Raw genomic sequence first — 72,089 nt, forward strand, 5'->3', positions numbered from 1 at the left:
AAGTGCTCTACATTCATTAATTATCCAACACTATATATTCTCGATACTGACAGCATCGTTAAGTAAACAGCTAAATAAACTGTAGCATTTGTATTTCGTGTTTATCCACCATACCTCATTTTTTGAGGTAATCAGAGAAACGGAAAAATGGAGCATCACTTTAGGCATTGATGTACTTTGCTGTTTACATAATACCACGACATCAAAGTCAAACTCCACTCAGGTCCGTACTGTATTCAAGCTGTAGTAAAGTCAGGTACCTTGAAGTTCCAGAAAATTGAACATGGATCAGCTGACCAATCTGTTGTGAAGGTAGGCTATCTAATTCATTAGTATAATAGGGATTTTTTTCCAGTAAGGATTGTTTTGTTGTTGTAGTTGGTTCTGCTGCTGGGTTGTTGCACTATGCAGATCTTGATAATGTTACTGATGTTTCAGAGAGCCATTTTGCTTCCATATTCAGGGTTCAACTAAGGTGGATGAATGTGTATATATATATATATATATAGGTTATTGTGTTTACAGTACTTGGAGGGGGGAGGAGGTTGGTGCTAATACTTGATCCAGGCCCGCAACTACACTGGACAGGAAAGACGTGTCAAATGACCTTTTCCAGGGCCATTCAGTGGAGTGTAAAACCATTGGTTTTTGATGACTGCTGCCCATTGTCAGTCCTTATACACAAAAGTACACCCACAAAATCACTTCCACCCTGAATATGGAAGCAGTGGGTGCCCCCTAAATGTTGGCAACACGGCACATATCCAGACATTACAACAACCTGACAATATAATAAACATGAACAATAAATTACCATGAAAACCTGAAAGCAAACTGCTTTATTGACATTCAGGGCCTTACAGTTGTGTGAATATATATGTTACAGATACACTTGTACGTGCATTCCTATCTGAACATGTTGTCTGAACATGAACAGATACTCAAGTTTATACTCTGAAGTTTGTATGTTCTGTACTGGTGTTATAAAGTTATTTTTTGTCTTACTAATTCTTATATTTCATTCTTTTTCATGCTTCGTTCTTCTTGGATACATACACATGCACGATGTATGTGCCTTGGATAATATGAATGCTGATGGATGGATTGATATTTGGTTATGTGTGTGACCGGTCAGTGGTGAAACAGCGATTGCAGATGTACAATTCACCATACAAATCCCTTTTGGACTGCATAGTGCAAGTGTACCGTTCGGAAGGTATCCTTGCATTCTATCGCTCATACACTACACAACTGACAATGAATGTTCCATTCCAAAGTATCCACTTCATGACTTATGAGTTTATTCAGAACTTAACAAATGAAGAGCGCCAGTATAACCCCACTGCTCACATGGTATCTGGTGCCATTGCTGGAGCAGTTGCTGCCGCAGTGACCACGCCCCTGGATGTCTGCAAAACGCTACTAAACACGCAGCCTGAGAAGGGGCAAGGCACAGGTCTGATCCATGCTATTCGGACAGTTTACAAGCTTGGAGGACCTTCAGGGTATTTCCGTGGAATACATGCTCGTATCCTGTATCAGATGCCGTCAACGGCAATATGTTGGTCCATGTACGAGTTCTTTAAGTACATGCTGTCATCTCGTGCTGGGGAACAGGGTGACTCTGCATTGAGGCTGGTGGTTCCCCAGGCAGCATTAATTGTTGATGCTACCACTGGTGATGAGCAGCGTCAGGACACCAGGGCAAGTGGAGATGCATGGGACGGTTGGTGCACCACAGGAGGAATGTCGGGTCCTGTGAAGACACCAAGAGAGCTTCCATCTGTATCTGGAGTCGGGCTTTATGGGGCTTTATCCTTTAATACAGTCCATAATGCAGATAGCAAGTTGTCGAAGGGAAATGCTGCTTTGCTTGAGATCAGCCATAGTTGAATGTCTGATTCCTGAAGGTAAAGCTTATGCTGGAATGGCCAGTAAGTGCCGATGATGAATGCAAATGTGGAGAAGTCACTTTTTAAATACGAGTATCACTTAATGAAGTGTCACTACTCTAGGAAGCAGTAGTCTAGCACTGTTGCTAATTTACTTTGACTCACATAATATTTGGTCCATCTCCAGCACTTCAGAACGGACATGTCTACTTGCTTGGGAAGGTGGGTCCGCAAGAAATGCGATTTCTCCATGTCCACTGTATGCCTGGCACTTGCTGGATTCCTTCATTAAGCATTCCCTTACTCTTGTGGGTACAAAATGAAAAATACAAATACGTATGAAAACGAACACATGGTTTTACCTACGAAAATGAAAATAAGAAAGCGCTAAAGCATCTTTGGGAAAGTGATAACTATATATTTCTGAAGGATGTGGGGGTTTTCAGCCCATGTGACACAGATGGAGGCATGGAATTAAAGAATTAGCCAGAAATGTAACATTGTAGCCCCTCTCCGTTTGTCTAATCACCTTTAATTATTGACTGAAGTATGTGGTTGAGTTCTTCTATTCAGTCTTAAAGATATTATAATGCAGGGTAATAGATTTATCATTTTACTTTCTGTACAGACCTGAAGACATGAATCTGTGATAGACATTTCTGGAACTGTCATCTCGTCCCATGTATACATATTAATTTCCAAACCATGATAATTACAAAACTTGTCCACATTGTTGTGTTTAGAATATAGCATAATGTTTTCAAATTGTGAGAGTATATTTAAAGGTTTTAATTCTGAAGAGAAATTTTGTAAGGTTATGGGGGTTTTGTTTTTGGGGGGGGGGCTAATATTGCAGTATTCAGGATCGTACAGTCTGTATAACATTGGCTGTTAGGATGATTGGTGATAGGTGGAATGGCCTAATGTAGGTACTATCCCAGAATTTGCCTGGAGGGAATGGTGAAAACAAGAAAGAATTCACAGAGCTGTGTCTAAGCTGAGATTTGAACCAAGGACTTCCTCATCATGAGTCTAGATCTTATTTATAATTAGATTTAACTACAGAAGTTGGAAAATAAAGTACTTGGCGTTTTGTAACATGTGCCATATTCTTTTGTGGCTAAATTTTGTATTCTGGGCTTTCAAAGAAAATGCTATGTTCGGATTGATATTTTTCACATTATTTAGAGTGGGAACTTAAGTAACATAGTACTGTTGGGTCATAATGCTGTTATCTTCAGTTTTAAGAAGTAATGTTCATAGTAAGTAGAGGTAAGGCTATCCCTGTAACAGGACGTGGAGACTCCTACGGTTGTGAGATGTTGAGGTTCCCACATTTTCTAGAGTCATCTCATAGATGTCGGTAAGGTTGTCAGCCTTATGTGCCGGCCACATTTTACCCCAAGAATATTCCTGGTACTCTTTTCTGTTAGAGGCTGAGTTGACCCCAGGACCATAGTGCGGCTGGAAGGATTACATAAATTGAAAAAAAGACACCTAATTGCAAGTCGAACCCCTGACCTTCCAGCATGTAGCATAGTGCCTGAACCAACTACACTACCATGTGCCCCCATGTTCATAGTTGCTACACTAATAGTCTGGCCTTCATCAGTTTCAAAGTGATATGTATGTGTGTGTGCTTAATGGCCTGCCTCATTTGACTTCTCTTGTCAGTCTGACAGGACATAACAGAACACTTGTCTGTGTCCTCTGAGAATGAGGTAGATCATTACACTATCAGTAGAAATTTATCATTTTATTTTCAGCATGTGATGGGAACCAATATTTCCATACCAGGGATCACATTGAACTCATAGGACTTAGGTTGTGTGAGGTTACATGATGCTCCCTCGAAGATGATTTGGAGGGACGGACAAATGCTGTTTGCCCCTGTTGTTCAGAGAATGATGTTAAGGAATCAGGATTGAATGTCAGGATATTTCTGAGATGAGAGAGTATTTGTAGCCATTATCTGTGTTGCACAAAATGGAGTTCAATTGCCTGTATTAACTATCTAAGTAACACATTAGTCATATAGATTTTGACCTTCTGAATGTTTGTGTTTTATAAGTTAGTATTATTTACTTATTTTGAAATGTTTAATGTGCAATTGACTGATAAACATTTACCAAGTTTAGAAGCACTAGAAAATTACAAGGTTAATTTCTCCAAATTACTTGATATTAAAGTGAAGATGTAACAAATTATGGTAGTGTATGTCTGTTTCCGCATGCGAGCAGATCCTTTGGAATTGCTGATGTGCCAAAACTGTGTGAGGGAATTTGAGGCTCTCACACCAGTGACTATGAGGAGTACTGTCTTCTGGGATGCAACGCTGTCTAGTCCAATAGAAGTTCACCGATGTTTCAGAGGAATGTACTGCCTCCATCTTCAGGTTCAAAAAATAAGTCAAGCAAGCAGACTGAGTTGCTCGTAGAAAACTTTGTTCACATATAGACCTGTAAAGGAGCCCAGAGAGAACCAGTAGGGGCAAGGTGAGGTGCAACTAGTGTTGGCCCTAAAGAAGGCTGTATTTGCAAAAGAGAAGAGATGGAAGAAAACCAGAAAAGAGTAACACAAGTGACCCATAGTAGTAAGCAGAAGGTTATCCCCCACTTCACTTCCTGCAGTCCCCATCACTGTCTGGACCCACCCATACCGTTTGTAGGTGACTTGTGCTTCTTTTCTTGTGCCTTCTTACATCTTCACTTTGCAAATACAGTGATTTCTGGGCCAGTACAAGTTGCCCTATCTCCTTTCTCCTGTTGGTTCTTTCTGTTCTTCTTTACAGGCAATAACTGAACAAAGTTTTATTTGTGATGCTTGCTGTACTTTTTGCCTGTGCATTGTTTGGCTTATTCTTTAAGCCTGAAGATCGTAGCAACATATTCCTCTCAAAAGTCAGTGAACTTCTACTGGAGTGCGTGATGTCATGTCTGAGAAAATGGTACTTTTTGCCAGGGAAACTGAAAAGTGTAATGCTCTGGTCACTGTTATATCTCTTTATCCTAGAAGGAAGGAGGTCAGTGAATGAATGTGTACACTAAAAGCCTGCTTGAGCTACATCACATGTGCAAGGACCTTTGGACACGTCGAGATTCTTTCTTGCTGCTGAAAGCGATTGAAAGGAGGAAGTAGATGTGTAAATAGTTGCAGTGAGGCAAACATTACTTGCCCACTTTTGTACAAATTGTTATGTATATATAAAGTAACTATTTGCATTGTAATATGATTCACTTGTTAAAGACATGGTTTTGTACACAAACACAGTATCACATGGGCTGATCTGTTGATATATCGGTTTAATAATCATATTGGTTTCTCTGTAATTTTGAAAACATACAAGGTATATTAATGAGAATGAATTGTTATGTAATAATATGTATAATAATATCTTATGTGTCTCGGGTTCATATTTTTTGTTATGTCTGGCTGTTGTTACATAGTAACAGATCTGTGAAATACTCCTTCAGTAATGTATAAATTCCCCCCCCACCTCAAAATTACAAGGGTTTTTGAAATTTTTATAAAGAAAAATCCTATGTTTTAATGTCACAATTTGCCATCAGATGGCATGGTATGAATTCTGGTAATTCAGATGCATTGGCTGTGCTAAGTGGAAGCTATGCCTACTTTATTTTTTTGTGACTTTCCTTTGAAGTGATTTTCATGCAGTTTCATGATGCATAGTGCATCACTGCCCCCCCTTTTTTCCTCCAAAAGAGGTCTTCATGAGACCATTGGGAATGAATAACCTTATGGACATTAAGTGAAACTGATTGTATTTTTTAAACAAAATGATATGACTTCCTCTTATTAAGACATGAGCGTTTGAATTTGTGTGATGGAAAAACAGGAGACTGGTATTTTATGTTGATTTGATTTAACTTGCATGGAAAGGTAATTTGTACTCAATCACGTTTTCTATTAATTTGCAAGTAGTTGATATTTATGTGATTGATACAGTTTTGAAAATTATTTAGTGTCGTGAGCTTGGTGTTAAGGGGCTAAAACTGGAATGTATTGCCAATTCAGTCAGGTAATGAAACTTCCCAGTCTTTTGGGTTTGAATATTTTTTCAGGCAAACGAGTAAAAATTTTATACAGTCATGTAAGACTTTCATGGATGGATCCAAGAATAACATTTAAGACATTGTCTGCTTTAGGAAAAATTTACATAACTTTCTTATTGATCGTAAGCTTCGTAAAGTAGATTTTTATGTCAGTTTCCTGTGTTACTGATTGAATGTCTTAAGGAAAACATACGTGCGTACATACATTCGGGCTTAGAGTACCCTGAATTATTTTTACTGGATAATTCTGTTGCTATAAACAATAATAAAAATTCAAATTCCAAGAAGTTATTATTTTCAAAGTACTGTTTTTTAAAGTTTTCTTTGCCTTAAATTATTGTTTTGGGTGGAATGTGTTTTTAAATATAAATTTACAGTGACCCTAATTATAATGTTTTTGTGAAAAGTATCATCACATTGATGTGTGCGTAACAATTCGGTACCCTTGATTCTGTATCAGTTGTTCACAGAATGCTCCCTATGTGTGCACTTGTGTGTTGCCCAAATGCTGCAGCTGAAACCTAGTACTTGATATTTACAAGCAGTCAAATCCTGAAGTTTATTCCCTATAAATAAGGAACTTTGGCACAGCAACTTTATTCTGTTCATGGAAGGAAAAACATAAAATGGCCGTGTAAGATTTTAGGTTTTGAGGCTGTCTGAATAGTGGTTACGAAGACCCATACCTAGCTTCTGGGATATAGTGCTGTGCAGTCCATTGAAAGTCATCCAGTGTTTCAGAGGAAGACACCACTCCCATCTTCAGGGTTGAAAAGAAGCTAAGCAAGAAACCAGCATGACACAGATGCCAAGAAAAGGGACGTGTTCCTTCAAAAAATGGTTGACTTTCAGTGGACTGCACAACATTTTATCCCAGAAGATAGAACTTCACAAAAATTGCCATTTTCATAACAATGGCTGTCTTGATTTTGATTACATTATACCCATTTGGAGAATATTGTCTCAGGAGATATTGGATAGGCTTTGTGACCAAAATTATTTCTAATGGTTAGTTCCTTATAATTGCACATACATTTGAGAGGATAGGGCTTATGTTGTATATTCATGCAGATTACATTTCAGATATCATCTTAATTACTGAATTTTGGCTTTAACTGTATGTAACAGTCTTATTGTGTATATGTTCCCAGAAACCAGGTTTTGACATAGGTAAAGGGTTTTAATCATAATGCACTAGTGGCAGTCATGTCCTATAGCAGCATTTGAAATGTACCAAGTGACTCGGGAGTCTGAACTTTTTATTGGCCAGGTCAATTTGTCAGTATTCACATCTGCAATTATTGTCTGCATCTTCATTAAATTCACCAGTTATTCAGTACATAGCAACTTTGTGGGTGGAAGCTAAACATATGTGAAGTACTGTGACATAGAAGGCCACAATTGGAAACCTACTTGATTTGGCATGGATTTACAGTTTTAGCATGTTATTGTATTGGGCCACCATTCACAAATTATTATTTTAAACGCTAATTTTGGCTGTGATAGGGTCCTTATCATTTCATGATGATATTGACTTTGAAAGGAAGTAATATCATTAATCCAGATAAGAGCTGTCACTCCATTAATGTAGCATAGTATAGTAATTACGATACATTACTCATTTTAATTATAATTTTATTTTAAACATTTCACTCATGGTCATCAATTCTTAATCTCAAGGCATATTGGATTCAGCACGTTTTTTAGCAGTGTTTCTTGCCTCTTCTCTTTTCAGTTATAAATATCTCTTACATACCAAAAATATCCTGCTCATCATACTCATTGTCCCATCCTTTTAATTGTAGTTTGTGGTGATGTGATTTTTGTAACTATGGAAGTGTATGCAGCTGGTGATGAGGGGTTTTGTGTTGGAATTATGCAAGTCTGTTGGGTGTGGCAGTTGTGGATGAGCCCCATGCAGTAGGGTGAAATGAATGATACTTAGAAATCCCATTATTAAATATGTATTTCTGCTGTGCCTGTCCATCCTCTTTTTAAAATTATGGACAGTAATTACTCACTTTTTTGTCATATTGTGTGAACAACATGCCACTCAAGGAAAATTTGTCTGGTATCTTTATTGTAATACTAGTACTGCTGATTTGTGAACTTCTGAGTTGGGAACAATGCTGGCACGGTTCAAAGTAGGCTCTTGACATATCAGATAGTGTTTGTGTTTTGAAGCTTTTGACTTCTTTGTTTTGTTGGAGAAATGAGAGACAAATATGATAATAATAATACGTAGGATAGAACAGTCCTTTGTATGATTTATACTTGTCATTTGAGAAATTTTTGTGACTTTTTCTGTGCGGCTACATTTATCCCTGAGCAGTCATGTTACCTAGCAGATATTTAAATGGTGGGGCTTCATAGTCAAAGGGTTAATGAATTTTCAAAGTAATGAGATATACTGGTGGAAAAATCTCTCTCTCTCTCTCTCCAGTCAGTTCTTAGGAAATTAACCAGTCTTAGTACTGATATTTGAAATAGAAACCTTTCTGGCCAAGTTAAGGCACCTCAACATCACAGTGCTTTCTCTCGCTCCCATCTCCAAAAATTCCTTGGCTTGTGACATATATTTTACATTTCATGGCAGAATGTTAGTAATATTGGTGTTGAATGAAGAGCTAAAGATTATCTGGGTGCAAATTCTAATCCAGAATTGAGTTGCAGACCAACAGCAGCTGTATATGACTGGTGACATATTTGTCTACGAAAGCAGTAATGTGAGCTGTGTGTTTTGAATTTTTGTTTTAGTTTTATGGAAAGTTTATTTAAATTATTAAATGTTTTCAAATACATTTAATAGCAATGCCATTTTTTTTTAAATTATAGACTTTTATGTATCAGTCAGTGCTTGCAGTGTATGCATGTACTAACACAGAATTTGCAAATATGATTTCCTGATTGTTACACAGCCCATCGTTTTCCATGAATATCCAGGAAGTGCGTTTTGACCTTGGAGGGTTTAAGTCTTATGGAAGTGGTAATTGTCACACATCAACTGAAAATTTCTTGGTCCCTCACATGGACAGAGACATGCGATCTGTAACTCTGCAGTTTTAAAATCTGAAAATGCAAAACTAACATCCATGACTTGCAAGACTCCACATTTCTCCTTATGTATTTGGCTGCTATTTCAGTGAATTGGTTAAGCAGTTATATTTTATATTTTGTATTTCTTGCCAAACATGCTTCACTTTCATGGCCTCAATCATATTTGAATTAGTAACAAATTTACATGAAATGGGCCTTTCATTAGCCAAATTCCCTAAACTCCTAAAAAGAAATTAAACTTCACATTTGAGAAATGGATCTGTCTGTTAAATTAAGTTTTAGATATAGTTTACCCAGAAATTTATCCTTGTTTACTGTTCACATTGTAAAGATGATAAAAAGCTTGTCACATGTCATAATGTTATTGCATGTGTTGCAGCAAGTGTAAGAAAAGTTCATTTATTTTTTAATAATGTAGGAGTTCCAAATTATGTGTCTTGTAGTATAAATTTAATGGAACTGGGTTGTTAATTTGGCTTATGAAAAGTCTGAATCAGTAATATGAATGCTGGATTGGTTTGTAGGTTTCTGAAACAAAGGTTTGAGAAAAAGTGTCGATCTCTTTATCAGTATTTTATTTCTGGAAAGTGAAGTATGAAAATTTGATTGAAGTTTTTTTAGTATGAGGTAAAATAGCAAAAGAATTTCACAGAATTTTCACATGAAAACCGTAGAATAGAAACCTGCTTCTGTGTAATGTAGCATTTATATTGCACTTGTATTTACTGAAGTGTGCTGTAGCTAAGACCTCAGAATTCGTATCTTATTGTACATTAATTGTAAATATTATCAATTTTTGCTTGATGATGGAAAAAACATGTTGAAGAGACAACAGGGATTGTTTTGAGATTGTACAGTTTTGCGAAAGGGATTTTAAAAGAATATATGAAGATGCAGTATTTTTCAGATATCTTTGTAAGTTTAAGAATGGAGCATTACCTGAATCATTTCTGTAAAGTATTTTAGTCTATTTTGTAACGTTAAACAGGGATGTCCAAAGGTTCACGAATGTTTTACTACACACCTGCATGAAATTTGTTTTGAAAACTGAACAAAACAGCTTCTCACTTTACAAAGTCTGCAGTTAATGTCTTCAGTATGTGATGTTATGGTAAAGAGAGTAAAGTAAAAAGGTCTGGTCAGAATGACCACAAAATTCTGCCTATTAAGAGGTTGAAATAAAAACCAGATTATATCACAAAGGGCAGTACTGTCAATTCAGCGACACAGTGAAACACTGGGTTAAATTTTGTAGTGCATGGGTGAATATCTTAAAGTATCTTCTCCTCCCCCTCCTGAAAGGACACATTTAGTGACTTTGTCATCTTTGCCTTAACACAACAGGTTTATGTCATTGAATGTTTGATAGTAAAAGTCATTGCTAAATTTTAAGCAGAAATTGTGATTGAACATTTACCAACATACATGTTGAATTAACATCCATTTCAGTACATTGTTTTGAAGGAAGGTTTGTTGAAAATCTGATGCTTTTTTATTTCATAGCATAGATAAAACAGTGCTAGTTCTTCAGATTCTGTTTATGCATGTCCATGTTTGCAGTACTCGTTAATTCTGCAAGGCATTTTTTGCAGGCTATCCTTCACACCTTGCTTCTCTAACCTCTGTTTACAAACATCATTTGTAATTTGAAGTTCTCAGAGCAGTGATTATGAAGAATTATACCTTCTGGGATATAATGCCATGTAGTCCATTGGCATCAGCCAGTGTTTGGGAGGGACATACTGCCTCCATCTTCAGATCAAAGAGTAACCCAAATAAGGAACCAGCATGGAGCTGGTAGCAAGCAGAGTCTCTGTGGATTACATAGCATTACATCAGAGAAGATAGGCTTCTTCATTATTTTTTATGCTTAAGGATACAAGTATGTTCCTTCCCCCCCCCCCACAATAATTTTAATTTCAGAGTTAATTTTACATTAGTTTTCACTCTGTATTCTTGGGACTCAGATATTTTCGGAAACAGATGCAGACTCTGATTTTAATATGGTTTTCCTGTATTTGTTAGTTTGATAGCCTCTCAGATCCTCATATTGACACACATTTTATCAGCACAGACTTAGTCCCCCACCCTTTTCCATGGTGGACCCATACTCAATTGTGATTTTGTTGTAAGTTGCTGTAACTAGGATGCAAATGTTGTCAGTAGATGCTGTAATATGTAAGGTTTTTTATCCTTGAATATGCTGCATGTGTTTTGGACATCCCTGGTGTGATCACTTGTAAAATGGAAGAGAGTTTAGTGAAGTGCATTTAAAAAGTTACCAGATGGTTGTTGAGATTTTTTTATCTTTATGTACATTCTTAGGGTTTGCAGAGAATTGCTGTTGGCAGTGGTAAGTTAACAGTACTTTTCATAGATTGGTTTTGTATTCAATTAGTCTGCAGAAATGAATTTATTGTTGCATAGTGTTGTGTTAGTCAAGGTGACATTTTGATGCATTCAAAAGAAAAATGTTTTAAAATTTCATATGGTTTTCCAAGTCTGGTATCCAAAATTTCAGAGTAGAATTTCTCTTTATTTGCTTATGATCTTGCTGGCTTATATCATCTTGGACTTGTATACAAAGTACAGTTTTATTTCAGAGTGATTTACTGGTGTGGCACTAATGGAAGTGGGTAGGAGAACTTAAAGGGTTGTACTAGTTTAATGCCATTTCCAGTAGTAAGTAGAATTGTATTGTAACATAATTAAGTTAAAGGAAACATTATCAGACATTCAACACATTTTGAAGTATGACCTGTGAAGCTGTTAAAATTTTAATTGCAATTTGCAAAATAGTAGAAGAGCAAATATTCTTTGTGGCAAAGTATCATGCTATGAAAGCCATATTAAATGTGGACATTGGCTGAAGGCAAATGGTCATTCACAGTCTCTCGTATTGCATGGATATGGTACCCTTTGTGCATGAGCACTGCCAGGGTGTTTTCGAAGGGAATAGAAGAGCAGAGAGACAATTTGCTTAAAAAGATATATTTAAACCCACTAAGATTGAGTGACCATGGTAGAATACCCAGGATAAAAAGACGTTTCAAAATAGTTTTAGTTATCAATATTTGGTAATTTTTCCCCCTGAAAGATCTTGGCATGGGTCCAATGCTTTGTGAGCCCTGCCACTGACAACCGTGCTTCCCTCCTCTGTTAGCATTTACACCCTAGCACGGGTGGACTTCTGTTTCTGAATCCTGGTATAAAATTACATGCATAACTGTAGTAAAGTATTTCCCATTAATTTGCTGTATGAATCGGTATTCAGCCTTGTGGAAGAAAATCCTATGTATGCATGTTTGAATTTCCCTCTGGTATAAGAAAGTATGTTTAAAATATATTCTGGTAAGTTTGTGATAATGACATAACAATTTATGTCACTGGCTGACCTTCACCTAATACAGTATTACAAATTGCAGTGTTGTTAGTACGGTATTCAGATTAGCCTTGTTGATGTATCAGTCAGTATTAAAGCTGTTTAACAAGTTTTCATATGTTCATTAAGCAAAATGCAAGGATGTCCTTCAAGAATTGTCCAAGAGTATAACTCTCAATACATTGACCCATTTCTCTTTTAAACTCTGAACTTTCACAGCTTGTTTGCAAGCATTGCAGATTAATGCATTGATGTTGTTTAATGAGGAAAAGTGAATTCATAATTGAAGTACATAGTATATTTCTCTTGAGGTTTCATAGTATATCAGGTCCTTTGCTGGCAGGAAAGTGAATACACTCTCTCTCTTCATTAAAAGTCGCCCTTGACATATTTTGACAACTCATTATCCAAGGTCTGTTTGGTTGTGTAGCCCAGTGTGACAGTGGAATTATGTTGCTCGGTGTTGACATACTTGTATGTCCACCAGTCCACTGCACTCTAGTGGCTGCTATCTGAGTCCTGTTGGACAATAACCAGAACTTGGAGATGAAGGGTTGCTTGCTTGATACTGGTGAGCACATCTGCATGCCCAGTTCTGTGAAGTGAGTTGACAGAAGGTCATCATCAGAATCTGTCTGAGAGAATAACCAAATCTAATGGTGGAAGTACTTGATGTAGGTGCTTGTGACCTTGCACCCATTCTTATTAATTATCATTATCTGATAACTGATTATCTGACAGTACTGTCAAGAGCTGGAAGAAATGTTTGGTTGCTGCTGGTGCACATATCTGCCTGTTCATTCTTGACTGTTCCTTGCTTGAATTCTATTTGAATAACAAGAACTAGTAGTGAAGGAGTGACTTGCTTAAGATTAATGATCCCATGACATCTTAGTTGACTGTTTTGGTGCTGCTAGGCAGACTGAAGTTAGTTAGTAGAGGTAACATTGTTTTTATTAGAATTAATGTTTCCTTGACCACACACTTCACAGTCAGGCAATATAAGCAGTGTGGCTAATATGACTGAGCAAATGTCTATGAAAGCATAAACATGAGAACTCTAAAATCATAGTTCAGAACCATGGTTGTTTCTTATGCTCATGTTGTCAGTGTTGCCAAGATTTTTTCCAAGGGAGAATGGCCAGACAGTTAGCTCCAAGACTTACAATTAAGATTATTTTTTACTTCTCACCCTAGTATATTGAGGACAGAGGGATAATTTTATTTAAACAGTGCATGTAAGTTTGGTATTATTTAATATATCCCTCCTTTTTCTAATTTAAGTTATTCTACCTCCTCCATGCTGGTACCCATGTTTTCTGATAACAAAATAATTTGAGTCTAGTTACAGGTGATTTTACAATCAGTGTGAGTGTCAGGGACACAACATTCTACACAAGTGACATCTGTGTGAAGAAACACTTCCTTGTCAGCAAGCTGACCATTCTTACTAACATTTCTAGGGATCAGGTGAGTACCACAGCATGCAGTAGAAAGGCCACTGTAATTGTGTTTGCAAGTAAATTCACCAAGATTAATGAATGAAATTGCTGTTGCTGTAAGCCATATCATGTTTAAATTCATTTCCATATTTTAGAAAAGACTGCATTTTAGAAAATGACAGCTACAGTGGAATACAATTTGGCAAAAATGACCCTATTTGTCTTGATTTATCTAAGTTACAGACATCTTCCATTTCTTGAGACATTGTATTTTTCTTAGAAGTTTCTGGTATTGAATTGCTTCCATTCAGTTCATTTACTGAGCAGCTTATCTCATTATTTCAGCTACTTTCAGTTTGTTGTTGTCACTTGCTGTTACTGATGTCAGTAACTCTCATCCCATGTAGAGTTGAGCAAGGCTGTAAAATTGATGACTTCTAGCCTACTTCTTGGCTCCTCCAGCGTATGAAGAACCTTCTTTTAATAAGCAGACCAGTTGCCCCCATGACTTAGCCCTGCTGTCATTAACCATTTGTAACACCATTAACAGTCATATATCCTGATACTGTTATGCTCTTTGGTCTTTGAATGTATTTTCTTTTTCAGGTTCCTGGAAACCATCACCCTGGTTTGGCTCCATGAGTTACTTTGAAGGTGTGGGGAATGAAATTCAGACGCAGCACCCCAGTAATGACTCATACTGCACAACTGTACGTAGTGGAGTGTCAGGTACTTGCATTAATATAGATGTTCTCGTTTCCGGTTAGAGGTTTTGAATGATCGGCTATGTCCCTCTGTTTGCATGTCTCCCCTATCAGCTTCCATACTCACAGACAAGGAAACCTGGCTGCCTCACTTGATGACCTAACTAAATGTGTGAGGACAGATGAGCAGGGATTTGTTTAAGGGTTGCACGTTCTCTTTGCATCATACTGTTTATATCAGCTATGTGGACCGTGGAGTTTTAGCCTGTATAATTCATGAGATCTGTTCTTACTGTCATTTTATTTAGTTGTTGTGAAAATTGTGTCCCTTGACTAAAGATACTTTGTACGTTGAATCTGTTGAATTAAACCTCAGAGTTTTACATCGTCGACATGTTTGCAATTGTCGACTTACATGTTTATGACCTGTATCCATTCCAGATTTCACATGCTTAGCTCCAATAATTTCTGTCAAAGAAAAAGCTGAAGACAATGTTTGTGTGACTGCTGTGTTACTTTCTTGTATTCTGCGAAAGAATTACCTTGACAGGAGTCTCATAATTTTCCAAGATATATTGTTGTAAATCATTTCAGGACTCTGGGGGCCTTCCAGGTATTCCTCAACCATGATAATGGATTCCTTTGCTCTAGGGAGTTACAGTGTACAAAGTTATGAAAGAAGGATTCCACTTCATATCACAGTAGATTGTGACCTGAGCCATGTCTCATGTGTGCACTGTTGAAGGTCCACCATCAGAACAAGATGATATATCGGTGCTCACTCCTCAGAGTTGGTATCGTCTCTGCAGTTAGGCTTTTGTATCCGATTCCTGTCTGGAGCCTAGGCCACTTTCCTACTTCAGCCAAGACCAATTGCATGGCTCATGGCTTCCATATTGGTTTGCAGGTAATTATAAAGGTCATAGCTAGTTAAAGGTACTGTGAAGAATTTGATGGCAATGGGTTATTGTTCAAGAGACTGAAGTGTTTGTCTCCTGAAACCACAGGGTTAAGTACTGTCAACTGATTTTACACTGACTTTGTATTGAAGTTGATTGGAACATAAATTATTAAAGTTACCTTCCTTTTAATGGTATTATCACTGCTGTATGGTTTTCAACGAAAGGGACGGTTTCTGGTAAACTGCTGGCAAATCATTGATTTAAATGGAGCTGATTCCACACAGCTATATACAGAACTTGGTACATGATGCAACATGTCTCATTATGCTCCCAAATTTTTGCTGGAAACTTTTTTTATGTATGGTCAATATGTGAAATATGAAGAAAAATAATTCTGGACTCTTTCATATGATAAGAGTGATTAGCTTTGGAAGAGTAAGTTTGTAAGGTGACGGATCACCAGCAGTGCCAGTAAGGGTTGTAAAAGTAAAAGAGAACGCAGAGAAATATATGCATTCCAGTGGAGTACAGCCCTTGTTTTGTGTGGTGATAATAGAATAATTTTGTCACATTTTATGTTGTTTGTTTATGTTTCATTGAGGCCCTGTCATGGACACTTGAGCCAGTGGGACTGGCAGTTTCGCCTGCATGCACATGCAGCTGGACAGTTTTGAACAAGACAGTGTGATGTTGACAGATGGCACAGTGGATCCTGAAGCAGGGAATGTGGAGGTTCATATGCTTTCCAGTCTTCTCTTCAGAACAATCAGGACCCTGCAGTTATGTAGAAATATTAAGCTCAGTCATTCGATTGAGTGGACACAAGTGGAAATGTTTCGTTTGTGAGGAGAGCCTTCAAAATCTATTTGTGGAATACACTTGTGGGGTTTTGTGTTTAGAAGAATGACATTTCTGTAGTTTCCTTAATGTATGTTCTCGTCATGAAAGCAAAAGTCTGAAATTAACTTAAATATGGCCAAGTAAAAGAAATCTACAATTTATCGCTGCTGATATGAAGTTATAATTTATTTCAGAAACTTTTGAAACTTGTTTCCTTTAAGTAATTCATACAGATTCATTTTGTACCTAACAGTGAGCAAACTCAGTCTTGTGGGCTGTGACACTTGTTTGACTGTCAGAAGTTCACAGAAGTTTTGGGAAAATACGCAGCCTCCATGTTCAGGGTCGAAAAGTAAGCCAAACAAGCAACCAACCAGGAAGAACAAGTATCGAGGAATGTGGTACACTGACATTTCAAAGAAAATGCACAGCCTTCATCTCCTGTGTCAGAGAGAGAGTCAAGTAAACAGAGGGGACTACAGGGCAGCTTGTCCTCGAATCCACATCTGGGTCTTCCTAAAAGAGACTAATTTGTTAATGCTGTTTAAATAGCTAAATACAATTTATTGTGAGAATGATGTTAAACAAATAAATAGAATATTTACACAAAATGCAGAATTGTTTTAATGTTATTGCATGTGATGCTTGTAGGAACCTCTGTAGTTCAAAAGATTAAAATATATGAAATTACTTGAAATAGTGAGAAATATATTACATTATATGTCCTGTTACATGTGCCTATTTTTGAGTCAGACTGTGAATCCGGTATAAATGTTGTGCTCCTGGAGGCCATGTAAGCTGCTGCCAATAATGATATCATCATGGCAATTATAGTTTATTAAGATGAAACATTGGCATCAATTATTGCAGGAGGCTGAAACTGTGTGGTGAGTTATACTCAGGAAAAAGAATATCATTCATTAAGATTGTCTTTTGTGGAGACTGCTCAGAGTATTTTACTCCAGGTCATAGCAGTAGTGACAAAATGTTTCAGCTAAATATATTGGTACGGTGACATGCAGACAAATAGAGAATGCAAAAGCTAAAAGTGAAGTTTTCCCTGTGTTAGTTAAGCACTGTGTCATGAAGATATATGAAAGTTTGGAGGCATAACTCCATCCATTCTTAACCTTGGCACTAAATGAATGTGGATTAGCTTCATACCCCATGCTCTTTGCTACTACAGAAGTAACTACTCAATAACATTGGATAGAAGGGTGGTTGGGCCCCAGAGACACTTCAGGTGTTGCGGAGAAGATGGAAGCCTCTTGCCTCTGCTGGGACTCAAACCCTGATTGTCAGCCATCCAGTCTGTGGTATGATCCCTATATGAACTGAGATGTCCTAGGTCCCACATAGAGAAATGGAAATATTATAAATGTTGCCAGGACATTAGAAAATATTCGTTTAAAAATGATGATATTACCACAAATAGGAAGGTCTGATGATTTCTTTGATTCACTTCTTATGGCTCTTTGGTACTTTGTGGATGCCAATCCCCATGCATTTTAGCTGTGGCATTTTTGTCATAAATGGTGCTGTATCATCATATGATTAGATTATCATTAATGAACTGAGGAAAATCATGAAGACCCTCAATCAGGATACTCGTCCTGGCAGGGATTAGAACTTTTCACCACCCAAGTACAAATGTCGCTACCATATGAACCAACTTGCTCACTTTCTCTCTGATTAACGTCAGTCAGGTAGGGATTATTTTGGAGAGTTATGTCATCTGGAATGTGACGCCATTTTGGTAGAAGTGCAGCAGCGTTCCTACAAACTGTGAATTTCTGCCAGATTCCATAGTTCACATTCCAGTTGACTGTTGTCAGAACTTCATGCCTAACATATTATCACGTGTATGAGTGAATATAGACGGGTTTTGGATTGGTAATTGGATTTATTGAACACTTACAAATTGTAACTACAAATAAGTATAGCACTGTCACTAATTCACACACTCTTCAATTCCCTGTTGCACTCAGCAGTTTTCTCAGCCTCTTGGGTCTTCAGCAGGCGTTGTCTTGTAACAGCTTCCAGCGGTGCACTTTCACCTTTCTCTGGGTTCCTGAACTGTCCCCACCCTCAGCTATTGGCTTCTCACAGTAACACCTCTCAAGGACTGAACTGCAACAGTCCTCTTACTTGCTCACTCACAACAATCACTCCACTCCACTGCAGTAACTGAATTGTACTCGGTCTCCTGAGTGATATAGCCTCGGCATGCACATCATGGAAAATACCGCTTCCAGCTGTACTTCCACTGTTGCACGAGTGCTGCTGCCTGGCAACAGCTCCGGTACTGTAGCGTATTTATGAAGCTGATGCTTAGCGACGGCCATTGTCTAGTTTGTTTTTCGGTCATTGCCTAGGAACTGGTGTGTACCACTGTTGGTTTTGAATTTGTATGAAGGATTCCTTTTCAGCCCTCATTAAAAAGACACAAAAGGTATTACAAGTTTTATCTAATGGAAGAAATGGTAGAAAGAGCACAGGGATCTTGTGACACACATGCGGTAGCCTGTATACACTGAAACTAATCCAACGTAATATGCAGCTGACACTTCTGTATAAGAGGAAGATCGTATGGTGGTTTGATATAGACTATGTCTGTTTTCTTGGCCCTGTTCACTTCCATGCTTCAGTGCATACAACAGTTTGAGGTGGTTGTAAAAGCAGTAAGGAACGCTGGAAGATCTTCGTGTTTTGGGTTAGGGCAAGGGCCTGTTCTGGTATAAAGATTTCCACTTTTTTTCTTAATCTCCTAGGATTTGTGTTCCAAGCTTGGTTCATATTCGAGGGCGTGTGTTGGAATTCTCGTGTGTGCAGCCCACGGGTGCTGAATGTTTTAAAAGTCCTCAGGCGTCTTGAACTGGAGACCTAGGTTCAGCGTCCCAACAGAGAGCGTTTCCAGCGTCTGCTGTGGTGTGAGTAACTTTCTTTTGTATTTTGCTGGGCTACAGACTGGCTGATTCGATTGAACCTGTTTTTTTAATGTTAGTGGGGTGGGACTAAGTCCCTTGTACCGCGCCCACTTCTGGCCTATTGCACCAGCCCCAGATGATAGGTGAGGGTGATTGTGGAGCAATTTGTGGAATGAAGATGGGCAGGGGAAACCGAAGGACTCGGAGAAAACCTGCCCCAGCGCCACTTTGTCCACCACAAATCCCACTTGACCAGACCCGGGATCGAACCCGGGCCGCCGCAGTGGGAAGCCAGCGACTAACCGCTGAGCTATGGCGCCGTAGATTGAAAGCTTTCTTTGTCATGAAGAGATAAACGCCGTGCTTTGGCGGCAATTTCTCCGACACACTAGTGCTGCATGTAGTCTAAACAAATCTCTGCAGGCGCTGACTTTGCAAATGTGACAACATGCTTGATTCTCAGTCGGCACCGATTATCCTGAGATTTCTTGTGGTGTTCCTCGGTCCCACCAGAGAATTGCCGGAGTTTTTCCTCGATTAGATCACGTCCACCATCGTCCATGTCTTTTACAATTCGTCAGTGATCGTACCATTTGATTTGGCGCTGTATAACCTAGCTATTGACTGTCTCTTGAAGGGTACCGACAAAGAATTGAAGTGTATTTAAGATCTTGGTCGTGAAATTTCGTTAAAGGAGACCACGTGATATTCCTGATAGATGAATGTGAATATTAATATATAATTTTACGGAATTATGACGCGCAGACATGACCTTTATTATCTTGATTCAAAATGGAATCCTAATGATTTGCCTATCTTTGGTTTGTTTCTTTATTTTAATAAACAAGTTCATGAAAAATGACGATTAAGATTTGAGAAGCATTGATTAACAGAAAAATGTGTTATTCATTTTAAATTCAGTGTATTAACCAATATTTGTAACAGTAAATCACTTAACAAAATGTACACATTTCAACATTAAGCAGTCATAACCTTGACAATTGAAACAGAAGTTCTTTATAATGAAGTTTGAATCTGAAGTTTGCCACTGCGTGAGCGTGATGAGCCGTGATCTGGTATTGTAAAGACTAGTCCCATAAATAAATGAGGGAAATATTTGCTACAGTACCAGAAAATAATAAATAAATGACACTGAACATTGAGATGTACGTTATTACTGTCTACGTGTATCCAAATTTACGTGAATATTCCCTTATATGGCACCACATTGTCACCAACCCCGCACAGTGTTCGGATAGATATTTTATTGCCATAGAATTTTAAGGTATGCAGTATGTTCCGATACCAATAAGTTAAGAACAGCCTTTTTAACGACAAACATGCGAATGGTCTTTTATGAAATGTTTAAAATGTTCACAATAATATTTTTAAATACTGTATCATTACATAAGCTCTATTAAATATATGTGGCAGGTGAAGTGCGTATAATTGAAGATTCCAGAACAAATATTAGGAGGCTGTAGTTCTGACCGAAATTTAGTTTTGCATAATTTTATGCTTATAGTCTCAGTACGCTCGGCTCCTTAATTTTCCTACGGAAAATCAGAAAGAAATTTCAAACAACATGGATATGCCATTTAGCTCTACGTGCTGCAAACAAAAATAAATAGGAACTGCACCATTATTTTAATTTCATGCTGTGAGGTGACACTGAGTTCACTTGGTCGCCGGCCACTAATTGGCCTATTGTGGCGGTCCCGGATGATAAGGTTAATTTGATATGGAGCATTGGTGGAAAGTGTACACGGCAGGGGAACGGAAATTATCAGGAAAACCTGCCCCATTGCCACTTAACTGACCATAAATCCCACATGACCAGATCCGGGATCGAACCCAAGCCGACGCAGTGGGAAGCCGGCGACTAACCGCCTGAGTTTTGTGACGGTTAAAGTCTGTTCTGACAGAAACAGTGAATTCAAAACGTAATATTTGTAATATGATTCTGGGTATTTTGACAAACACTATTAGAAAAACCAATCATAATTCGTCATAATCATATTTTTGTTTATTCTTAAGGACCCGAGATAACGGCGATCCCATTTTCATAAGATGGAGTATTTAAAAAAATCGTCTTATAATCGTTCTATTACTAGAACGGTGTATCCAGTGATTAATTCCACGGTCAACATTGAAAATGGAGCCTTGGTTTCGAATTGAGTTCTCAGGCATGGACTTTCGTTGTTTCTCAGAACTTATTTACAGGAGAACTTCGTTCTTCTTGCACTGGACCCTTCAATTCTTTCTGCACCTCTCCTGAATTAAATTTCCCAGTTTTCATTTTCTCAGTTGGTGTGCGTCCGTCCGGACGGAAATAATGACCGTTCCTCTGTCCATGCGTCACGTCCTCTAGCTGCGAATCCTTTGCCACTGTGTTTTGGGAGCGGTTCGTATACAACGTTTATTGTCAGTTTCACTTCCTGAGGTCGGATTCCTGGACGACGAAGCACTTAGAGACCCTTGTTGTAATATACCACTGTAGGTGGGTTAACAATCTTCTTTATTTCCTCCTGGAAGAGAAAGTAATGGCCAGGTTCAATTGGATGCATACATCATTCAAAAGTTTTCGCTTTTCTATCGAGAATCTCTTGCTGGAAGACTTCTAACATAACTTCCTTTCTCTCAGACAAGCATGATGCCGCGCATGTGGTTACGAGAGGACGAAACATGAAACCCGCAGGACAATCATGCCTCAGTAGCACATCGATCACCGTCTGACACTGAGTCACCCGGCCATGAACCAGGAACTTCTCAGTTAAAAGCCAGAAAATGAAAGAATTGTTTGGAATTCCATAAGGTTGGAGTGTTTCTCACCGCAGAACTACGTAGGAAGTTGTGGATTTGTGTTAAGTATCATGGTGTTGCCATTAAGAAGTTCGGGGTGGGGATAAATTTTGGTATTTTGCTTATAAACTCCGTAACCTGTAATTCGCAAGTGAACTAGACCGACCGAGCGACCGCCGTTTTTCGGCATAGTTAATGGCAAATTTTGCGGATAGAGGGTGTCGGGTGGTCAGCGCAACGGATCCCCACGGCCGTTAATCTCGGTTTCATAAACCGGAGGTTTTGCTTATAAGGGATGTTAAATCAAACCAACATGTTCTGTTTCAAATTTTAAATTATTTCGCTACTTCTGACTTATAGCTTGTACATACTATCTAGTTACAACAAAAATATGAAGAAAAAACACACTTCAATCTGATTTACTTTAATAATATCTGCAACATTTTAAGTTAGCAATTCCAGACACAACAGTTTATCACAGTTTCTAAATATCTCAGATAAACAGAAGGATGTTATCGTATACATTACATGGTCCTGATAACTTACTCCAATGAACAGTATTTTGGGCCACGCGGTCGAAGGCATGAAATATAATCGGCCCCTCAAACACTAGGATCTTTATTTTGAATCCATTCATGGAATGGACTTCTTTCTGCATTTGTTCCCCTGTGTTCTCCTGCATACGTAGCGGCCCTACGACAGGAATTATCCCCCGTCCAAGGGGTCCTAGTGACTGTCGGTAAGATTCATAATCAAGTATTCATTCTGAATAGGAGATGTCATAGAACCTAGTCCCTCAATGTAGAAGACCTATAATTTAATAATTTAAATTAATTATTTCTATTGAATTACAAATTTAATTAGAATATGAAAGTTGTATTTAGTGTATGTCAGATGAGTAGACACGTTAAAGACTTGAGTAAAGCTTCAAATTCGTTTTGGGTTTCATAGCCCGTGTACGACTTAGACACGACTCGAGTGTCACGTGTACTTGATTTACATAAAAATTCCAGTAATGGGGGATGGAGTTCAGCTGACTCCACTCTGCACGTCGGCCACTGATTGGCCTATTATATCTGCTCCGGGTGGTTATGATGATGGAGCAATTGGTAGAATGAAGACTGGCAGGGGGACCGAAGTACTCGTAGTAAACCTGCCCCAGCGCCACTTTTTCCACCACAAATCCCACTTGACCAGACCCGGGCTCGAAACCGGGCCACCGCGGAGGGAAGCCAGCGACTAACCGCTTGAGCTATGGCGTGGCCCACTCGATTTACTGACTATAACCTTACCGTCCGTTTGCTGTTGCCACGATTTGGATTCGCCCTGACTCACCTGCAGTTCCGGCTCAAGACTGGACACCGGGATGGAGGCCCGCTGCGAGAAGAGGGCACAGCACATGGGCGTGGCGAAGGTAAGGCACACGCCCAGCAGTGCGAGCTGTATAGGGGCCACGCTCCATGGGTAGCGTGCCAAGAATCGTCGCTTTTCCAACGCGTTCATCACGATTGGCGTCAAGACTGCGAGAATATAAAATTGCATCACAGTACGAATGTGGAGCCTGCATACACTACTTTCATTGTCACGTAACGTTGCCATAGACCAAGGTTCAAGGTGGCCAAACTGTCCAGGCAGTCCACGCGCACATGCAGTGCCTGTACATTTGCCAAATAGTTCAGGGAGAGAAAGAAATGGGCTGGTTTACACGCTTTTGCAGTTGCTTCGAGATGCATGGAGCTATCGCAATCACGTGACGTGACGGCAAGAGCTGATGGAATGGAGGCAAGTTATGAGCTCGTCCGGTCTCTAAGAGAATATCAACAGCTCAGAGCAATTTATCAGGTTTCTCAATTCAAATTAGGGTTCTCTGCTTCGAAATATTTCAGAAGCTCCTTAATTTAGTGATATTCTACGGAACTTATTTCAGGATCTCAGAGTCACAACTGCAAAAGGCCGCAGACTTGACATGCAGACCTAATCAGTAACCCTCCTAGACAATAATTCCTGGTTTCTGTACTAGAAGTACATTCTGTGCTTGAAGTCCTCCGTGTAATATTATTAAAGGATAGAGCTAAAGACTTGCACAGAATACCACGTGTTACATATGTGAGAGTTATACCTTTTTATTCGCTACGGGCTGGACGACAGAAGGAACGGAGTTCGAATCCCTCTATGGTCAGAATTTTCTCTTCTCCAAATCGTCCAGACAGTGTAGGCCTCAGGTCCGGTCTTGACGACATGGAGAATTGAAAATTCTTACCCAACCGAGACTGGAACTCCGACCCCTCGGTCGTTCAGCGTGTAGACAGTCGCTATGGCAACCCGGCTCAGAATTCTGTGTTCCATATCGAATCTAGATTGAAAGACCAAATCTTCGATGCAAATATTTTCATGTGTAAGAACATACTACAGAAATCCCTTTAAGACATATTTATTGAAATTTTCCTCCATGACATGTAAAGGTGGGCAGGAGGGCACTAACGGCTCTCTTACACGTTATAACACACATAACATGTAGTTTATACTACGGTAATGTTATGTTTTGTTCCACTTTGAAGTGCCTGTTCGAGGTTCATTGTACTCACCCATCCCTGGAGCGGCCATGCCAATTCTGCTGAAGGTGACAAGAGCGATGCCCCTCTGCGCTGCTATCCTGGAGTCACCCAACCTGTTCCCGTTAATGTCGCTGACTGGGACTCCTTCCTGAATCTCCCTGCAACATGCCCTCAAGTCAGTCTCTGTCATTATGGCGGAATATGGACTTACTTTGAGAACCTTTTGCACGGATGTAGGGTTGGAATTTCTTAACGCGGTGTTTATGAAGAATTTCACCTTCTGCAATATAACGCTATGCAATCCGATGAAATTCTACCGCCGTTTCGGAGGAACATGTCGCATATTCAAGCAACATATTCCTCCGAAACTTAGGTTGAGTCTCAACCGGCTACACGGTGCTGTATCCCAGAAGATGGAACTGCTCCTTGCAACAGAAACCACAAAATTCCTGCAAGTAAATAAGGAGAAAAATACATACGTATATACACGTAGGTATAAGCAAATCAATAAATATCAAATCAAAGTTGTTCAAAATATTTTGCTACTCGTCGTTTGTATGTACCTTGAAATTTTAAGTTATTTATATTAGTGTGCACATTCTAGTTTACACGATATGCCACGAAAGTGAGAAACAAAAATTTTGGAATTCAGATTCTCACAGTAATTAATATCTCTATGGTACGACATTTTGAGCGTCTTGCTTTTTGATTGCTTTGGATTATTCTCTGATCTTAAATTAGGAGCACTTTCCTCCGAAATATCGATGTACCTTACCGAAGCCCATGGTGTCACATCCCAGAACCCAATACTCTTTAGACAAAACGTGTCGATTTGTTACTCTCCTTAGAATTGTGAGACAGTTTTAATTGAAATAGCCACTTTTTCCTGGCTTTAGCATTATTCCTAATGGAACAATGAATAGGGGCGTTGCCTCCTAGGTAGCAAAGAGGAAGACTGGAGTCACGTATTGAAATATGAAGGAACAAAACTCTGGAGGGCCAAGACTCTGAGCAACAGATCAGGAATGTCTGTGCGGACACAGGAACTGGAAAGGCAGTAAAATAAGAGAATAGGCCACAATGGAAAATAACTGGGAAATATAGGTTTAAGTATAGGTAATATGGAAAAGTTAAAGCTATCCCTGTAACAAGTTTTGGAGGCCCATAGGTTTGTGAGACGTCAAGGCTCCCATATTTCTAGACACCCATCTCGGAGATGGCGATGAGCCTGTCAGACTTACGCGCCACCTGGCCGCTCTTTACCTCCGGAGGATTCCTGGTACTAATTTCTGTTAGAGCCTGAGTCGACCCCAGGGCCATAGTGCAGGTGGAATTATTAGGTCAATTAAAATATCAATAATATCACCGGGACTCGAACCTGTGACTTTCCGGCTTTTAACATAATTCCGCAACCAACTACGCTACCATGTATCCCCTTATTATGGTATTAATTAATTAATTATTTCCTATGTGTAGCAAATTTGTGACGGTTATGGACGTCAACGTCCATAGTCGCACAGCTTTTGTTGTGACGTCTCTGTTCACAAACACTCTACGGCTGTGAGTTTCTTCTGAGTGTTGCTTCCACTGACTGTTCCTCGCAGTCCTCAAGGCGATCCCTTGTGTGGGATGCAAATTTCCCAAGCTCCTGGCACGCACCTGAGCCTCATCAGTGGAATGTTGATGCAGTTGGCAGCAGCTACGGCTGCGAACGGGACCCACCTGCCGATCAGTGGCGGAGCTTTCTGTCAACAAAACAGTCTCATGTAGGCAGGGCTACAAAGCCTAGTGGAACTGTGTTACATGCCGAACTGCACTCCAGTTCTCATTTGTCTAGGGTGGGGAGGCGTTAGTTTACGATGGTCTCTGTAACTGAGATTGTTTGGCGTCAAGTGGTATGCTGTTGGGTGAATAATGAAAGGAAAACCATGTAGGAGGAAGCGGTCCTAGCTTATCTTAGGGTACTATTCAGGAATTGAGACGGTGCAATTAAGGGAAACCATACCTGGTATCCCGACAGATTCCAACCGAGTACCTGAGTAGAAAACCGAAGCGTTACCTCTGCAGCCATCTTGCTTTGTGTGGTGGATGAGATGATCATAATAATGAAAGAAAAGATCTATATTATTTTGGAAAAGCATATATATAGAGAAGAAGGAGAATGGTATTGTGACATGACGCCTGAAGGCCGGAATATAGGAACAAGAGGAGACAACGACTGGGTAGACACGTTCCGACGCAATGCGCACGCAAGCAACAATAGTGTTATTATTGAAAATTGTGTTTTCTGTTCTGTCATGCAAAGTAGTTATAAGGGAGATAATTGGGACGGTCTTGTTGGTGAGTGTTGAGTGCTGAGTGCAGTTGGGCTCTGTGAGGTTGCCTGAGATGAGATGACGATTCAGTTCAGTTGAGGGAATAGCTGACAGGCAGTTCTGAACCGGAGTCGGCGAAGGAAGGATCTTAGCACGGGAAGCTGAATAAACTCCACTGTTAGAAGCCGTTGGCAGGGAACCGCTGGTGAAGACAAGGCAGGCTGGCTTCTCGTAGCGGTTTCTAAGGTGAACTGTGACTACGGATATTAGTGATGACGCTGTAATAACTTCAAACTCCGAGTCGTGTGATATAAGCGCAATAAATCCAATCTTCTATTCAAACCCCGTCTATAGTCACACACATAAATCTTGGCAATATGAACAAAGGTAGAGAGGAACAGGCGGAAGAAGAAGTGTTTATGACGCTTGGGGATGAGACTATCACATTAATCGTGTCAGACAATTATGTCTTGCACGATAGGAGTTTAAATCTGTCCTTCACTAAGGCTTCAGAATAACATGCTTTCCACATGACACACTTCCAAGGGAGCGAACATGTACATAACATGCGGTCAGAGAGTTTATGTGCTTATGGTAATCAGTTCATTTGTCAGTCAACAGCAACTTCACAATTGACCATCTGGAAACCGGAAAGCAGAGACTCAGTAACTAACTTGACTGGGCAAGTTCATCTATGGAGACCCTGGGAATTTCTCGTCTCTCCATTCTTACTCTCTTACGAAGTAAAATTAAAAAAAAAAAAAATAAAACTATCCCTATAAGAGGCCGTGAAGTCCCATAGGGTTGTGAGATGTTGAGGTTCCCACATTATCTAGAAAATCGGCTCAAAAATGGCGGTAAGGTTGTCAGCCTTACGCGCCGGCCACGCTTTACTCCCCAGGAAAATTATTTAGTTAATTTCTGGTACTCATTTCTGTTAGAGGCTGAGTCGACCCCAGGGCCTATTGCAGCTGGAAGGATTAGATCAACTTAAAAACCCAATGACATCATCGGGATTTGAACCCGCGACCTTCCGGCTTGTAGCATAGTGCCTCAACCACTACACTGCCGCGTTCCCCCACTCTCTTACGAAACAGGAAGAATATCCCGCCACTGGACCCTCTCCTGGGTCTTTTGAATACAGTCCACATTCCCACATTCTGTTATTTTAACTGTACTGTTCTTCAATTTTATTCTTCGGCCCTGAAAGTGGAGGCGACATGTTCCTCCGAAACGTCAATTTAGTTTCAACGGACGACACTGCATTATATCCCAGAACATAGAACTATTTATTCTTTTAAAGCACAAATTTCTTCTGAATAATTTTTAAATATTCAGTTCCTCCATCGCCGATCACATTGGCCGCTCGGCCTCTGGTAGGCCGCACACCAGCATGCGTCAAGACACGATGTCTGCGACATGACACAAAGAAAGTAGGACAGTTGAAACGAATGAGAATATGAAAACCGCCGCACACCGGTCTGAGTCATGATGGTTACATCAGCTTCGTGCTCACGAATCACGAATGAAGAAAGACTGCGTACTTTGTCTCATGTCTTGATGCTTGTCTTGACGCAGTATGTGTGCGGCCACCCTAAGACATAAAATGACTACGTCTACTCAAATACTGGGATCGTGTGTTCGAATCCTACTCAAGGTATGTCTCTCCGCGACTCTTCCGTGTTTGCTTTTCTTTGTGTAGGTACCTGCCTCGTAACAGGGCTGATCCCCGTCCAAGGAGTCCTACTGACTCAGTAAAATCTATAATTACAGATTAATTCTGGTGTGAAACAGGGGGAAGAAAAATTCATAGTTCGTGTAATACACATGTTCTCTTCATTATAATAAACCAATCAGTAGTTCTGATTAGGAAAATTAATGTCCTTCATTTGTTGAATGCTAAAAGGCAAGGCGCGGGCAAAATACCGTGGTTTTAGTGTTGACGTATGCTGTGTATATACACCATTCGCCTTCAGAAACTTTGTAATCAGGTTCTAAGTTAAAGCGATTTTCCAAGGATTACTGATCATCTCACAGTAAGACGCTCCCCGGCAACGACCGTGAAGGTGAGAAGTTTCATGGCAAATAGTTTAATTAACTGCTTCTTCGCTAATTACCAGCACACTGACCTTGACGAGACTGTTCAAGCCCAGAGCGGTTGCCAGGGCGCCTCCAGTGGCCAGGACATACGAAGTTCCAAGTTGCCTGTCAACAGAAGTGTTGTCTGTTGTCACATGGCTTAGTTCAGTGTAGTTACTAATATTTGCACGTGCATCTCGAGCAAAGGCGTTTCTCAGTTAAGGATTAAAGTAAACTTTTGAAGGTGTAGTAAGCTCAATAATAGTCTTTCATACCAAGTTTCCTAACTTGTGGGGAAATGGAAGGGAAGGCATAAAGAAAGCAGGAGAAAATGTATTGAGGATAAAATACAATTACTGGTTGTAGGCTTTCAGTGTAGTCCATTATCGAAGTCCATTGTGTCTTCGCAACGTGTAAATTTGTGCTGTGTCACAGCCCAAATTTCGGAGGTGCGTGCTGCTTCCGCTTTCAGGAATGAAGGAAGGTGGACTGTGCTCGAGTACAGTATGCAGGATACTGGTCAAACAGACCCACGCTAGAAACGTTGGGCTCTGATGACCGGTTGGGGCCATAAGGGGTTTCCTCTTATGTTTTAATCGGATATGCCTACTTTTGGTTTACAATTCCAAAACATGGAGAAATTACTAAACGTCCTATTTCGTGGCCACAAAAATCACCACATAAACATCAGCAGCTTGTGTTCCTAAGCGGTCACAAATGGAAGCTCTTGGAATCACTGAAAATACCATTCGGAAAATACTGCCTGTCCATACTGGTGCGAAAGGAGCGCCTGTCCCCTACTTTCTGCCCGTAGGCCTGTTGGACCAAAACCGATAATACACCCCAAGCACCTAACCTACGTCGATCATGACGATGGAAGTAACAAATTCCTCCGAAACATCTGCAGCGTTACCCAAATTCGTAAGTGAAGAGACAACATAGATGGATCGGCACCAAGAAGAGGGAAAAATAAAATAGTAGAGGAATTGCTACTAGAATCAACTCTTCCGCCCGCTGCACAGTCGCGTCTTTCGAAATCTCAGCAGGGCGACCTTGTCGGGCATCATCTGCGACTTTCGAACATTTGTGAGAGAACTTAGCGACTCAGTTGTGAATTTCTTTACCCGACAAACACTTCCCACCGTAAACAGGAAACATTTCTTTGTGAATATCTTTCGCGTTGAGTTCTCCTGCCCACAGAAAACACACAACATGACGCTGCTTTTCGGCAGTTTAATCCTCTAGCTCGGTCGCCATTTTGACTACTGAAACGAGACTCTGAACACTCGAATGCGCTTCTAGTACCAAGATTGTAATAAAGTTGGACTGTAATGCTATCTTATAATAGACACATGAAACTTCTTACTTATATAAGAACCGTTTTACTTCCATTTGTGACCTATTTACTGACTCTCCCTCGGATAAATTGATTGTCCCTTCACATGCATGACGTGTATGATTCATTACTTCTTGGTTCTGTAGTTAATGTAAATACAACAGATAACTTACACATTCGTCACGGGAGAGTCTCCACTTCTATTCGTGAAGTTGACAATAGCATTGAAAGACTGGTTTACCCACTGCCAGAAAACAACACTTGGCGTTGTCCTTGAAAAAGAAGAATAATTGCAACACGTGACTGTGTACTGTAGCATCACAACTACAGCCGTTATCATAGACGTGTTAGTCCATCATACATGTTTCAAAGGAAATTTGTTTTCTAGACTAAATGTTCTTTACAAAGCAAATGAAGAACTCCGTCCGCCGGTCAGTCTGTCTGTGACCAAGTATCAGTACCTAAAGCGTTGGACGGATTATCTTAAAATTCGATATGCCAGATTTTCACTGAAAATTGCCGTTTAGCCCCCTACATTCTTAAGCCTAGTTCAGCTGCAGTAATAAAGCCTGGCTTACATATTGCAGGGGTGGGACTGAGTCCACTTTGTACTGCTGCCACTTCTGGCCTAGTGTACCAGCCCCAGATGAGAGATGAGGGTGATTGTGAAGCAATTGGTGGAATGAAGATTGGCAGGAGAAACCGAAGTACTCGGAGAAAACCTGCCCCAACGCCACTTTGTCCACCACATATCCCACATGAAGAGACCCCTGCTCGAACCCAGGACTCCGCTGTGGGAACCCAGCGACTAACTGCTTGAGCTATGGCGCGGCTTGGCTTACATATTGCTGTAAATGCAATTTTGAATGTAACCCATGAATTATTTCACAAATATTCTCAACATTCTACCCAGATGACTTCCACAAGCAATTTCCATCCATATCCGATTTTCAACGGTGTTAATCTTTTATAGAGGTGTGTTTCCTTAAACCCATTGACTTAGCTATACGTGTAACACTTTGAATCTATTTCGAAATGTGAGGCCCTCAATAATTTACATTTTATTATCGTCACTTTCAAGGACACTTAATAGATCAGAAAGGACTCTGATAGTAATTTTGCGTCATGCATTAGTAACATTATGGAATCTTGTTGTATTGTCTGCATTTCATGCTTTCAGCGGTTATCCAATAATGATTATCTCCGAACATATCTTTCCCGTTTTCGTCAGTGATCATACAATTGTTACAGACAGACGCGGTTATCCTAAGCCTGTCTCTGACGCAGCAGCGCGTCACTACGGGAGATAAGAGTTCGATTGCTCCTGACCTCCATGGCCCCCGACACAACTGCTGACATGAACGCCGTAACGAAACTTCTGGAGCTACTGCTCTTGTTCAAACCGAACACTTCTGTTTCCAAATGACGGTTCCAGTAATGTGAATAAAAAACGCACAGCCATCATGTTGGCATGTCGCTCAAACGAAAAGGCTTCCAGAAGTATTCCTCCGGGAGTTGCTTAGTAACTTACGTTTGAGCTCTTTAAGACTATATTTACTGATCGCCCTACATTACTCGGGATAGAAGAACGTGTCTGAATACTTTCAACTTAAGGAGTCAGTGTTCGGTTCAGTGATGTAGCGGTAATGCTCTACAGTAATATTCCGGAGGGGCTCTGTCAGTTTCTGTGTCGGAGCGCCAGGTGTCCTCTCTGCGGTCTCGCGTCACTTCCCTCGTGTCCTGTAGGCAAATGTCGGGATGTGCTTCGATTTAGGCACAGACTGCTTCTTTCCTATTCCCATCCTTCCCTGTGATCCTATATGCCACGTAGCCTCACGATATAACTCATAAAAAGATTGAGTGGATTTATACCTCCAATCCCTCATGCATCATCGTTACGTGGTGCTTAATTAAGCGTGGGGACAACTTTATTTTTACAATGAATTCAGTAATTTCATACATTATGCACATGATTTATTAATTTGTTTATTTATTCTTTGATCTGCCTCTTCTTTCCTGGGTTTTCATCAAGACACACTGTGTCATGCTGTGTCTCAAACTGCATTCAGAGTGCATCACCATCAGCTAATGCCCTAGATTAGGAAGTTACTTGGGTTTGTTTTCAACGCAAGAGGTGATCCAGAATCGCCATAACGGCGATCCCGCCGAGCACAGAGTTTGCCTGCATGCCTTCAGACTTACTTCGGATGGACAGTATAGCTACTCACTTGTAGAAGGTCATCATGAAGCCTGTGATGGTCATGTTCATGGGCACCTGGCTGGACATGCGCCCAATAAGCGTCATCTTCTCGCCTGTGTCAGGGTGATATGCCGAGTCATACAGTTCTTTCGCCTTCCATAGCTCTTCCTCCGTCAGGGTGCCGACGTCACCTCCAGACCTAACAACGTCAAGCCCATTAAATCAATTATCTGATATTTACCAAGTGCACTGTACCATTCAGTTCAGAACCACTTGTCTAAAAACCTTTTCGGAGGAACATACTGCCTCCATCTTCAGGGAGGAAGAGGAAGCCTTGCAAATAGTAAGAAACAAGTAGCAAGAGAACATTCTGGTTGCTTTGTGCGGGATCCTTTCTCGGATTATTCGTCGGTCCTGAAAACTGAAGAAATATGTTTGTGTGAGTCCTTGGTGAAATTATATGGACTGAAGGACGTTATATCCCGAAGGTTAGTACTCATTCTTTTTACCGCTGTGAGAACCTAAAATCCAGCATTTGTTAGGGAATTTATTCCAGGTTTATTTTTCTTGACTTGCTGGATATGTTCAAAAGTGGAGAGTCACATATTTATACCCGTATTAGTGTAGCACCCGTTGAGAATTTCGTGGGAGCCCCATCATTTGGTGTATGCAAGCTTCCTTGCCTTTTCTTGTATTCCTCTCCAGTCCTCCATATTACAGAATGGTGAGTCCAGTTCGATAGGGAACGCTGTCGCCCATTAAGAAGACGCTCAAACAATCAGTGGTAGACTGCTTTGAGTAGTACACTACACTTCACATTTCCCTATCATGCATAGGAGTATCTGTATCCATAGAATGAATACGATACACTGAACAGATATCTGCTCCCCTTTCAGTGACCAGCTACAGAACTCATCTTCCTGGAAGATGTTAAAAGCTGTGCAGTTCGTTAACATGTTGCGTAATGGCAATGATAACGCTTACAAGACGTTTGTCTGTCTAGACCAGTGGTTCTCAACTTTGTCAGACTGCAGCCCGATAAATTCTTGTTTATAAGACTAGGGCCCAGTCGTGACAAATTTACTCCTAAATATAGGATAAATATAGTTTTAGTATTTTAAAGTTCATAGATTAAACTAACTAAACTAAACAAAACACGAACCAATGAGGATAGTCAATAAAGAAGAAGAGATCGGAATCTACAATTGCTACAGGCCTGCTTCGAAACAATGAAAGGTTGCTCTTTTGTGAACAAGTTAGAAAATTAAATTATAACCTTCTTTGTTTTACTAGTCCTAGATTTTGAGTTCATGAATGTCTTTCACGTTGCCATGCAGACAGCGTGTCGCCGAGTACTTCAAGCAGAACCACAGATAAATGTAAATACTTTAAATGAATTTTTCCACTTTTACGTAACAAACACAGCACATATGAAACCATGGAAAATATAATCAATGAAATGTTTTATTTATTTCTTCAGTTGTGATCTTTTCCTGAAACAATTGAAGAATATATTTTTGGATAGTGTGATTTAATGTGATAGTGAATAAGACACTTCGATGTCACAGTTATATTTTAGATTGATGTATTTATATGGAAGCAGGCTTATAAACTAATGTGAGAGAACGGTTCGTTTATTTACTGTCAACAATGAGAGACATTCTAAACCTTCGTGTATGCTCGCAAACAATTTTCTTATTTTTCTGCTATTTTCCCATATGTTCGGAGGAACATTGTCGATTGTTGTATGTACGATTAATGATATTATTTAATTGTCTCGAAAATCATAACAATTAGGAAAAGGGCGCAATTGGCATTAAATGCATGTTTTATTTTCCTGTATACCTTTCAGTCAAAAAATATTTCATCCAATCAGTTACGCTCAAGATTCTCATAGAAATGTAATGTAATTGGCTCTATGCAGGAACTGTTTTAATTATAATCAAGTCCAAAATTGGAGTGCGTAAAAATTTTATTAAAATTACCAATGGTAAATTTATAAAAATACATTCAGCGGTTCCCAAGTTGTTTCACGCCTAGTGACTTATATATGGATGGGGCGAATTAGTTAGGCGGTCTGCAGGGTTGCAAACACTTGAAAAATCTTCCAAAGAGACTCAGCATGATTCAAATAGACGTTGTATTTCCTTTGTCCTTGAAAATTATATACACGTGTATATTGGGCTTGTCCGGCTCCGAATTCCTGTCAGAATGTAAACTTGTTTATGGCATGAAACTTGTACCCAGTTCTGAACAACTCGATAGCCTTGTTTTGTGGCGAGCCTTAATCTTGAAGCTCAGGCGTAACTCGTGCTGACTGTGACGCCTTACCTGTTACAGTGACTTTAACATAAAGGACTCTTATCTATTTATTTCGGTTAACGTGAATGAGCATGAAGATCTCTCACCTTTGTTTTATTTTAGAGATGCGAGGGATAAAATCTGATATGTTTAAATGTGTTACCACTTTCTCGTAATGCAGCGTTGATTATACGTCATACTTACTTCCGAAAATAATATCATTTTATCAGAATTGCCAGAAACGGATCAAAATTATATTTATGAAGAAGTTGAGAGGTAACTAAATTCTGGAAATTCTTGCTGCAAACTTGTTCAGAATACTGTATACTTGTCTCATATCTCAGAAGGAAAAAAACTGATTTTTTTATAAATGAACTGTAATTTTACCTATTTTTTTGCGTGTTTTAGCGATTTCGCAGTTGAAATCAACTTAAATTTCTGCCTATGTAATTTAATAAAAATATTACTTTTTTCTCTCACACAAACGAAGAAAAAATTTTTGATGACGGTGGTTTGTTCAACGTTACATATAATAAAAGAATTGCGGAAACAAATGCACATCGAGGGAGGAGTTTCATAATTTGTGCAGTCCACCAAAAAGTATTAGGGCTATCGAATTAAGGAGGATGAAATTGCAGCACGCGTAGTACTGCTAAGGGAAATGAGAAATGTGTAGAACATTTTGGTCGGAAACCCTGAAGGGTAGAACCACTTTGGATACTTGGACGTTGATGAGAGGATAGCTCTAAAATCAAATCTGCAAGAAAATACGCGGTAAAATGTGGATGGATTACGTAAGATCCTGATGTGAGCAGCTGAGTGAACCTTAATATTGTTAGGGTGATTAAATGTAGGAAAATGTGATGGTTGAAACACATAATGGAATGGATAAATGAGAAGGCTAAAACAAAATTTTGGTTGGGGATCTCAAGGGTAGAGGTTTTATGGATGGGAAGATGATATTATAACGAGTCTTTTAGAAAGAGGATGGGTTTTTGAACTGGACTGGTTCAGGATAGTGCCTGTGGCAGGTTTTTTTATAACAAGAAACGACATTTATGATTCCGTAAGAGGAAGGAATTTTTAACCAGCTGAGCAACTACCAATTTTTAAAATACTATTTTTTTTTTTACAGACCTGTATGTTTGGACAATGCTCCTCGATTTCTCCAGCTCTTTTTCTGTGGCTAATATGTTTAGTGGGTTTGTGATAGAGAAGAAATACTTCACTCGCCCCCAGTACGTGCTCTGGTCCCATCTTGGTTTGTCGATATTCACTTTGAGACGTGGGACTGGTGTGCTACTGTCCATATTCTGCTGGCGAATGGCTGCGCTCTGTTCGATAACCCAGCTTCTAGTGAATCAATGCTCCCCTCCATACTCCTGCGAAGCCACAAAGCGTGTGGAAACAGATTATCACTCATTTGAAATTGTAATCACCATTCCGTCTTCATCTTTATCAGCGTCCTTCTGTTCGTTTCTTTTTCATTGTAACCACATAACGCTAATCATATCGGAGATTTAATAGGCTGTCCTTGTTCCATATAAGTAGAAACTTAGTTGTAGTGGCAACCAACGAAACAAACTGGTCGCGTTCGTACCGCTCCTACCAAGAGATACAACACATGTTTTTTAGTAATTAATTTATTTTTTAAGAAGAGACGATGCGAGGCAGATTTATATATTTTTAAAATAATTCGATTTCGGACCATTTTCTTTCTTTGTGTTAATGTGGTGATGTACAGAGAATGGTACATAATATATTATTGCACTCTTCATTCGTGCTGTCAAGTTTTATGGAACAGACTTCAGTGAAAGTACCATTGCCAACTTATGAAATAAATATTTGCAAGTTTGGGGAGTCTTATATCTTTGTCTCGTTGTACTGTTATTTGACCCAGATCTGAGTTTTGTAAGGGGAATGCCTGCTTTGGAAAGTGCTACCCTTCTACCTTGTGGAAGGAAGCAGTTGTTTTTCGATACGTCTGTAAACTGCCGGATTACAAGCCATTGTTGTTCTCTTGGTCATGATAAATCGAGCTCTCACACGTCACAGGGTGATAAAGATGATTGAGCAACCGAATGAATTTCAGTATTATAGCTGTAGTATAACACCATGTTGTAGTGTACAGGGCACTTGGAGGTAAGGATCCACACATTCCTATCATCTAAACAATATGAATGAGAAATGAAAACAGTCCCTGAGCTGGTCTGTTAGGCGAGGAAAATTCATGTTGATGGTGAGACTCGAACCACCATGGCCCATCCCGTAGCCAGTCAAGTTAGTGATTGAGCTATCCTAATATATGTAACTGTTTATGATTATTTATTTGCTCGAAATTGTTTACTGCAGGTTCTAGGCGGGGAAAAAGGAAATATTAGTGACATATTTGTTGTCTCTTTAAATATTTGCTGTTCACGATCTGTTTGTCTTTCAATCCTGGGTTTAAAAGTGTAAAGCTCTCACTTGGTAAAGAGGAGAACAGCTTCATGTCGCGATTCATGGCCATGTCTTTCCACCCGGAAGTGCTTGCCTGATCATTGCAACACCCCGCATTACCCCCTGATAGGTAATGCAAGGAATAGTACAAGTCTCCAAACGGGAACAATTGAATGCGAAGGGATGTCTGTGCAAGCAAAGCCGACAGTGTTGTCTTATTGCTGATGTATCCGCATTCCTGCTTCGCATTCTGGAAATACCAGATGCTAATCCTGTTTTAGAGGTTGACTCTACTGGTTGTTCTTTCGTGATCATCTGGTGTTCCTCTACGCAAATAATAGCATCACAGTCATTCATTAAATTAAGTAATTATTCCCAATTCATTGTTTGTAACCATTCTGCTTCAGTTCCCAGGTAGCTGAGACAGTGTTTGTACACACGCGAACAGCAAAGGAGAAACTAAGCAGATAATAGCTATCTGAGATAGCCTAAGCTGAGTTTAGTTAATTTTAAAAATATTGTGGCATGTAAATGCGTTTCTAGGCAACCTCAAGGAAACAAACAATTTGTACAACGGCCGTTACTATGCAACGGCCCCTAAATATCAACAGAAAAATAGTTTTTTCTACGCGATCCCTATCTTTGGTTGTGCACGCAACGATAGACACAGCAACGTAAGAACAAGAACATCTAAGAATTACGTAGAGGTGTAACGGCATTTTAGAATGGTTAGCAGCCTACACTAACTTAGTAAAAAATGAGATGGGTGATTGCTTGCAGGTTTCCACAATGTTTTGAATAGATGGAAAATTACTTCTCACAGCTCTTGAATGTGCATGAGGTTGGTTACACAGAGGGGAAATACAGTTAGCTGAATCATTTCTACCTGATCCTAGTCCTTTTGAGTGTGAGGTTGACATTGAAAAACGTAACTTACTAGGTAGGAGCCGCAATAGCGTAGTCGGTATAGCGATTGGCTATAGGCTGGACGACCGAGGGGTCAGAGTTCGAGTCCCTATAGCGTCAAGAATTTTCTCCACCTCGTCCAGACCGGCTGTGTGGTCCATCCAGTCTCCTATCCAATGGGTACCAGCCGCTCTTTCCCCATCGTGAAGCTTACCATTCACCTCCAGCTACTGCCGAAGTCAAGAAAATGTGGAACTATGCATACACTCCCCCATACATCTACATGGCGTAGTGCTTAATTAATTAAGCACACGGACAACTTTACCTTACCTAACAGAGGAAATAGGTTTTCATTGAGTTCCGTGCCGAAATGTCCCGTCCGATGAATCCAGCTAGCTCTTTCCCCCGGGTGAAAACAGTAGGGGAGTTGATGATTTGTTTAATGATGCTGTCAGTAACAGAGACTGTATAGCATCGATGCCTGAAGTAATGTACTGACCTGCATTCAGTGCCAAGGTTAGTAATGCGTGGAGCTGTGCTTCCATCGACAAACGGCGGGCTGCTTAATGAACCACACAGACAACTCAACTTTTTTACTTATAACAATAGAGCCTATTATAATACCAACTGTCGGAAATTACTATGGTGGTGTGTAGTTACAACCGAAGGAGAGAAAGTCATGTCAACTAAGAAAGGCGACTTTAATAAATATTCTTATTGAACTGATGAAACTTCATGCCTTGCATAACGCCTTTCTTGCCTGCCATTTGTTATAAATCGAGAATCTGTGGAGGTCATTTATGTTCAAGAACAGTTTTGTACATATTCTCCATCTTAATTACTTTCGATACTATAAGATAAAAGAGTGAAGTTTCCCTGTGCTTACTTTATTTAAGCACCACGACATGAAGGCGTATGGGGGAGTGAAGTTATAGCTCCAATATTCTTGACCTCTGTACTAGATGGAGGTGAGTGGTCAGCTTCACGATCCGACCGGTTTATCCCTGGTACCTAGTAAAAAAGGCTGGTTGGGCCCCAGGGTTAGTCTGGTCGTTAGAGTAGAGAAACATCTCTTGCCCCTACCAGGAATCAAACCCTGGTCGTTCAGTCTCTAATTTATTGTTGTACTGATTTACCATACCGCTGTGTTACGAGAATTTTGCTGAATGTGGCACGAAAAAATCGAGAATTATGTAGTTTGCACATCCCAGAGAAATTCTTACGCAATCTCGAGGTGTTCGGGCGTCTCGACCGACTCGACGCTTAAGATTCGAGTGTCGATTAAGGCATTCGACATTCCACTATATCGATTATTCGCGAATCCCAAGATGGTCGTTGTGGTTGTGTGACGTAATGTTTTTCCTCCGTGATTTGCGGGTGAGCTGAGAAAATACCATTTATGGAACATAAGTCAGAATGAATTGCCTATAACCCAGATGCGTTACATTTCTTATTGGTGATGTAATGCGTAATTTGTTGTGTACGCGAAGGGTATGCTTTGTGCTTTGAAGCTATGAATTGGTGAACCCAGGTTAATTTTGACTGTTCCCAAATTGAAGGTGAAGCAGGTGAGTGGAGCCTTAAATTAGCATTCGGAAACATTAATTTGTGTTGGTTAAAGATTTTGTACTTGGAGTGGTTATTACTGATTGTTATTATAGCGTCTGGCCAGTATAGTCCAATTCATAAAACACAACTTCCAACAAAGAGATTTTTTTTAATCCTAAGCCTTCAGCTGAATGAGGTCCGATAAATTAACTGCTTTATGTGTTTCAGCAGGTTTGGAGAATAGGAGTGGTTGTGGCGTACATGGGGAGAAAAGAGGGAAGTGTGCAAGAAAAATTCTGCTGTGATATATGTCTGCGAAAAATTGTTTATAGAAGTCACAGAGTGACACTTGTGCCTGATGGAAATTTGCCATCTCTGTTTATTTAACTTGTAACCTGTACGAGAATTGGAACACAGGCTACAAGTAGGAATAGGTAAAGAAAACAATGGTGTGTTTATGACAATTGTACTGCCCTAAATTCATCTTCCATTACTGTAAATGTATTATTTGTTAAATTATTTATATATGTGATATTTTAAATTCTTGTAACTGAAAGGGCAGGATTACAATTTATATATTGTATCACCTTTCGAATTAAGAAAAAATTAATTGTTAGGGTTAATTATGAGTTGTGATCCCCCGACTACGAAATGGGCATGTGAATATTGCACCTATGAGAACTGGCCATCTTCTCTAAAGTGCACAATGTGTCGAGGTTCAAAACCGTTACTTGGTGAGGATATCTATAGATTATGTGACGAATCGCCTCCTCCATCATTAATTGCGGGTTCTGGTGGGCTTAATTTGGCATCTGGACCCTCTCAGCATGATGCGTCAAGGTCAGGAAGTAACGGGAAGTGGGAATGCCGAGCTTGCACATATTTGAACTGGCCACGTGCGTCACAGTGTGCAGAATGCTGTGCACTAAAACCAGCTGCTGTTACTGGTACAAATCTCCATGAACACCTACAACCACTTCATATTGGTCAGCAGAGTGATACTGCTACTATAACGACAGCTTCTGGTGGTCCCTTGCACATCACAAGATCTCCATCTGCAGATAAAAATGATTTGAAAGATACTGAGAATGATCTGAGGGGGCGTATAATAGAGAAAGCTGTAATAGCGAGACAGCAGACTATAAAATGGTTGTGTACTGTGTGTACTTATGAGAACTGGCCAAAAGCAACCAAGTGCATAATGTGTAGTACTCCTTGTGCAAGCACCAATGCCGCAGCTTCCACAACAAGGAACAATGCAGCTTCATCTTTTCGTGGCCAGGCAGTTAGCAGCGGTAATGTACTTCCATCGCCTGAACGAGAGATGTCACTCCTGAATAGTGCCCGAGGTGGTGGGGGCCAGGTGGCTGTGGTAGATGACAATTTTGCTGTAAGGAGGTAGGAACTCATCATTATAGTTAAGTTTCTAATATATTTGTATCCATTGCAGTTGGATCCTCTACGTTATTCCATGCTGTATATCATTTTTCTGTAGTTCCTTGAGGAATGTCATCTAAAAAGTTGGATTTCCTGTAAATGTGGCAGTTAGTATGTATGAAAATTGCTAACAGGATAGGACACATGTTAAACTTGATGGCAGTAGTGCATGCCACTTGCCTGTATCTGTGAAGAAGCATGGATAGAATTGCAAAAGTTTGCCCACAACTGTAACAAGCAGATTGTATCCATAAGAGTAATTGTCACCAGTTCTATATATATATATATATATAAAGTAAAGTATAGGTACACCTGTAACAGGCCATGAAGGCCCATAGGGTTGTGAAACATTGAGGGTCCCACATTATCTAGACAGTCGGCTCAAAGATGGCGGTAAGGTTGTCAGCCTTACGTGCCATCCACACTTTACTCCCCAGGAAAATTATTTAGTTAATTCCTGGTACTCATTTCTGTTAGAGGCTGAGTAAGCCCCAGGGCCTAGTGTGGCTGGAAGGATTAGGTCAATTGAAAAAAATCCAATGACCTCATCGGGACTTCAACCCGCCACCTTCAAGCTTGTAGAATAGTTTATATATATACACACACACCCACGCACAGTTTTCTAGCAGATTTACAGCAGTTTTCTTTGTCGACGTTTTAAAGCACAAAGCTCCTATAAGCGATTCAGGGTGAATCACTAGGAGGAAGTTTTGATAATTATAAATCGTTTGTCAATTTGCTGATGGAATTGAAGTTTGGTAACTGCTTGCCTGGAGATAACTGAAAATGCTGAAATCGGTTTCATACTGCCAGGAGATACTGACCAATGCAGTGATCATGTTAATGAATTCTGCAGAGAGCTTGGTTACAGGGATTGCAGCAATTGTAGAAGAGGCACGAACTGGGCAGGCAGTCACCGGGTCAGTGTTGCCAAGTTCGTTTTTGTGAATAAATTATGTGATTTGTAATTATTAATTTAAGGCTTTCTCTGTGTGAATCCTCCTGTATTTAAAAAGTCTGATTCTGTTTTCAAGAAAAGACGCTGCATTTTTGTGATAAGGTTACTTTATTGGTGATGTTACCGGAACAGTTGCAGTTCATTTTGGAAAACAAACGTCTATAAATTCGCCCTGCAGGAGAAGCATGAAGTTTCTACGTGTCAAAGCAAGTGGTTCATGTGCTGTACAGAGTTGAACCCTTGTCTGTTTCATGCCCATTTATGATCATCTTAACATGAATATATCTAGAATATTTGCAGGAGATGTGCGATGTGGAATTAAAAAGCAATATGAATTTTAATTTTTATTTCCAGCAGGTCAAATTCCCGACGCTCGGAACGAAACCAGGCATCAAGTGATGTTCCCACTCCGGCCAATTCTCCTAACAACTGTGAGTATGAACGGCGTCTGAAGCAGATCAGACAGCGAATGCGTGAAGCTGACTGGAACTGGCTGAATGCTTGTCTTGGTGTTGTGGAAGGTGATCCTAATCCTGTGGAGGCATACCTATCATCAGGTGGTGATCCAGCTCGGCAGCTCACTCCTAATGAAGTCACACTTCTTAACCGCCCATCAGCGTTTGACTCTGGTCACACACTTGTCCACTTAGCTATTAGGTGAGAAAACTGTTTCTTATTCAGTAAGCTGTCCTGACTCAAACTCAGAAGTTACTCTGTACAAATCCAGGCAAGGCAGTGGCTGCCCTAAAGTCCTAAGTGACATTAACATTTACTAACCGTGCAATTTGTCAACAAGTGGTTGAGCATTGCGTCCTCATCAATGCTATACATAATACCATTGCCCACCAGCTAAAATATGGCTGCCAGATCTGTAGAAGCAGGAGATTTAAAAGCCTGTATCCCCCTGACAGAGTGTTACCCCTGGACTAAGATGTGATTGCCACTTATGAAGTACTTGGGATTTCTGAGACCTCAATTCCTGGATGATAAAAGTTAAAGTTGATACTCCTGTGTTAGATATCTCTCTTTGCTGTTGTGAGTAAGTTTATTAATCAAATCAGATCACTTGTTCAATTTCTCGAGCAGTGCAACAAAAATATATCATGTCTGCTGTAGTTACAGGAATTTGAGTTTATTTTAGTGATTTGAATGTATGGAGTGATTGGAGGAAGAGAAGTTATTGTTGGAATTTTCATCACCTAACATCTTGCCCACCATACTGTTAGGAACATGAAAAAAAGAAGTAAAGGTATCCCTGTAACCGACTGTCGAGGCCCATAGGGCTGTGAGATGTTGAGGTTCCCACATTTTTTAGACAGTTGGCTCATAGATGGCGGTAAGGTTGTCAGACTTATGCGCTGGCCGCTCTTTATTCCCATGAACATTCCAAGAATATTCTTGGTGCCCCAGGGCCATAGTGTGGCTGGAAGGAATAGGTAGATTGAAAAAATCCAATGTGCTCATCAGGATTTGATCCTGCAACCTCCCGGCTTGTAGCATAGTGCCTCAACCACCTATGCTGCCATGTGCCCCCCTGTTAGGAATGATGCTATTCGTGATGACTGACAAGTTTTCATAAAGATTTAAGATTATGAGTGTGTTGTCGTATAATGTGTTTTTTGTGGGGTGCAGGTGTAATTCATATGTTGGAAAATTATTAAGAGTTTGTGTTGTGAAATATAGATAGGTCTTATAATCACATAGCATAGCTTTGTACAAGAGTAGTAAGAAGAAGCTTTAGTGCTAGACAGTATACCAGTATGCACCAATTGAAATCTAGATGTGTCCTAGTCAGTTTGAGATGCTCCTGGCTTCGGTTCTTACAGTTCAGATTGAGGTGCTTCTGCTTCTGGTGGGGGAAGTTAAGAAATTAATTTTTAATTTTCAAATGGTATAAATTGTTATACAATGAAAAAATTTACAGCTGCAGTAATCTAGAGAAATTTTAATTTCTGCGTGTAATGTAATACACTACCAAACACACAGAATTTGTTACAGACTGTCTCTATAACAGTTCCTTGTACTGCAGGTTCCATCGTGAGGACATGCTGGCTACATTATTGTCTCAGATTGAAGGTTCTGGTTCAGGGGTGAAGAGGGTTCCTTCGTATGTAGCTCCAGACCTAGCCGCAGACATCAGGCGCCATATGGCATCAACTGTCCGTCAGCGCAAAGGCTCCTTCCCCTGTCACTTCGTTACAGAGCTCACCACATTCGCTCTGCCTGCAGGTTGGTCGTTGTCATATCATTTCCTCTCCAAGAGCAAGCTTTACAAATGGAAGTAAGATTGACAAAGTACGTGAGTAGTACAGATAACTTTATTGCATACACATACATTCAGGGTTCCAGAAATTCAACTTAAATGTGCTGGCCAATTCTGCAGTTTTGCAATGTGCATCCTATAAGCTCTGTGGGAGATATTTTTAAAATGTCCATAGTGATAGGATTTCGGAGAGACTGAAACCCCTCTTACTGTGGCCCCAGGTAGGCATTTTGTACCAGTTGCAGATGTGATGATGAATGTGTGTGTGGTGCAGTCATGGGACGAAGATTGGCCAGAAATACTGAAGTACTCTGAGAAATATCTTCACATATGTGTATGGACATTTACTGAGACGGAACCTTCTCCTCAGCTGTGAGAAACCAGCAATACATGGAGAACATTTAATTGTTAAGGGTCATGAAAGGAAATTAATATATTCATTAATTTTCTTCCTGCACGTTGGACATGGCAATAAATCTGTCATTTATTAAATTTGTAGCACATTTGGACAGAGGCTGAATTTGTTCATTTGATCATGCTCTGTGTTTGGTAATTTGACTGATGTGCTTTTTGCAGCTTTCAGAGTTTCATGAAGTGTACTTCCAGTGGGCCATTATCTTGAAAAAAAAAAGTGCTGTGCGAAGAAGATGTCTAGGAGAAAATGTACTCTGAATTGTCAGACTCCTTATTTTTTTTCAGTCTCAGTACTTAGAATGTATGTCTCGTGATGAAGCTAAGTAGTCAGGGATTTCAGGAAATGTTCATTGTATTTGTGTTCAGAAAGTGTTGCAAATATGTCCCCTTTCAGAAAGACCAAAGATTAAATATGTGAAATTGCAGTTTTGTCCAGTGTTATGAAACTGAGCAGAGATATACCAGTATATTGAAAGCACTTGAAAGCTATGTTGGAAGGAAAAGACTGTGACCAGTGGTTAATTAAGTCGGAAATGGCCAAACTCTTATAACAAGTAGCTCACAATATATTTCCTTTTGCATGTCTTATTATCTTAAATGGTGGAAGTAGCAAATAGAAAAGAAAAACGAGAATGCCATTTATTTCCCTCCTCACCTACTCCATTCAAAATATATTAATGTAGTTATGCCACTCTTTTATTGCAGAAGTGGAGGACCTGCCACCTCCAGTCCAGGAACAGTTGTTTGAAGAGCTGTTGGACAAGGATGCTCAGCAGCAGTTGGAATCGGAGCCACCAGTGCTCAACTGGTCGCTGGAGGTGACTGTCCGTCTTGGCTCCAGACTTTATGCACTGTGGAACCGGTCAGCAGGCGACTGCCTTCTGGACTCTGCCATGCAAGCAACTTGGGGAGTGTTTGACCGTGACAATACCCTGAGGAGGGCCCTTGCTGATAGCCTGCATCAAGGTGGACATGTGTAAGTTTCATATCTGTCAAGGCGTCACTGTTTCAGCTTAACATTAGTCCAAGGGTCGAGCTTTTGAAAAGCACCCTCATGAAATAGTTTTGACTTATACAGGAGAACCTGTTTATTCGGAAAATTTCTGTAATGGAGATCTCCATTCAGAAAGGGAAGTTGTGAATGCGTAGGATGCCATTACTTCTTCCCATCTGAATCCATCCCGTAGTGACTGTGTTAAGCATGTCCCTGACACCACAGTGTTGTTCATTTCATATTTGCACATGGAGAAGGCAGCCACCAGATATACGAGGAGTATTCGGAAAGTAACCTGCGTTCATTTTAGGCAACTAATCGGGGAGAGGGGGAGAACACGCACATGCAAGGTAGTGTCACATGAATCTTTCCCTTGTAAACCATCACGTAACTGGTCACCTAGACTTTGTTGTTGTCTCTACAGTGTGAGTTATGATGTGCACTGCAACTGATAATACGGCCAGCTGCGAAATATGCGCTCTTATCTGTGTCTTCACGCGATAAACGTGACTGCTACGGAACTCTGTTCTGAACTATGCATGGTTTACGGCCAAAATATAATGAGTGAAAGAACTGTAAGACAATGGTGTGGAATGTTCAAAGGTTGGCAAAGAAATGTTCACAACGAAGAGCAAAGTGGTCGGCCATCTGTAGTGAGTGATGATCTTGTTCAAAGTGTTGACCAAAATATTTATGTGAATTTCCACTAATTTCAGACATTGTTGGGTACAAGATTATCACTGTTAGGCTAGGCTACCTCAAGTTTTACACCAGATGGGTTGCATAAATGCTCATGGGTACACACAAGGTAGTGAGAATGCCTTTGTCTTTGACCTTAATTTTTTTAGAGCAATACCACTGCATTTGTCAGTCACATTGTATGAGTAACAGGTGAGGAAACTCAGATTTCATTTGTGAATATCATAGCGCAAGAGCAGTCAAAGCAGTGGTGCGCACACATTCTCCAAGCAAGCTAAAAATGTTTAAATAAACGCTGTCTGGCGGAAGGCTGATCGCAGCTGTGTTCTGGTACAGGAAAGGAGTCCTGATGAGGGAATTCATGCAGCAAGGGACCACAATAACATCAGAAGTGTATTGCTTGTGAAACACAAAAAGAACTGTACAGGATCATTCAGAACCAAAGGCATGGAATGCTGAACATGCTGCTGGAATATTTCATCCAGGAGTTGTTTGACCACCCTCCTTACAGCCCAGTCTCGCTCCAAGTGACTACTGCCTGTTTACCTACCTGAGGAACTGGTTGAGGTTACAGCACTTCAACAGTAATGAGGAGATGATGGAAGGTGTCAAAACGTGGCTGAGCTTACAGGTTGCAGACTTCTTTGATGCAGGCATACAGAAACTTATTCCCCGATAGAACAAGTCTTTCAGTTTCAGTGGACTCTACATTGAGAAGTAGCTCAAGTGTGTAGATATTTTTTGTATATTATAACTTTTTTCTTGTCATTGCCTCTTTTGTTAACAGCTGACCAGAGGTTACTTTCTAAATTGCCCTTGTAATGAGCAGTTAGCTGTCGTGAATAAGATACGGGTTGCATGTTTTGACAGACTTTTGCTGCTTGCAGGTTTTATCCTCGCTGGAAGGAATACGAGGCAATCCAAGCCCAGCTGCTTGAGTTCAGTCTTGAGGAGGGGCAGTGGGAAGAGGACTGGGCTGGACTTCTCTCTCTTGCCAGTCAGCCAGGATCCAGTCTTGAACAGCTCCATGTGTTTGCCCTTGCACACATTCTGCGTCGACCTATTATAGTTTATGGGGTCAAGTATGTTAAGAGCTTCCGTGGAGAGGCCATAGGCTATGCCAGGTTTGAAGGTATGCAAGATTGTCTCAACCAACAAGTGTTGAGATGTGGGGTGCTTATGATCTAAGACTTAAGACAATGGAAGCTTAGATATTATGGTATTTAGAAACATATTTACTTGTCCAGATGACATCCTACAGTGATTTCAACTAAATTTATATCCAGGGAATACAAAGCAGTGTTATGTAATGTAATGGCATTGGGTTTATTGAACACTTTCAGGTTGTAACTCTGCAGTTCACTACAGCACACACTAAATCCTCTCAGTTGGCTGTGTCTTGAACGGTTGTCTGTTAATGGCTTCCAGTGACGTAGCTTGCTCAGGTTCCATGTTCATGTCCTTAGTGACCTACGAATGTCTCACAACAAACTTAATTGTTACTTCTCAGTGAATTAGAACATTCCAGGCTCCACCTCCCATGTCTCCACCATGGATGGCCGTCTCACTGCAGCCTCTGACTGGACTCGTCTGTCTACCTACGAACTCTCTTAGAGACTGACTTAGCTGTGTTTCGATTATCTATATATAGCCTCTGCATGGACCGAAGAAAACACATTTCCTTGCAGCTGCAGTATTCCACGGTCGCACAGCTGCCAGGGTGGACTTAAGAAAAAGCACCTCCACTGACAGTTCTTCTATTGTATGAATAACTGTTGTTATGCTGTCCAGGCATTTACTGTGCTGTAAGCCAAGTATGTGCGTAGACTTTCAGTGCAGGACTTCAGCCATCAATCTGATATGACTGTATTAGAGACTTAAAAATAAAGAAACATAAACAAATGAAAAAACGGTTTTGTCTTTTAATTTTGTACATTTGCATTGATCATGTGTTTCCATGCAGTATGCTTATGTTGATTATTGCTATGTAACTTTTACAGTAACCGACTGACTGATTAGTTAACTAACTCCATGGACTTGAGACCTTCTTGAGACGTTGCCAGTTGCTCAGCTTTTGTGTCCACTGGCTTATTGAAATCAGTAACCCCACAATCATCACCATCATCAGCAGCTGCAGTATCCCTTTATGAACCATGGCTCTCCTTAGAAAATTCTGCCACATTCTTGTATAGAGCATCTGGTTTTTACTTCTTTTGATTTTGCAGCAGTAATTTCTTTTTACTGTGGAAGGTCATCAGTCTTGTGTGAAGCCCCCAACCTGGAGGACCATAACTCCAACACAGATAACGTAAAACCAAAAAATATATTGTCTGTTGTAGGAGTGTATCTTCCATTACTCTGGGAGCAAAGTTTTTGTGTGCGGTCACCCCTGGCTTTGGGATACACCCGAGGCCATTTCTCTGCTCTAGTTCCTATGGAACCTTACAGTAGGTTGGAAAGAGGGGGTGCAGGTGGTGCGAACAATTTGGGCCCAGACGAGCTGCAGGTCACATTCTTGCCACTTATGGACCATGATCACAAACTTTTGCCTGTACACTTCCTCACACAAACTGAGGTGAGTGAGTCACATTTCATCGTGTAAGCTGAGGTCAGTAAGTCAAGAATGAAAGCAACTATTGCATTGCAAGCAGCATGGCAACAATATGTGTTCTGTATGTGATGTCACTTGGCAAAGATTGTGGTTACATGGTAATGATTTTGGGGAGAAATAAAATGGGAACATAAAATATGGGTTCTGGAAAAGCTGAAACTTTTTTATACTAAGTACAGGCAAGTTACTCAAGGAAAATTAATTCCTATGGGAAAATGATACATTTTTTATATTGGGCTCTGGCTAAGACCAGAAAAATGTTTGCCAAATGTGGGAACAATAAATTGGGATTTCACTATTTCTGAACAGAGGAAATTTGAATTGTTTCAGCTGGGAAGGGAAGAGAGTATCCTCCGGCAGTGGCTGGATGTTTGTGTTGCTGAAGGAGGCATCCTGGTAGCTCAGCAGAGACTTCACAAACGGCCACTTCTGGTCGCTCAGATGGTGGAGGAGTGGTTGAATCACTATCGTAGGCTTGCGTGAGTTGATTCAGTGTCCATGAAATTATTATTATCTAATACTGGCGGTTTTTCATAACACAGAGCTTGTAGATCTAGACTGTTCCTGTATTCTCAATTCCAGGCATGTTCGAGCATGAATTTTTCAGTTTGATTCAAGATCAATATGAGTTTTTGGAAACATTTTGAAAATTTAAAAAAATTGAGGATTTTACTTTTGAGACTTTTCCCCCCCACTTTTTCACAATGAAATACAGAGTACTCTTTATTTTGTTTGATATCAGATCTTTTTAGGAAAGATTTTCGTCAGTCATATAGAGAAAAGTAATTCAAACCCATACCCCTTTTCACCATGGGCGGAAAGAAGGAAAGAGAAACAGATGTTTCTGACCACTTGATTTGTGTATGTACTGCCAGTAACTACTGTTCCAATGGATCAGTTAGTTTTCTTGCTTCTTTGCGAAGGGTACACAGTTATTTCATACTTCTCAGGGTTTGAGTCTGAAAAATCAATGTTAAGGTTGGGGTATTTTCTTTATTCAATTTTGTTAATTTGAGACTTGCACATGCCAATGCGATTCTGCATTTCATCTGATCTGCTTTTCTTGGTTCCTGTTATCTGAATATTTGTAACGTATAGTGCTGTTGTTTGGTGTCACAACATGAAGTCTGTATTTTTTCCTGTATTGGTCTTACTTGTCAGATTGTATTTTGAAGTAAATATACAGTTTCACAAATACTAACATCCATGCCTTCCAAGGAATTCATTTTTGCAGTTGGCAACCTAAGTTGCTGTGACAGAATTTCAAGGCAGAGGTGAGGAAGATTAGGTCTGTCATGTTTCTGTCAAATGCTCTGTAAACATTTTATATGTTATTATTGGTAACATGTTTTTGTTTGTACTTTGTAGGCAGATGACAAGTGCCCCATTTACCCGCCCAGCACCAATCCAGGATTATTCCAGTGATGGAGGAGACACTGACGATGAATAGCAAATCCTTGAAGCTTCCTTGACCCCTTTGAATACAAGAAACAAATCCCAGTAAATGTCCAAGAATCAAAAGGAGAGGAAGATATGTGTGAGAAGAAAACAGGGCAATGAACACAGCAGCTAATTTTATTTTACAGATTGCTTACAGCCATCCTTTGCAGTAGGCTGTAGTGCTCTTGTGTTCTGAATGAAAAATGGTGTTTCAGCTCTTCTCATAATTGTGAAAGTTAATCTTCTCATTCTTTCTATTTATATTTAAATTAAGTTTTGTTGTCACGTGACATTAAACAGAGATGTGATGCATACTGTAATCAGAGCATATAGTGTGATTAGATAATGCTAGCAGATTTTTATTTTTCACTGTTTATACTTTCCCTCTTAGAAGGAATGCACTTTGAGAGCACTGAAGGTTTGCCATCAGGAGAGATACATCTAGAGTCTGTTTTATTCTCCCCCTGCATCATAATGTTTTTTCAAGTTTTTAACTGGTTACTCTTGGCAGCAACATGCGTGTCAGTCTGTGTAGTACCTTATTAGTGAGTATACAATTTTTTAATGTTACTTTTTGCCCGAAATAACAGATGAAATTAATCTTGAGCTAGTCCAGTGAGTTACATTTTTTTTCTTTTTACCAGAGTTTTTGGTAAGATTATAGGATATACTTACTATATGGCAAGATTTAATGAATAAACTGTATTTATGTATCAAGGCATTATGTTTATCTTCAACCCAGAAGCTGCGTGTGAAGATTCGAAACTCAAATATTATGGCATTCAACATCCAGTGACTGACTGAGGGAGATAATGTCAGTGACATCTCTTAAGAACAGTTTAATTGGTCAGTCACATGCTGGATAGCTGTTTCTGTATATTATGTCAGTGGCGGCACTAAAAATTACAGCATTTTTAATTATTTTTGGAATTTCTTGTGCATTCTTCATTCATGCTGAAGTTACAGATACACTGGATTTGAGGTTCTTACTGTAGTGACTGAGGAATGCTGTCTTCTAGGATGTGATACCACTTAGTCTGGTAGATATTTACTGACGTTTCGGAGAAAAATGCTGCATCCATCTTCAGGGTGAAAGAGTAAACCAAGCAAGCTACAGTGAAGAAACATGTTATAAACAGAGTGCTGATTGCCTGTTGTTTCGCTTGCTCTTGGGTCCTGGAGATAGGGGCAGCTATTTCCTCTGAAACCTCAGCAAACTTCTATCAGGCTACACTATGTCACATTCCAGGAGAAAGTGCATATACCATCATAACACCTGTAATGATTCTTAGAATTGAATTTTCAGGTTAGTCATCTGATTTTTAATTTGATAATTGTGTTCCATCAGCATTTTTCCAGTTGACGATGTGTTTAATTTCAGGCTGAAATAGCCATCATGAGATAATGTCTCAGATCATGTTTCATAAATTATTTTGATATGTGATATTTTAACAAAGTTTCAGAATGCAGTTGTATTTGTATGATGCGCAGTATTTGTTATTGCCTACTTCATCAAACAATGGATATGTTTTAAAGCTATCTGAATTTGTTACTGGAATTATTTTATAATTCTGACTATCTGACGTGCCTTTTAGTACAAAATTATTTTGATTCTTTAATACAAATTTTCTTTTTCTTTTCATAGAGAAGCACTGACAAAGTTTTGAGCATTCTTACTGCAGAAATATTTATATTTAATACTCATAGCTCTACTCCTTTAGAAGTTGAAGAAATTAATTTGACATTAAATCAGAATTTTTAAACTTGTGAGATCTGGGATAATCAATAGGTCATCGCCTCTTCCATGTCCATGATTTAAGCATAAAAGTAGAATTATATACAGATTGAAGGGTTCTTGAAATATTGGTTCCAGGAATGGAATTATTTTTATATATAAACAGGTTTTTTTTCTTTTAATTCTATGGTATGATCACTGACAGACAGTCTTGTTGTATTATGTTTCAGCATAGATTTGATTTCCAAAAATGTAGGAATTGTTAGTAGGGTTGCCAACAAGGTTTGGGTGTAATTGAATGTTATCTTTGGTGTTCATTGGTGTTAATTTATAACATTAATTCACATACTTTGCAGTTCACTGTAGTATACGATGGGGTACCCAAAAGAAACCGAACTAATTTTTTTGTGGGCAGAGCTTTTGTAGTACCGCGTTCTGCCGCTATGAGCGCATAGAGCTAACATTCCTGAGTCGATAAGCCGACTACCGTTGCTTCAGAAGGTGAGGACTAGTTTCGGCAGAGTTTATAGTGACAACTGTTTTGTGTGATCGTCATTTTTGCAATGGCTGATTTTTGTGAACAGCGTGCAGCGGTGAAATTCTGCTTTTTGCTCGGGAAAAGTGGAACAGAAACTCTTGAAATGTTAAAAACGGCGTAAAAGGACAATGCTATGGGGAAAACTCAAGTGTTTGGGTGGTTTTCCCGTTTCAAAAATGGTGAAATGTCAATTGATGACAAACCTCGTTCTGGTCGTCCTTCCACGGCCCGAACACATGAAAATGTTGAAAAAATTAGTGAAATCATCAAGGAGATCGACAACGGAACAGTGAAGAAATTGTGGAGCTGTCAGAAGTGACTTGGAGCTCAGCGGCCATATTTGTGGCAGTCGGGTGACTGGTTTTTCCATCATGACAATGCCCCTGCTCACACAGCCCTGTCTGTATGACAATTCTTGACCAAAAATGGTATGACCCCTGTTCCTCACCCTCCATACTCACCTGAACTAGCCCCGTGCGACTTTTTTTTTGTTTCCTTGAATGAAAAGAGATATGAAAGGAAAAAACGATGGAGGCGCTGTCAAGCATCTCAAAAGATGAATTTAGACAATGTTTTGAAAAATGGAATAAAAGACTAGACAAGTGTATTAGTGTAAGTGGAGAGTACTTTGAAGGGGATTGAAGGTTTGTGCTTAAAATTTTAATAAATAAGTTTAAAAAGAATAAGTTAGGTTTCTTTTGGGTACCCCTTCATACACTAGGTCTACTCATTATGTGTTCTGTAGGCACTGCTTCGCAGTGGCTCCCACAGCAATGCAACCCTCAGCTTCCATGTTCTACAGCTCCAGCCCTAGCTGGTTTCTAGCCATGACTCAGGACTTATTTTGTTACACTTCTAACCACTGATGACTCATCTTAGCGTTGATACGCGATGCTTTCAGCAATGGCGACTCCTCTGTCTCTCATGCCTCCACCAGGTGATAGACTCAGATTTTCTTGGGCTGCATGACTTCAGACTTGACTTATAGGTTTCAGTTCTCAAAATATAGCCCCACCACTTCCAGCACCTCTTCTATTGTTGCATGTCCGTTGCCACGATCACATTGTGGCTACTGAGCCATTATGAAGCAATAGGCACGTTTGCAGTGTTGTTGCCTAGTAATGGCTGTCTCTGCTGTTTTCAAAATTCTGGCTTTCAGCAGACATGTTGCATTATACACACAAACACATAAGTAAAAGGGTTAAGCTCTCTCTGTAACATGCTTTGGAGGCCCATAAGGTTGCAAGACATCAAGGCTCCCACATTTTCTAGGCAGTTGACTCACAGATGGCAGTGAAGTTGTCAGGCTTACACCCCTACCATTCTTTAGCACTGGGAAGATTCCTGGTACTCATTTCTGTTAGAGGCTGACTTGACCGCAGGGTCATAGTGCAGCTGGAAGGATTAGGTCAATTGAAAAATGCAGTGACCTCTTCAGGAACTGAACCTGCAACTTTGTGGCTTGTAGCATAGTGCCTCAACATTCCGCATATGCGTGTGTTTGTATATGTACGCACACACAGTGATTTTAGTTTTTCACGGGTTCATTGGGTATTTGCACCCTGTGGAAGTAGCCTTTGTTCCTGATGTTCCAGAGGAACTTGCTGCCTTTGATGCTGAACATGACTACACGTCCCCCTGAAACCCTGGTGACGCAGCCCACTTGCACTTGGTTCACATTCTCAGGAGCAGGGTGTGTGAGGTTTGTTGTTAGCACTCTGAGGGTTTCTTGGACAGAATGGGTTATTTTACCATTTAGACGAGAGCACTGCCTGTTCTGTGGGGCAGAGTTACGGTGCAGTTGGGTTCCAGTGACTGCTGGGCACTATATTTTATCTGCCATGCAGTGAGCATTATGACTTAATAACGAAATGATTTTGTTTAAAAGCCTAATTTAGTCAGGAGACATGCAAATCTTGAGGTATTTCCTATTTCAGTTTTTTTGAAGTTATACGAGAGTTGGCAACCCTGTCTGCAAATAATAAATCATAAAGCAGTAAGACAGTGTCGTATTGGTGAATTGGGAGATACTGCTGCTGTGGTCGCTGTGCATTGCTATGATATGTACTTACACAAACAAAATCTCGTCCATGTGTGAGTGTGTGACACTGCGCACCAGCCAGAGAGCAGATTTCACTCCCAAGATGACATGGACTTCCCCAAACTTAACATTGAACTGGTGGTAGTGATCTGTAATTGTTTCCTGGAGACATGAAATTTTTGAACACACTGTAGGAGAATTATATCAAATGGCACAATTGCTATATTCAAGCCATCATGGGAACAAGTTTGTCTGCATCCTGTAATGTATTCCTTCATTTAATTTCTGAGCTGGGGAGGGTAACTTGTAAATACATTACCAGCCAGTTAACGTAAAACATGAACATGCCTTCATCCACAAAATTTGCTTATGCTCTCACCATGAATATGTGCGCATGTTACTGGATTATTGTCAGTGTACTTGGTTAAAATAGCTTTAATTTGTTTAATTTTTTGTTTGGTTATTGCAGTAGCATAGTTGGTTGAGGAGCTATGCTACAAGCCAGAAGGTTGCAGGTTCAAGTCCTGATGAGGTCATTGGATTTTTTTCAGTTGACCTAATTCTTCCGGCCATACTATGACCCTGAGGTTGACTCAGCCTCTAACAGAAATGAGTACCAGGAATTAATTAAATAATTTTCCTGGGGAGTAAAGCGCGGCCGGCGCATACGGCTGACAACTTTACCGCCATCTTTGAGCCGATTGTCTAGATAATGTGGGACCCTCAACGTCTCACAAACCTGTGGGCCTTCACGGCCTGGTACAGGGATACCTTTACTTTTATTTTTACTTTTACTGTTTCTCCTTTGTGTTCTTCATAGTACGTTCTTGTTCTGATGATGCTGAAAATGACAAAACAGTATCAGATTTTGTATTTGTTTTAAGTACTCTTAGTTGAAATGACATCTGTGTGAACAGTTCCTATAGTTAAGAATACTGATATGTAAGGACACTATGTTGATGATGGTGTACTGCCAGTTACTGGTACATAAACGTAAGGGCCAGTTGCAAATGACAAGATGGCACTTTCTGATATTCTGTATGCAGTATGATGTAGGAATGAAATGTGTTTGGTTTCAGTGTGCATATAAAATTGTATTTTTGTTTTTTAATTATACTGATATATTTTGAGAAATTTGACAGATTTTGACTGAGATTGTCCTGGAAACTGATTAAGAGAATTAATTTTTTTTTTTGTTGCTCTGGCTGTAAGAGTGAAGATAGCTCAGTCGGTATAGCAACATGGTTTGGTGTGGAGAGTCGGGGATCAGTTCATGGCAGGGGCAAGAGATTTTTCTCATCTCCATAATGTCCAGACCAGCTCAGGTGACCACTTGTACAATGTGCACCAGGGGCTGTTTGCCCATTGGTAAAGCAGCTTGGGTATGATGGAGCTGTACATCCACCCCCTACACGTCTTCATGGTGTAGTGCTTAATTAATTAGGTACAGGGACAGATTTACCTTACCTTTAACTTACCTTGGTTTAATCAGAAGTATTTTCAGTCTCTGCAGTTTTGTCCCATTTTGCTTGATGTATTTCAAAGGACAAAACTTTAATCAAAGTCTTGCTTGTTTCCAGTACAAAGCTTTTTATGTATGTACCTTATAGTTTACATCCCAGTGACTGGAGAGGCACATTCTTGAAGATTTTCACCTGTTGGTTCAGAAATTCTTCCAGACATGAGACATAGTAGAAATATCATAGTTAGAATTCACTTCAGATATGTAGTGATACATACATTGGGTTTAAATTTTGCTGTGTAATTTTATTGTTATCGATTTGTTGAAAACAGAGTTTTATATCTTGTAGTGGGACTGTAGTATGGAGGAGGAGTGTTTTGGTTTGAAAAGTCTGTAGTGTAGATAGTAGTCTTCTGTGTTGTGGCATCCTGTAATCTTTTGGATGGCTACCAGTGGTTTGGAAGAACATTGTACTTCCATTGTCAAGGCTGAAATACGTAGGCTCAAGAATGGACCTATTTCTGAACCTACACATTTTAACTCCTGAAGATGGACATAGCGTATTCATCCAAAATATCAGTATTTGCCCGCAAGACTGCAGGATGCCACACTCCAGAAAACAACTATTTAAACAATTACCACACAGGAAAACCTTACAACATATATCATGTTTAGAATTATATTAAGATTTGTTAAACATTTGGAAGGACTGAAGAGATAAAATGTTATTTCATGTTCAGTGTTTCTTCTGTACCTTTGTAACAACTCCAAAATTCATAATATCCTCATAACTGGAAGTTGATGGTGCAGGTTAGGAAAGTGGACTCAACTTGGAATCAATTATATTTTCCGTTGTTTGAAATTATGTCTGTATATGTATTGGACAATTATGGCTGTCTTCAGTTAGTGTATAGTTGAGCATTGATTAATGCTACTGGTTTGAGTTAAACTGTTTTGGATTATCAGCTGCTGACAGAGTGATAAAATGAAACACATGCACATACATACACACTGTTCTCAGAACTTAAATATATTCCCCCACCCCCATTCAAGTCGTAATCTTGGCTCAGACTTTCAATATCCAGTCACTTTTTAATTTAGTTCTGAAGGAGTATGCACCATTAAAATACTTGCACTCTTGCTGAACCCTTTTTTATTATAAATGATGTAAATATTTACCCTTATAATGTAGTTTGATTTATTCATGACTCTTAGATGACCTCAATACTAAGTTAGGGAAAATGAATTTCTCATTTTAAATTCAATTGAATACAGTAATACGTTAACTGGAGCACTGATAATGCAAACCAAGTGCTTTGGGATTTACATCATATTAATTTGTTCAACTATTAATGAAATTGAATTATAAACTACTGAGCTATACGTGCACAATTTTGTGTTCTGTTTTTGACAGTGTGTATACACATATTGTAATGTACTGTAGTAAATAAGAGTGAACATTTTTTAACTTTAAATTCAAAAGAACCGTTTTGTTTAGAAGAGAGACTTATGTTTGAATAATTGATATTCAGATAGTTATTCGGATAAAGAAAGCTGTACTCTGACTTGTGGTCAGTATACGTAAACAGAAGCACTGCTTCTTGTTGCTGCTGCTCTTAACGTTGATTTCCTAAGTATCAGAAACACAGATTTTTTAATAGAAGTTGGCAGATTGGTATTCCAGAGCTTTACTAGTTAAATGTATAGGAATGTGGTTTCTCTTACCTGATGTGTGACTACAGATATTTTATGATACAGACTGAGGGTGCATTATCGTCAGTATAGTTCATTACATCATCATTAGAAACTTACTGGATTTTATTTTTAACACTTTCAATATTCATATTTTGGTGGGAAATTCAAACATATACAGAACTTTTCTTCCATAAGGTAGCCTACACAAGGTATGACATACCCTGATTCACAGAGTAGATGAACTTTGGCTGTGTGTCTTAGTAAGTCAGAGGTACAGTTGAAGTTGTCTCTCTCAGTTGTCTTGATTGCCTGAACATACTGTAGTTGTTTTCCCAAGTGTTTCGTTTTGAGCTGAAGATGATTTTTGCATCGACACCCGAAACACTGTCAGCCTTCTACAAACATAACCTAATGCTGCATGTAAAGAATATGTAGAAAATTTGAAGACAGTTTAGACCTTTGTGTTTTCCAGAAAACAGTTATGCTAGTATATTTTGAATTGTCTTAAATAGAATGTGCTAAGCTAAGTCAGAATATTGCTGGCGACATTCTGTATTAATAAACATGACTATCATTTTGGATATTTTCCATTGGTTGAATGGTTCGGTGGTCAAGACTTGCTCTGTATAGTGGGCTTATTAGGAACATGTACTCACTTTTAGGTGATGACAAACAGATCTAGTTTCCCAATCGTTGTGTTTAACAAAATTCATGTTGATGAACAGTGTGCAAAGTAGTAGTCATGTTTGTTGGAATGTGCTAGGTTATCATGTGGCAAAAGTCAGGTGGTAGTGTTCTTTTCCCATAAAATTTATAGTTTTAAAGACTTTGGTGCATTTCTATATCAGTATTTATGCAGTAATGTTGATCGAGCATCTCTCAGCCATCTTTGTGATAGGTTTCAGGAAGAGAATTTGGAATTGGTAATTGATCTGAGCAAATTTTTATTTTTGTTACTGGAACAAAAAGGGAAGACTTCAAAGACTTGAGGTTTCCTTTAATTGATCTAAGTGTTCGCTCCTTCAACATGTTTCATATACGGTGTATTATTGTAGACAAGATAGATCATGAATGCTATATTTGCATTAGGAAGTGACACTTTTTTTTTTCTTTTCTTTTTAAGTTCTGTACCACATGCCCTGCAGTACTGATCTGGACTATGTATAGGCTAGGTGACAGGTTTATTTCCAGCAAGAGGAAACATTTTTCTTTTCGTATTACTGACCAGATTAATTCTACAGTGCACTTGGCCCCCACAAACTTGATATCATTTTAGAATGTAATGCTGTGTAGTCTGATAGATTGTTATGAATGTTGTGGGGGAATGTTGGTAATAATCTACCATATTGCTGAGCATCATACCCTGGAAGACATAACAACGAAACTGAAAATTTTGTTACTTTTGTCAGATAGAGGAAGGTACATTATCTTTGGGACTGTAAAATATTAGTTTGTTACCCAGTCTTATTACAGCACATGGATCACTGTAGCACTGGGTGAAAATGAGGAATGATGAAGCAAACTTACTGATGTGTCATTGTGATGATAGTTATGCAGAGGGTACCACCAACGCAAAACAAGGTTGCATGAAATGGTCTGTAAGAGCTTTGTGGCTAGATTTCAAAGGCAGCATTGAAATGTTATGGAATATATTTGAAAAAGCATGTAGAAGTATTTACGTTTTCCCTGGTGTAATTCAAATAACTGAAACTGTTGCATTACCGAATTATTGTACTTTGAGATTGAATGTGAAGTAAAATTAGATTTATTTCAGTTAAGTACAGGACGCTGAGGAGAACGTTTGGGCCTAATAATGATGAAGTAACCCTAGGCTATAGAACATGGCGCAATGAGTTTTATAATTTGCATTCCTCAACAAGTATGATTAGAATTATCAAATTGATGACCAGGGCTGTGGTGTATAGAACACATGGGAGAGAAGGCAAGTTTGTACAGATCGTTGGCTGGAAAACATGAAGAGTAGATACAGTAAGACCTAGGTGTTGATGGGAGAATAATGTTCAAATGGTTTTTAAAGAAGTAGAATTGGTGGATGTAGACTGAATTTATCTGTCTGTGTACAGGGACCAGTGGCAGTGTTATGGGAACACAGTAATGAACCTTCAGGTTACATAAGTGCTGGGAATTTTTTGGTGAACTGAGCAACTCTTAGCTTCTCAGGAAGGGAGTGAGTTAGTTGTATACAGTAAGAGCTGCTGTTATTAAAATTGTTAAATTTACCCAACTATATTGTAATATTTTATGTCCTGTGTAGAGCCAGTGACAAGTGGGAACATTTTGTATAGGTCCACTTTAATGTAAAGAAGGCATAATGTTTGTTTTATTAAAGGTTACTTCTTTAATTTGTTCATTTGTTGATTCCTTTATTGACACTTTGTCAACTGAATAGTTTTTGTAGCATAAAATGGGAGGATGACAGTGGGTATTTAACTTGAGAAGATGTGAAATACAATTTCAATCTAAAGTTTAGTGCCTGAAATCCTTCTAAACATCTGGACTTTTATTCAGGGCTCTTAGGTAATGTTTTAAAAATGTCTGCAGTCATAGGCATATATCAGGACTGATTGGTTTTTGTTTTGGGTTTACATGTGTGTACAAAGTCTTTGAAAAGAATGTCCTTCAATACATGAAATATATATGTGTGTGTGTGTTCATGCAATTTAAACTGAGCATTGTTTAGAATATCCTAGCTTCGAGGTTCAGAATATGAGCTAAGAGAATGAATGAGGAAATAGTTGAAATGGCTATGAAAATGTTGGTGGTACTCTACACTGAGCTTTTTTCTGTTCTCTAGTCTAGTAGGAGAAAAATGTGCACTTTCTTCAATGAAATGTACCAGACATTCATAACTTTCAAATGTCTGTATGTACAAGTCCTGATTGGCAGGTGAATTCACAAGAAATGTTCCTGTTAAGCACTCTAAACATTGGATTCAATTGTTATTTTACTCTTTTGAAGTTTGTTTTTTTCTGGAATATGATTATTTATAATTTGTTACATAACACTTTTCTTTTTTTAAGGGAAATACTTTAAAATTATGCATTATTTTTACAGACATTAATTATTTACTATATAAGTTTAATTACTTAACAGATTAAACAGTGATAAAATCCAGTAGAAGTGGCATTGTATTAATGGTCGCAAATATGAGAATCTCAAATTTTGAAAATTCATTTGTCATGAAGTAATAATTTATTGCAGCATGAATAATAAAAATATTTTAAATTTGAAACTAATGGATGTCTTGAAACAGATTGAAGCAAAAATATTATTGTTGTGCAATTCGTATAACAGAAATTTGTTAATTTGAGATATTAGTAAAAAATAAATCTTTATAATACTTTTCTTTTTCAGTCCATTATGAAATTGTTAATATCAGTATATAGATTCTGTGATTTGTGTCAACTAATGCTTATAAAATTTAAAGCTAAACTTTCCTTACAAATGCCAAATTAATTCTATACTATTCATAATTGGGATGTGATGCTGTTTGTCTGATAGAAATTCAGTGTTCCAGAGAAATGTACTGCCTCCATCTTCAGGACAGAATAATAAACCCAGCGAGAAGAACATCAAGCAGAGTGCTCTGTTTACTGCTTATTTCTTCTTGTTGCTTGACTTCTCTTCTACCCTGAAGATGTAAGTAGTATATTCCTCCAAATCATCAGACTTCTACTGGCCTACATGTTGACAAATCCCAGATGGCAGTGCTTTTCATAGTCATTGCTGTGAGAACCTCAAATTCAGCGTTGTTTGTAATTGATTATTTATTAAAAAATATTAGCTCTTGATTGATTACTTTAGCTGTATAGTGAAGTCGAGGTTGTAATTGTTACATGTCAGCATAATGAGCAGCTTGTAAGCCTGAGAGACATTGTATTTTTTGGAAAAAGTCCTGTTGGTAATGTAAAACTCCATACAGGATAGTGAACGTAATGGGACTTCAAATTATGTTGGCCCTGTCTTCCTAGTTCAGGCCCTGTGTATGTGGGCTCTTTCCTCTTTAAAGCTTTCGATGAAACATAGGGTGCCTAGGGAGTATTTGGACATATATTGAATGAAACAGCATCTGTACTTAAAATGTAAACACAAGATCTGGTGTGACTTCTGTTCTTAGTCTCTCATTGCTTTATGGGATTCACTGTAACAGTTAATTGCACTGCTGGAAGGCCGTCAAACATTTTCACTGCTCTACAACAAGCAGAATATTTAAAATGGAACATATTTTTAAAACTTGATCTCAGCCATCAACATTTAAATTGTTGTGAAAAAGATACTATAAAAATGTAATATGTTTACTAAGGAAGCAAATTTAGTGTATTGTCATAAAATCCTGAAAAGTTGTGTCAGCTAGATACGATTATGGCCAATATGGTGCTTGCTGTCAGGCATGATACCCCCTTCATTTCTTAATGTTATAATTTCTCTTTGAACGTTTGTTAACTCCATGAACACAACCCTCTTGTAAGTTTCACACAGGATTGTGGGGATTAATTAATCTGCTGTTAATCCTCTCACCAATATCCTATTCTTGGGCCCTCTGTAAAAATTAACCATTTTAAACTCTACTTAATTCCTCCTTCAGTGTTGTTGATAAGAAATATGGAAGTCAGCTGTGGGCTAGATCATTTCATTCAGTTGTCAGTACAGGGGCATAAATGCAGAATTTCTTCCCTTCACATATTTGACATATTTTTATCTTTAAATCTGTTTTTTTTTTTCAAATACCAGTTGTTTAGTATTCTCATTTTGTACTGTGGAAATAAATACAGGTATTAACATCACTTTACAATTGATGGCTCATTTCCGCCCATAATATTATATAATAGTAGTTTATTTTCCCTCAACATTTTATTTCTCCAACAAAATGGCGTTTCTTCTGAATTGCCATTTGCTTATTAGATCGAAAAGTGTGTAGAGGAGAGTGTTCCTAATGTCTGCAGATGTGAAATTATTAAACATCAATTTTCACAGCATTTTTTGTTTCTTCATAAAAGGCTTGTCATAAGGAGATAAATATTGCAACATAAATTTTTATTTTATATTTATCATTTAATTTGTAGCTCAGTCAGTATAGTCATTAGGCTGCCGACTGGATGACTGAGGACCTGGAGTTCAATTCCAGGCGGGGATGAGATTTTACTTGTCTCTTTGGCATCCAGATTCGTTCTGCGGCCCATGCAATCTTCTGTCCAATGAGTACCTGAAGCTCTTTCCTCAGAAGCAAAGTGGCTGAGGCATGAAGCTCACCATTCATCTCCATCAAGTGTTGCATTAACAAATGCATGGAATTAAATGTTGGCTCATTTTTTTACAAGATTAAATACAGTGAATATATGAGAAAAATTGTTCATTGATTGATTTCATTCTTAACATGTTCAGTGCTTACCAGTTTAAATGGAGATTTTATTCAGATTTGTGTAGTTATCAACTGGTTGTAAGAATATTATGTTGGACATTGATGATTGTCTGGTATAGTTAACATAAACAACATTTTCGAAACTGGATCTATTTCTGTTGTTATTTGTTAGGTGGAACAGTACTGTACTCGGCTGGGCCCATTAGAAGGAGCTGATTGTCATCCTAACAGGCCAGAGTGAGTTGGACCCTTTTCTACCCTTATGCTTGATGGGAGAAACAGGTCCAGCTTCCAAAATGTGAAGTACACACCAGACAGTGTACAGTGTCCAGCATAGTGATTTTGTATTAAATCAGCAATCATCACACACCTTCAGAGAATTGTAGTGGAAGGTATTCTACAGACACATATATACAATATCTGGCGGGAGTATCGTTTGTGTTGCACTATGTAATTTTGTATGTGGGCTGAAGCAAAGTCACAAGACAGAAACTGCTTCAAGGTGTGAATTCCTTCAGTTACTTTACCGAGGTAGTTCTGGGCACTGAGATCGTGGCCCATAAAGCTTTTGATTTCCTCTGGTTCAGGTACAGGTTCAAACCACATTTAGTTTTATGCATGTTTTCACATCTGTATTCCCTCACTTTGGATGTTATATGGGTTGCTTCAGGGCTGGAAATGGCTTTTAGAACTACGTGGATGCTCCAAATTAGGCAACGATCCCAGCCGAAGGACTCGCACATATTAATAGGAATCATTATCTTTTTTTTTTTTTTTTTAATCGCAAGTGGAGTGGGACTAAGTCCCTTCTACTGCGGTCACTTCTGGCCTATTGTACCAACCCCAGATGAGAGGTGAGGGTGATTGTGGAGCAACTGGTGGAATGAAGATTGGCAGGGGAAACCGAAGTACTCAGAGAAAACCTGCCCCAGCACCACTCTGTCCACCACAAATCCCACTTTATCGAACCCGGGCCGCCATGGTGGGAAGCCAGCGATGAACCACTTGAGCTATGGCGCGGCCAATCATTACATTATAGGCTCATGAATTTATTCCTACATGTATTCAGAACAATAGCTACAACGTATTGAGCACTGGATAAAAATACATTAAAATGTAATACTGTGTACATGGCGATTACCAACATTTACCCCCAGTGTCAGCCATGGCCAGCCCCCCAATCACTTGTGAGAATTTTAGAAAAGGTTAATTCTGAGAGGTGATTAGTTGGTTTATTAGATCATGTCTGATTTCATCTTCTTTAAATTAAAATAAATTGGCGAGAGGATTGATACATTTTGTGTGCTCTTGTGTTTCTCTGTTGTAGAGGAAGTGACACCATGCCTAGATATTCAATAGACTACTGTTTCTCCTTAATCATATACAGTTGACATCATGCCTGAATGAAAGCTCTTGCAAACATGCTGGTATTGTAACTTATATGCAAGGAGTAATGGAATGTTATAATATTACAAATAAATATAAGTAATTTATTTGTTAATAGACTGAAAAAGAGTATCATAATGGAGTTGTTGGAGAAAAATAAAACATAAAAAAACAAATGTATTGTTAGTATTTCATTTCAGACCTAATCATGGATTTATTTGGTTACAGGATATCTCAGCATTCCTCATTCCTGTCACTCCTTATGGAACGTCTGTCCATCCTTTAGCTCCCCAAATTACTTTCAGACATCCTTATTTAACGGCACATAACTAATGGTTGAAAATCTACTTATATAGGTTAACAGATGTTGGCTGAGTTCATCAGTCTTAAATTCTGCCTGCCACAAAACAAACTGTGCCTACCCAAGCCATTGTGATAGCAAAGAACCATCCTGCTTACAAGCTATGTAAAATATATATTTTTTTTTGTACTTTACTGTCAGTGCTAACCTATACAGCAATGGATGGCAAGATGGCTGAAGAATGATGAATTAGAATTTCGAAGGAAATGGTTGTGGCATAATTGGCACACTGTTGTCCTACTGTTTGATGCTATATTTTCTAGCTAGTGGCGCTGCCATTAAATACCCACAGACAAACACTTTGAACACTTCTGTAATATATTTCATTATTCATAAGACTTATTTCAGTTTCATATTGAAGATTTTGTGAATTTTTTAAAGCATATTTCTGGCACTTCTCTTGCTGTGCTGTTTTTTAGACCATGACTGTCTGGAGGGCTTCATATCCTACATCAGAAGACCAAAGCAAGCACAGTAGTCTCCGTACAACAATTTTATTGCCACCAAACCATAGAATAATCTGAATAAATGAATGTTGTTCACTTTCCATGTTTCTGCAGTGTCTAAATTTCTGTCCCACCATGCTTGTTATTTGTTCTTCAGGTATGTCATAACAGCAGTTTCTCTTTCTTACCAAAATAGATGAAGCCAACTTCAGACAGAAAGAAATCACTTGTGTATGAATAGTAACAGAATATTAATCTCTAAATGTGTTATATGTTTCAATGCAAGGAAGAAATTACTTGGAAGACTTAGGTATTGATGGAAGGAAAATATTCCAGTGTGGGTAAGAGATAATATTTATTGCAGGATTGCTGGATTTGGCATTCTCACTGTGGCAAATGCGTGGCATTACAACACAGAAAACAATGCTCCTTAGTAATTAACGGTGATAATAAGTTGTACTGGAATGATGCTGAAGGGTTATGTGTGTCAGCATGAAAGAAATATATTCTCATTGTAAATGGAGAAAGATTTGGAAATCTAAATGTGTGTTGAATGAAATTTTAATTATGTCAATAGAGGATTTGTCTTATTTATCCATGTGCCTGAAGATTAATGATGTATGTCTTGAGTCACCTTGTTCTGTATGGGGGCCAGTGGTAAAGTTGTGGACCTTAAGGTTCCACAATAGCTTGGAATTTCTTGACTGATTAAATGGATGTTGCAGAAATTAGGTATGTGATGTCAATCACATTGAAGTTCATGGAATCTAATAGCTGATGAAGAATTGTTAAGAATAAGAGGTGTATGGTCTAGGAAACAAACAGTATCTTCAAAATTTAAAAATTTTATATTGAAATGACAAATTTTGCAGCAAAGGCTATGTAATTTAAGAATGTCATACTAGATGGCAGAATGATGCATTGTGTATAGTAGTATTGGGTACATCTTACAGATAGCGGGGCATGTGCCTGTAAGTGTGTGTGACATCAGATGGCACGTCTGACAATATTCGTTCGTATTTGAATGAGTATGCTATAATTGGAAGATAAGTTTACGTAACTCATTCACGTGTAGTAAGATAAGGCAGGTAGCTGGCTCTTATTTTTTGCCGTACACATATAATTATTTAAGGAACGCGATGCAGTTTTGTAGCTACTGAGGTCGTGAGTTCTCTGATCAAGGGATCCGTGGGAAGCAGAGACAAGATTCGCCCCTCCCCCAACATTGAACTCGCCCTGTCTCTGGTAATGGTAGTGGTGGTTGGGAAATAGTCATTTGTGTGGCTATTTTGTGTTCTTGTGCGTGCTGTTAATGATAGTACATTTTACTGAGTTAATATGAACTTCAGGTGACACAGTCGTGCTACTTATACAATTTCAAGCTGACGAGGAATTCTGCCTTAGCAAGAATATGGGTAAGTTTTCGCGCCGGTGTTTAGGGTTACAAGGAAAAGTTTTAAGAAGTCCGTGACATACTGCTTTTCCTGCTTTACCTGTAATTGATGTGCTTATATAACATTTTAAACAGTAACTTTGTGTGTGTTATTGTGTAATATGTTCTCAGTTAATTTCGTCCGTATGCAGTTAAAGTGTTTCGCGGTTTTTTAATTATTCATAACTTATTTTGATCCCTCCCCCTTCTGCTAAGCGAATCTGTCAAATGATTTGTTATTCAGGTATGAAGTGAATCGTTCCTGATATGTTTATTTTCAACTCACCCCACGCAGAAGTTAAATTCAGGGAGATAATATGAGAGCGTGCCGCAAATCGTTCTGTCGGTTCGGCGGGAGGGAGACAACAATCGCGTGAACTCTCCCCGCGCGCTTTCGGGCTCAGGCTGTAGTCTGGAGGCGAACAAGCAGAGCACATTACAATTACTTTTCGGTATCACCCCAATAAGTCAGATTAGTGTCCATGAAGTCAGCTTATGTATCATGTGCATGCCAACCATAATGACATTGCACTGTACTGTATTAAATATTCAGTCGCAATAATTTTTATGTTGGAATGCCATGTGACAGTTTCACGTTGAAATAAGTGTTATTGCATCTTACCTGTGTGAAAAGTGGGAAAAATTCGGGTATGAATTTCAGGATGTTCGGTTGTAAAAATAAAAGGAAGTATTCACACAGTGATAAAATAAATTTAGATGCAAAGTCTTTATTGGATAAAAATATAACCTAATCAAAATTCTGAGGATGCAGTGAAGAGAAATTAGATGAAATCTGTGCTGCGTGCATCTCATACATTCCTGAGGCACCGTTCACAGAAGATATTATGTTTGCTCTGTTTCTGTGAGGGAACATAGGGCATGAATGTGAACATTTCCAGCCTCTGCTAATATGAGGATTGGTTGCTATTTTTGTGATTGTTTGCCTGTGTCCATTTTGATAGTGTTACGTATACAAACATACAGGAAAAGTTTGCATGAGGTTGTCTTGTCTTCTGTTGGAGTGCCCAAATGATTTGTGGCTAGCTTGCAAATTATCTTCCAGTATGTATTTGGACTGAATTTTGCAAAATTAAAATTAATTCATGATAAGTGCACAAGTTATATCCTGAATTTCTCTAATTGTGTTAAGTCCCACGGAGATTCATTTAAAAGTTTCAGGCAAAAGAGAGGAGAATGAAGATTGTGCTTTGGCTCTGTTTTTGTGATGATACCCTGATTATTAATTACCTCAGTAGAATTCTTTTTTAGATGGGACTTTTAGTACTGAGGTTGATTACGCGTTGAACTGGAGTCATATTAACGGTTGCATCATTTGATAAGTTATATTTCCTCTGAAAAAAAAAATTATATTTATTTGGAAGGTGGTCCTGCAGTTCGGGGGTTTTTTTTTCTTTCTTTTTTTTTTTTGCGAGAAAGCTCCTGTTTCTATATAGCAAAACCATTTCCAGCCCACCAAGATGTCAAGATTATCAAACAAATTTGTGAACTTGCATTCTAATAATTTTATTTATATGAGGGAGGGTCACTAAATAGGTCACAAATTGATGGAAAACATAAAACATGTGATATTTGAACCAGAAAGAAAATTTATTTCTCGACATACTCTCCACCAACATTGATACACTTGGCCCATTGCTTTACCAGTGAGTCAGAATCCGCAGAACAGAAGTGTTTTGTCTGTTGTCGCAGCCAGTTCTGCACATATGTTCAATGTTGAATATCCTTGAGAGAATTTCTCGGCCCAGTTGTAAACTCCCTTACATAAACAGGACACATTTATCTGTGAATATCCCTTGCCTTGAGACCTTTTGCCCGCAAAAATGCACAACAGAATGATGCTTTTCAGTATTGCACTGTGAAGTACAGTCACCATTTTGACTACTGAAACCAGCCCCTGAACGTTCACATGTGTATCTTCTACGTAAACAGTCATGAAGCTGGACTGTGCTGCTACATAGTGATGCACAAAGAAAACTTATTACAGCCATTTTACTTCCATTTGTAACCTATTTACCGACTCTCCCTCACATAATACATGTTGGACATTCTTGTGGACTTGTATGCTGATATGGAGCATCTGTCTAGTTCTGAAGAGCAATTTTCACTGCTGTGCAGCAGTATGAGTTAAGAATTACATTGCTCAGAACGTTCTATGCTACTGACTTAGCGACTGAATAAGAACTTTTATCGTGTGACTTTGCTTCCTTCCTCCCCCGCCATTTCCTTCTCTCTCTCTCTCTCTCGTTTTAAACAATAATGCATCTTGAAAATCACCGATAAGCTACTCATTAAAGAAGCTATCATGTAAGGTCGTTTGAATAAGTTTCACTTTTATGTCCTTGTGAACTTGTTGAGCAGGTTTCTGTGTCTGTAACTTTCAGTTTCAACATGGAACTCGTTTTCCGTAAAGCAGACAGAGAAAAGAAGAGTTTTGATTGTGTAGATCCATGCCATCATTCTCACATGTATGGAATGGGAAAGCATTCAGTATGTTTTATTTCCAGTTTTTGGAACTTTGAGGAACCCCTGTAACCCACCTAGCTCTCCTATCCTATCACAAAATTTGGGTTTTATTTATTGTTTCAGAGTCTTAAACATGAACTACTCAACACAACTTATCGGAGAATTATAAAAATGTACAGAACATGGCTGTATAATTTCATTTTCAACTGAGATGTGCGGTTCTTATGGTGGCCAGTATATGGAGTGCCATCTGTATACTCTTATAGAATTTTGCCAGCGTTTTTTAGGAACATGTTGCCTCTGTCTTTGAGATTGAAGGGTAAGCAAAGTAAGCAGGATAAGTAACTGTAGTTGGGTGTTGCTGCTTGCTGGAGTTTCTCTTCAGCAGTGAAGATGGGTGCAGTTTGTTCCTCCAGATGTCAGTAAACTTCTATGAGACTGCATGGTGCCACATCCCTTCAGTTTCATTCGTTGTAACTGTTCTGATGGTTACTGTAATGTCAAATGTACTGTATTGTGCTGTACTAGTGTAACACCCACTGAGAATTTGCTTAGAAGTCTCATCACTTGCTATATAAGCCTTCATGCTATTAACCTCCCCTGCTTGAAACTATATTATTTTCTAGTCTTACAAGTTACAAATTGATGCATTGATTACTGCCACTTCCCAAAAATAACACACATAAATAGTCAATCATAAACTGTCTTCGATATATAGTATTCTGTGCTTTGGATATCAACATAAAATGTTATTAGTGCTTGAAGGATAGACACAGAATACTGAAATGAAAGTCTTTTGTCCTTTTGTGACCCGCTTATGAGTGTGATCATGCAGTCGTGTTACCAGTTTGTTGCTGTGGTAACCTGAAAGTGTGCAGTGTTAAACCTCACGCCTTCAAGTCTTGTTATACATGTCTTTATCTGTCTGTATATAGTATATAGTATATATATATACTCCATGAAAACTGTTTGTAAGGTGAAAATTTGTAAATCAGAAACGACATTCACATTACTTTACATGTGAAAGTCACCAAATTTATGAACATAAGTTGTTTGTTATAGTGAGATGAAGTTTGTTGAGTGAAAATAGGTACAAATTAACACAATTCATTGTAGCAAAAGTTTGTAGAGTGAGGGACACCTGTACTTTGGAACATCTTTGAAGTCATGTCGCATCTTGAGTAACCTTACAGAAGAAAGGTACTGTGTGTTCATTGTGGTCTCCAGTATGATGATTTTGGTTGCTACTGTATGTTGAAAATAGGATCTGGTATTATTGTAATGATTGGGCAATGATTTCTGTCACCATCTGATGATGATGTCACCTCGGATATGTTTTAAACAGAATAATAGCATTTCCTCCTCCACCTGTATGATTATGACAGACTAGTGAAATGTTGGTGGATGCTTCCTTTTCAACTTTGCTTTAGAATATGCCATTAGGAAGGTCCAGGGAAACCAGGTGGGACTGAAATTAAATGGGACACATCAGCTGTTGGTATATGCTGATGATGTGAATCTACTGGGAGATAACATAGATACCATAAAGGAAAACACACAAACTTTAATTGAATAAAGTAAAGAGATTGGTCTTGAAGTAAACACTGAGGAAACTAAGTATATGTTGCTGTCTCATCACCAAAATGCAGGGCAAAATCATGATATAAAGATAGGAAACAGATGTTTTGAAAATGTGGCATAATTCAGATATTTGGGAACAACGATAACAGATCAAAACCTGATTCGGGAGGAAATTAAGAGGAGACTGAACTCTGGTAATGCTTGCTACCATTCAGTCCAGAACCTTCTGTCTTCTCATCTGCTGTCCAAAAACATAAAAATTAGAATCTACAAAACTATAATTTTGCTTGTGGTTCTGTATGGGTGTGAAACTTGGTCTCTGACATTAAGGGAGGAACATAGACCGAGGGTGTTTGAGAACAGGGTGTTGAGAATATTTGGACCGAAGAGAGATGAAGTTACAGGAGGTTGGAGAAAACTGCATAATGAGGAGCTTCATAACTTGTACTCTTCTCCAAGTATAATTAGAATGATCAAGTCAAGGAGGATCAGGTGGGCAGGGCACGTAGCACGAATCGGGGAGACGAGGAATGTGTATATGATATTGGTGGGAAAGCCAGAAGGAAAGAGACTACTGGGAAGACCAAGGCGTAGGTCGGTGGACAATATTAAAAGGGATCTCAGAGAGATAGGATGGGATGATATTGAGTGGATTGATCTGGCTCAGGATAGGGACCAGTGGAGGGTACTTGTGAACATGGTAATTAACCTTCAGGTTCCATAAAATGCTGGGAAATTCTTGAGTAGCTGCAGACTTGTCTGCTCCTCCAGAAGGGCTCAGCTCCATGATTAAGTAAGTAGGTGGATGCAACTCATATTTTACTTCCAAGATGTTTCCAGGTTTGCCTCTTAGTTTTGAACGCCCAAGTTTCCCACCAACACTTTAATTGGGTGCTTGGGTGTGCAAATGTAGTCAGAAAATCTGTAATCTGAAGTTTTATTACCCGAAACAACAGTATGGACACCTCAGAACACATTGTTAATTTTAACAAGACAAAGAAGGAACAGAACGCACTGATATGTTGGGTTTTT

The 72,089-nt window shown here is 39.1% G+C and overlaps 4 protein-coding genes and 1 long non-coding RNA gene across 7 annotated transcripts in view; 4 read left to right on the forward strand and 1 right to left on the reverse strand.

Annotated features, from left to right (window-relative positions):
• LOC111873595 (mitoferrin-1) overlaps positions 1 to 3,185 on the forward strand; it is a 7,231-nt gene extending 4,046 nt beyond the window's left edge. Inside the window, exon 4 of the mRNA XM_023868436.2 lies at positions 1,136 to 3,185. Within this exon, the coding sequence (XP_023724204.1) occupies positions 1,136 to 1,893 (758 nt within the window). The 3' untranslated portion in view covers positions 1,894 to 3,185. The remainder of the gene's footprint in view (positions 1 to 1,135) is intronic.
• A 9,962-nt stretch (positions 3,186 to 13,147) lies between these two features.
• On the forward strand, positions 13,148 to 16,959 carry LOC111873562. The gene is made up of 4 exons (XR_002844398.2): positions 13,148 to 13,874; positions 14,453 to 14,575; positions 15,145 to 15,457; positions 16,054 to 16,959. It is a non-coding gene; the product is annotated as an uncharacterized LOC111873562 (long non-coding RNA).
• A 4,579-nt stretch (positions 16,960 to 21,538) lies between these two features.
• Positions 21,539 to 36,317, reverse strand: LOC111873570 (sideroflexin-3). Its single transcript, XM_023868386.2, has 8 exons — positions 35,945 to 36,317; positions 32,535 to 32,705; positions 30,480 to 30,578; positions 29,021 to 29,096; positions 26,236 to 26,321; positions 24,607 to 24,734; positions 23,357 to 23,541; positions 21,539 to 21,747 (listed from the first exon to the last, which is right to left on the reverse strand). The coding sequence occupies exons 1-8, from the start codon at positions 36,115 to 36,117 to the stop codon at positions 21,688 to 21,690; spliced, it is 978 nt and encodes a 325-aa protein (XP_023724154.1). The 5' UTR covers positions 36,118 to 36,317; the 3' UTR covers positions 21,539 to 21,687.
• A 3,165-nt stretch (positions 36,318 to 39,482) lies between these two features.
• LOC111873569 (ubiquitin thioesterase trabid) lies at positions 39,483 to 51,230 on the forward strand. Of its 3 annotated transcripts, none has more exons than XM_023868384.2 (9): positions 39,483 to 39,720; positions 39,929 to 41,098; positions 42,450 to 42,752; positions 44,125 to 44,324; positions 45,478 to 45,748; positions 47,353 to 47,597; positions 48,805 to 49,040; positions 49,407 to 49,555; positions 50,445 to 51,230. In XM_023868384.2, the coding sequence occupies exons 2-9, from the start codon at positions 40,326 to 40,328 to the stop codon at positions 50,524 to 50,526; spliced, it is 2,259 nt and encodes a 752-aa protein (XP_023724152.1). In that variant the 5' UTR covers positions 39,483 to 39,720; positions 39,929 to 40,325; the 3' UTR covers positions 50,527 to 51,230. The 3 variants fall into 3 exon arrangements, with proteins under 3 accessions (XP_023724152.1, XP_023724151.1, XP_023724153.1); XM_023868383.2 differs by having other exon boundaries at positions 39,932 to 41,098; XM_023868385.2 differs by having other exon boundaries at positions 39,932 to 41,098; positions 42,453 to 42,752.
• Positions 51,231 to 66,556: 15,326 nt separating this feature from the next.
• LOC111873584 (actin-binding LIM protein 3) overlaps positions 66,557 to 72,089 on the forward strand; it is a 137,311-nt gene continuing 131,778 nt past the window's right edge. Inside the window, exon 1 of the mRNA XM_023868414.2 lies at positions 66,557 to 66,975. Coding sequence (XP_023724182.1) covers positions 66,972 to 66,975 — 4 coding nt within the window. The 5' untranslated portion in view covers positions 66,557 to 66,971. The remainder of the gene's footprint in view (positions 66,976 to 72,089) is intronic.

This window comes from Cryptotermes secundus, unplaced genomic scaffold, assembly GCF_002891405.2.
Source record: "Cryptotermes secundus unplaced genomic scaffold, Csec_1.0 scaffold631, whole genome shotgun sequence".
Taxonomy (NCBI): Eukaryota; Metazoa; Arthropoda; class Insecta; order Blattodea; family Kalotermitidae; genus Cryptotermes; species Cryptotermes secundus.

Coding starts and splice junctions, on each gene's coding strand:
- LOC111873570 (XM_023868386.2), bottom strand. CDS start 36,117: ATGGACAGTAGCACACCAGTCCCACGTCTCAAAGTGAATATCGACAAA. Junction 29,097..30,479: donor GACTCTCCCGTGACGAATGT/GTAAGTTATCTG, acceptor TTCTGTTGACAG/GCAACTTGGAACTTCGTATG. Junction 24,735..26,235: donor ATTCCACTGATGAGGCTCAG/GTGCGTGCCAGG, acceptor GGCATGTTGCAG/GGAGATTCAGGAAGGAGTCC.
- LOC111873569 (XM_023868384.2), top strand. CDS start 40,326: ATGAGTTGTGATCCCCCGACTACGAAATGGGCATGTGAATATTGCACC. Junction 42,753..44,124: donor CTTGTCCACTTAGCTATTAG/GTGAGAAAACTG, acceptor CTTGTACTGCAG/GTTCCATCGTGAGGACATGC. Junction 49,556..50,444: donor AATCACTATCGTAGGCTTGC/GTGAGTTGATTC, acceptor TGTACTTTGTAG/GCAGATGACAAGTGCCCCAT.